A 72,089-nucleotide genomic window follows, 5' to 3' on the forward strand; every position below is an offset into this window, starting at 1 on the left:
CTTAAAATAATCTTTTTGCTTAGAAGTCCTAAAAGTATAAAGAGTTAAAATAGATCATTGTGAAATTGTTGTTGGATACAATTTTAAAATCCTAAAGCTAGGAAAGAAAAAAAAATAGTCTGCTGCACTTTTCACCATGCTATTTACCTTATATTATATAACAAAAACCAAACTGCATTGAAGCAAACGTCAGGGAACCGACTCTGCAGCGACATAGAGACACCCAAAGTTTTAGAACCATAAAGACTATTTTAAAACATAGATTAACTACTAAGCTGTACATCTAATGTAAGAAATCATTTAATGCCCAAACCTATTCACAAAAATTAAGATTCATCCCTGGTTTTCTCATAATTACAGATTGTAGAAAAAATGTGTTCATGTCTGGTGACTGAATTATATCAAACAGATTCAGTGTTAGTTGACAACCACTGTGAAATTTTTAGATAAACAAACATACAGTATATTATACTGGATCCTTTTTTATTTATTGGTTTGTGTGTCTAATTTGAAAAATAATGCCATGAATAATTCAAATGTTGTATCCCTAAAACTTGGTATGTCAGTCGTTTCTGACTTTCACTTTAGGCCAAGGTAAAAAAGGATGAGACAGGATAGAATTTTCTCTGTTCAGGGCAAAAGAAACATATAGGAAAGACAGCAGTACAACAAACCATGTCCTCTCTTAAACAAAGGAAGACAGCAGAGTGCTTGTGACATACAATGTTTCAAAAAACATATGACCACCAATGTAGCCTTAGAAATTACCATCATCAGGGTGTAATACCACACTGTTGCTGAAAAAGAGATTAATGCAGTTGTCAATGCATGAAAATAACTACATATAGAAGGTGTTAACTGCTGTGAAATCTGTCCTGGACAAAACAAGAGTGCAAAGTACTAGAAGAGAAAGGAAGAAGATCAGAAAGCAAATGAGAAAGAAGGAAAGGAGGTGAAAACTAGAGAGATTTGAAGCCATCCAACACCAACAACCTGAGAGAGTACCCAGGAGAATGTAAAGTCCCTGTTTGGATCAGAGAGGTATTCCAGATGCGTGCATGTGCACTAATATTGTAAGCATTTTTTCTATAGGTTGTGCTAATAGAACTGTTGTGGTCTGTGGCTACAATACTGTTTACAGTACATATAAGAATGCTTCAGAATAGAATCTGCAGGTAGCTTACTTTATATTTTATAGATATGAGAAATCAGAGCTTTTCTAGATGGCACTTTCCTACATACCCTTTCAAAGAGAGTAAGTACATTAAAGGTCTTTCGTAAGGGACAAAGTGAAATGATGGTTCTGCAAATAACTAAAGAAGGCTGCATGAGGGAGCTCATAAAAGCTGGAGAATGGCAAAAGTGGTCTAGTGCGGTAATGTACTAGGTGCGCAAATCTGAAGGTAAGAGGCTTTAGACTGTCCAGGGTGCTGTTGCTTCATGTGCACATCAGTTTGTCTTGGGGTTGTGCCGTATGCCAAAGTGGGTCCTCAGATCTAATTTTAAGTCTCTGACCACTTAGACTGTTTTCCAGGAGTGTGGTTTGGATGGCTATGGATACAGAAATGCTTTGCTAAGGCTCCTGTTTCAAGCTGTACATTCAGAGGCTTCTTATTCTTCAAATGGGCAAGCAAAAGTGCCAAAAGGATCTTAAGCAGACCTCACAACAAGGGTAATCCCATCTGAGCCTAAGCCTACCATTTGGGTATTTTTGACAGAGATCCAAAAGTGGCCACACCAATGCAACCTCTTCTTCATCACAGCGACAAATTGCCAGCTTCCCTGCCTGCGTAACCACACAGTAGGGTGAGTGCAGGAACCCCACCGAATTCCTGTTTTCCTGACCTTGCACTGTAGGGTGAGTGCAGGAACTCCACCAAATTCCTGTTTTCCTGACCCCACACTGCAGTGGTGTATGAGGAATTGGAGCTATTCACAGCCTTCCTCTCTGCAAATCACAAACATCTTTGCAGCGATCATCTCCTCTGTGCAGCTGTTGAAGAATTCCCTCTAACACAGAGCCATCGTAACATCATACCGGCGACACCTCCTTGTAACTGTTGCTTGCAACCAAGAACCCAATAGATAATGACTCTTTCTGACCAGTGGAATACCACAGATGTCAAATGGTGAACCCCATGACTTACAGTGAGTGCCTGGCTGCAACTCCCTGCTCAGAGGATTTTAGGTGTTCAGCTTTCATATCACCCCGACTCTCACTGGATACAGTTACTGCCCCTGCACCTACATCCCAAAATGTGACTCCTTTAAAATCCTACTCCCATGCCTTTCTGGACCCCATTTCTTCAAGCTCACCTGATGGGTCAGATGTTCAGCCTGATGAGTTTACCTCATGGTAGCTTATGATATATAACTGTGCACTAAGAGTACACAGTCCATAGCTATTTCCCCTGGGTAGGGAAAACCAGTTGTTGTAAGACTCAGATGATGAAGAGGCTTATCTTTCACCCACAAGAATGACAACTGTCACAAATATAATCCTTGCTGAACTGAATCCCAACCTCACTTCCCTCCACCCTTTTATAATCTAGTGTTCCTACCTCTAACTAGCACCCCTAACAGCCAATCCTTAATAGCATGGTACCCAAACATTAAAAGGCCAACTCCTCCCTGATCCAGCTTACTTTTCACTGCGATAACATTGCAAGTGTTACATGGGCCTGAATGTTTTATTTACCTACAAAATACTACAAAAGTGTAGAAAAAAACTGCATATACTATTTTTATCCTTATTCACAACAACAGATCTGTAAACCAATGCATTATTAATAGAGATGAGCGAATTATTCAAAAATTCGATTCGGCTGATTCGCCGAATTTGCGGGAGAAATTCGATTCGATGCGAATTTATTCGCCGCGAATTTAACTTATTTAAAGGGTTTCTAGGCTTCAGAGAGCCTTTATATTAGTGCAGAACACTGTACCTTTAATTTAAATGCCCTTGGAGTCTGCTGGGGAAGAGAAATAATACTGTCAGTCAGTATGACATGCAGATGAGTGCCGTCGATCTTAGAATCACCGCACACTTCACTCATTTCGGCAGTCACGGGGCACGACGAAGAAGAAGAAGAAGAAGGAGAAGAATGAAAAGAAGAATGAAAAGAAGAAGAAGAAGAATGAAAAGAAGAAGAAGAATGAAAAGAAGAATGAGAAGAAGAATGAAAAGAAGAATTAAAAGAAGAATGAAAAGAAGAATTAAAAGAAGAATGAGAAGAATGAAAAGAAGAATGAAAAGAAGAAGAAGAAGAATGAAAAGAAGAAGAAGAAGAATGAAAAGAAGAATGAAAAGAAGAAGAAGAAGAATGAAAAGAAGAAGAAGAAGAATGAAAAGAAGAATGAAAAAAAGAAGAAGAAGAATGAAAAGAAGAAGAAGAAGAATGAAAAGAAGAATGAAAAGAAGAAGAAGAAGAATGAAAAGAAGAAGAAGAAGAATGAAAAGAAGAATGAAAAGAAGAAGAAGAAGAATGAAAAGAAGAAGAAGAAGAATGAAAAGAAGAAGAATGAAAAGAAGAATGAAAAGAAGAAGAAGAAGAAGAATGAAAAGAAGAAGAAGAAGAATGAAAAGAAGAAGAAGCAGAATGAAAAGAAGAATGAAAAGAAGAAGAAGAAGAATGAAAAGAAGAATGAAAAGAAGAAGAAGAAGAAGAATGAAAAGAAGAAGAAGAAGAATGAAAAGAAGAATGAAAAGAAGAAGAAGAAGAATGAAAAGAAGAAGAAGAAGAATGAAAAGAAGAATGAGAAGAAGAATGAAAAGAAGAATGAAAAGAAGAATGAGAAGAATGAAAAGAAGAATGAAAAGAAGAAGAAGAAGAATGGAAAGAAGAAGAAGAAGAAGAATGAAAAGAAGAATGAGAAGAAGAATGAAAAGAAGAATGAAAAGAAGAATGAGAAGAATGAAAAGAAGAATGAACAGAAGAATGAAAAGAAGAAGAAGAAGAATGAAAAGAAGAAGAAGAAGAATGAAAAGAAGAATGAAAAGAAGAAGAAGAATGAAAAGAAGAATGAAAAGAAGAAGAAGCAGAATGAAAAGAAGAAGAAGAAGAAGAATGAAAAGAAGAATGAAAAGAAGAAGAAGAAGAATGAAAAGAAGAAGAAGAATGAAAAGAAGAATGAAAAGAAGAAGAAGAATGAAAAGAAGAAGAAGAAGAATGAAAAGAAGAAGAAGAAGAATGAAAAGAAGAATGAAAAGAAGAAGAAGAAGAAGAATGAAAAGAAGAAGAATGAAAAGAAGAAGAAGAAGAAGAATGAAAAGAAGAATGAAAAGAAGAAGAAGAAGAATGAAAAGAAGAATGAAAAGAAGAAGAAGAAGAATAAAAAGAAGAAGAAGAAGAATGAAAAGAAGAATGAGAAGAATGAAAAGAAGAATGAGAAGAATGAAAAGAAGAATGAAAAGAAGAAGAAGAATGAAAAGAAGAAGAAGAAGAATGAAAAGAAGAATGAAAAGAAGAAGAAGAAGAATGAAAAGAAGAAGAAGAAGAATGAAAAGAAGAATGAAAAGAAGAAGAAGAATGAAAAGAAGAAGAAGAAGAATGAAAAGAAGAATGAAAAGAAGAAGAAGAAGAAGAATGAAAAGAAGAAGAAGAATGAAAAGAAGAAGAAGAAGAATGAAAAGAAGAATGAAACGAAGAAGAAGAAGAATGAAAAGAAGAAGAAGAAGAATGAAAAGAAGAATGAAAAGAAGAAGAAGAATGAAAAGAAGAAGAAGAAGAATGAAAAGAAGAATGAAAAGAAGAAGAAGAAGAATGAAAAGAAGAAGAATGAAAAGAAGAAGAAGAAGAATGAAAAGAAGAAGAATGAAAAGAAGAATGAAAAGAAGAAGAAGAAGAAGAATGAAAAGAAGAAGAAAAATGAAAAGAAGAAGTATTCCAGTACAGCAAAAAGTGTATCTGTAGAGAGCTCCGCTATTTCTGACAGTTCTCTGACAGTTCCTTCACATTTACAGCGGTTGAAACATTGTATCTATTTATTTCCGAATAAAAACATCTGTATCCTAAATGGAAACAAATAGATACAATGTTTCAACCGCTGTAAATGAACTGTCAGAACTGTCAGAAATAGCGGAGCTCTCTGCAGTGACACTTTTGCCGGCTGATCGGGAAAAATTCGATTTGTGCACCCGAAGTTTGCTAAAATTCGGATTCGATGCGAATCGAATTTTTCCTGAAATTCGAAACGAATTCCACTTCGCCAGGTTCGATTCGCTCATCTCTAATTATTAAGACAAATATTTGAACACTTATTATATTTAATGTCAAAGATTCTGTTATGCCCTTGACGCCGACAAGGCCTTCAACTCAGTCGAATGGGAATACCTGTGGGGGGCTTTCAGCGTTCTGGATTTGGCCCTAATTTTATCTCAAGCCTCAAGTGCCTCTACAAATCACCATATGCGATAGTCCATACTAATAATGCTCTATGCACTCCTTTTGCTCTCCACAGAGGCACTTGACAGGGCTGTCCCCCTTCACCAGTTCTTTTTGCCCTGGTGATTGAGCCCTTGGCCTGTCTGATCTGTTCCTCCGAGATCTTGCGAGGGCTTCCTGTGGGTGACTGGAAGTACCGGGTTTCCTTGTACACAGACAACACCCTTTTATACCTCGAGGACTGGGATCTGTCTCTTAAGGCGGTGCTTGACATTATCAATCACTTCGGTCTTTATTCTGGAGTGCGCAGAAACTAGGAAAAATCCATACTATTCCTTCTTTCGTCGGGTATCCTGCCTGTCATTCCTTTTACCCATATAAAATCTTCTCCAAATTTAAATATTTAGGTGCAGTGGTTCAGTGTGATCTAACTAAGTATGTTTCCAGACAGTCTCCTTCCCCTTTTGCAACATCTTCAGACTAAATGTAGTGTCTTGTCTTTTCTACCTATTAGCACTATTGGCTGAGTAAATCTTTTTAAAATGATTTTTTAACCTAAATTTCTGTATTTTTTTTCATCAAATTCCTCTACAGATTCCACAATCCCTTTTCCATCGTGTGGATGGTATTGTGTCTGTGTTTCTCTGGGCTGGGGGAACTCCTAGACTCTCCCAATCTACCTTACATCTACCAGTCCATTGTGGTGGCCTGGCGCTGCCTAAGATTTCATTGCACTACTGGGCGGCTGTCTTATTTATGGTGGGGTGGTGTTTCTCACAGCCTCGATACAATGCGACGGTGATCCTGGAGGCAGCTATACTGGGCACTTATGCGGAGCTCAGTAATCTTGTATATAGGGGCCCAAAGTTTAACCCGGCCATTACTACTCCTATGAAGATGAACCTGGCAATATGGAGGCAGACCAGGGTTCAATATGGCATAAATACCACCTACTCCTCCTACACCGCACTCTGGGGCAACCCTACACTTCCTGATCTGCTCACAATGCTGGATCCTGCTACATGGGCTCGGTATGGCATTAAAATATTGTGACATATCATGCCTCGAGGTGTCTTTCTGTCCATCAACAAGCTCAAACGTGCCTATGGCCTGCCTAACCAGATGTTTTAACCGTTTCTACAATTGCACCATGCGATTGTTGATCAATTCCCATCTTCCCATACTTTATAAACTGACCCCTTAGAAAGTTTGTTGATAGAGGAAGACCTGCCTAAACCTTTGTCCTCTATTCACTCCTTGCTATCCCTTCTGACTACCCCTAGAATGGAGTCATTCCATAGTAAATGGCACGTGGACCATCCGCTCCTGACAGATGACTAGGAGGACTACCTTTTGCAATATCTCCCTACTATGATCTCTGCCAGAGATAGCTTTATACAACTGAAATTTATCCATAGAGTATACTATACTCCTCAGTGACTAGCTGCAAATTATCCTGGCAGAACGGCAGAGTGCGATATGGCTGGGGCATGTTTAACCATATGTTTTGGTCATGTTCGAGGCTGCATCCCTTTTAGACTTAAGTATTGGACACTGTCAATGCAGTTAGTAACCTGCCTGTTCCTATGGACCCACTGATACTGCTGTTGGGACTTTCTGATCTTGTGGAGGCACTTAAGCATAGTAAGATGTTTGTCTTCTTCTCTACTTATTATGCTAGATGAGAAATTTTGTTGAGATGGAATTTGCTGACTCCACCCATGGTTTCTGGTTGGAAGACAGCAATTAATGGTGCTGTTCCTCTCTATAAGCTTATATACATAAGCCACAACTGTCCAGCAAAATTTTATAAAATCTGAGCTGGGATGGTGGAGGCACTGGGTCTCACAGTATAGGTTGTGGTGTCTCCAGTTATTTATATTAACTTTTTTGTAGCACCCGAACACGGTGTTGCTATCTCTACTGCCTAATCTCCTTCAATGACCTCTGCCTTCCCCTTCCTCCTCTTCCCCCCCTCCTCTTCCCTCCCCTCCCCCTGCCTTATTACCCTTGTCCTTCTTGTCTCGACCCCACTTCCCCGGTTGGATACCGGCCTTTGGGTCACACTAAGTTCTTGTTTGCCTAGCTTGCTTGGGTCGCGCTTTGGGTAAAACACAGAATCTTACCAGGATGCTAATTGTAGGACTCTTCTGCTTTAGGTTATATGTGTATGCTGTATACCAAGTTGTATGCTGTATACCATGTCGTATACTTCTGTTTGTACCACTGTACATCTTCAATAAACGCAACTGTTAAAAAAAAAATTCTGTTATGGATGGAGTGTGAACCTTCCATCACTTGAATTTTTCATATGCCTTTATAGCAATGAGGTACGGACATATTTAATGCCACCATAATAATATATGAGAATACTTTAGGTAGCCTCTTGTCATAAATGTAAGAATTACTACTGTCACATAATGTCACCACATCAGCATCTCATTTGCTGTAATACATAAATAACCTTTAGGTAGCTTCTTGATATGTAAGAATTCTGGAAAAGGCTATAACTTATCCCTTTCATGGACATTTGACCATGTGAGCATGAGTTACTTAAATCATAAAACAATCTGTATCTTTCTTATACACATGATGTGAGCTGAATAATCATACTCTCCAAACATGATAACATAATTGTCAATAAACACAAATGAGTTGTTAAGGAAACATGTCTATTAACAGGTGTTTGTATGCCTTGCGAGCCAAATTATATCCACCCAATAACAACCTCCCAAGATCACCAAAAAATGGACACAAACTGTCCCAATTGTAAATAGGATCGCAAACACTCAACACACAACTACCTCTGTGTCCATAAAGTTAATAATTCATAATGTGTTGCGCTCCCAGTATTAATCTCTATTGTGTTAATAATTGTATTTACCCATGGTAAACATATATATAATCAAGTGATATACAAAAATATATAAAAATAAAATTATATATGGTGATGCAAAAAAAATTAAATATATTATCCACTAATATAAAAAATATGTAAATGTGAAAATAATATCCCCAAAAAAATATGTGATATGATGATGTGTACTTGAAAATAAATATATATAAATCAATATAACATCATGATTGGTGAATAATCAAAAAATGTGAAATATATATAAAAAAATAAAAATAAAAATGAAATATATATATATATATACTGTAAATAAATAAATAATTAATTTGTGGTAATAATGTCCTTTAAATTCAGTGACTTTGTGCTTGATTAAATCTTGACTTGGTGACTAATTCGTGACTCTCTTTGAATCCTTAATTAGTGAAGATGTATGCTCACCTCCTTATTAGCCTGCAATTAGGCTATACACACTTGTGGTTCACCTCCTATGGAACCTGCTTGGATGGAATTCCTCCTTTACAGATTGTGAAATGTGGATATCCGTTATCCTTAATTAGCCCATATGGGATTGATCACTCTTTCCGATACTCAAATTCCCTTATGCTTTCCTCTCCATGCGTTTCTCCATATGTGGGGACAAATTGCCAAACATAGTGTTTTATCCTTATAAAAAGATTTCTGCTTTATTGCTTCCAACAGGTACACTCACATATATTGTATGAGGTATAAGATAAATTGCGCAGCACGTGTAATCCGCCAGCCGTTGAGTCATGCACCCGCCGTCTGTCAAACAATCCGGCTTTCTCCAAGTGACATGCAGCCCCACCCCTACGCGTTACGCCACTGGTCACGTGGCTTCATCAGGGGGTTGTGATAGGATAGCTATCACAACCCCCTGATGAAGCCACGTGACAAGTCAAGTCAAGATTTAATCAAGCACAAAGTCACTGAATTTAAAGGACATTATTACCACAAATTAATTATTTATTTATTTACAGTATATATATATATATTTCATTTTTATTTTTATTTTTTTATATATATTTCACATTTTTTGATTATTCACATTATTTGATTTTTTGATTATTCACCAATCATGATGTTATATTGATTTATATATATTTATTTTCAAGTACACATCATCATATCACATATTTTTTTGGGGATATTATTTTCACATTTACATATTTTTTATATTAGTGGATAATATATTTAATTTTTTTTGCATCACCATATATAATTTTATTTTTATATTTTTATATATTTTTGTATATCACTTGATTATATATATGTTTACCATGGGTAAATACAATTATTAACACAATAGAGATTAATACCGGGAGCGCAACACATTATGAATTATTAAGGAAACATGTCTATAAGTTCTAAGTTATCTTTTCCACCTATACCCTCTCCAAATTGGCTCTACTAAATTCTTGAAAGTGTATCTATACCAAAGCCTTTTATTTTAGTGTTGGATAGATTGGGGAAGGGTTAGAACCTCTGTCAGGTTTTGCTGCTATCAGGGGCTCTATTAGAAAGGTGTTGCCTCACCTTCTGTTCTGGAGGTAACATTTTCCCAGACAGGAAGTAAGGGAAAATCTGCACTGGGGGCAAAATAAATAAAAAGCTGACATGGGTTCTAGCATTCCCCTGAGTTTCTTTAACACTCTCTTTTTGTGTCTGTTGCTGATAAAGAGATTTTCCCCCCTGTTCATCCCATGGAAAATCTTTTTACCAGACTAGAAGTGAAACCCCAAAGGGTTCTCAAAAACCATTATATAAATTATATAGGTGCTCAGATCTCTACTGATCTACTGTTCTCTAATGAATGTCATAATATTCCTTTAGAAATTCACAGACATGCTGAATACATTCACATTGTAATACCTGCAAGATCCAAGATCATTCTGGGAATGCTTTTTATTCATATTTACTTGTATAGATTCAGATTTCAATTAAAAAACACTTCAGCAATGAAAACATTTCAGCATCCACTGCAAAACACAATGGAGGAGATTTACTAAAACTGGAGCACATTAGAATCTGGTGCAGATGTGCATGGTAGCCAATCAGCTTCTAACTTCAGCTTCTTCAATTAAGCTTTGACAATAAAACCTGGAAACTGATTGATTTCTATGCACAGTTGCACCAGATTGTGCACTTTCCAGTTTTAGTAAATCAACCCCAGTGGGTCTAGATACCATTGTCAGCCAGTAATATTGATTCCACAGCATTTAGTATTCAGCACCATTCCCAGAACATTCTGGTCAGGTAAAGTGCTGACAAATTCTGGCAGTGTAAAACCTTGTCCTCTCTACCCCATACATTCCTATTGGCCCATCAGCTAGATGGGATACCTCACTGGCCAATAGGAGAGTGTATGAGGCAAAATGAGCTGAGCAAGTTTCAACATGATAACTTTTTTTTATATCAGTGTAACGAAACCGACCCCAGACTGCGCTTGGGTACTTCCATTAGAATACCGCTTCCCCGTCCAAACCCCGACAACAGACACCACAGCTGACCATACAAGACTAGACAACACCAATCTTGAAGTAATCCAGAAGGTAGACTTGTTTATTTGAAAACAGATACAAGATATATATACTCGGGGGCAATCCCCCCTCCCTGCTTAATGACACAGGGTGGGGCAATCTACATTTAGTAACAAGAGACACACAGGTATTCAAACTTCACACCAGCAGACATTCCCATCAGGAGGGAGGACTGCTGGAGACACCCCCCACTAAGCTAATACACATAAACACATACATCCCATATTAGTTTGCTCCCAAACCAGACACACAATAAAACAATGGGATGCAACCACATGATATTAAACAATCACCAACCCCACACCCCATTATTAGGACAGATCACCCTGTACCCCTAACAGGCACAAGGTGATTTACACATAAGAGGGATACGGGTAGCTGAGACAGAGGTCTCCCCACCTCTCCAAACTGAGCTGGGTTCCATGGGCCCCCCACCCAAAGTGACTCCCATCACAATCAGTATGGCCTGGAATGTAACCATAGTTAAAAGAACTGCAGGTTTTTGCAGATATGTGCCTTCACTTTACACATGATAGCATTTATTTGTTCTAATGAGAGAGCACTATTAAAGAACTGAAAAGGAAGGGGTAGAAATGGCAAAATATAGAATAGCGTAACTCTTTTCTTATCCAGCACCTCAGGAAATTCAAAGCTGCAGTTGTCAAGAAAAAATATCAAGTCTTATATCATAAGAAATAGCAACTGTTCAAAAACAGCTCAAGAATTCTGTGCAATCAAACCTACCTAAAACTGCCAATAACCACTTCTACAAAAAGAATGTAATGCCTTATTTGCTGAAAAGGTTCGGCCATTTGAGCTGGCATTTCAAAAACTACACAAAAAACAAGGACTCTGGAAAGTGATTTATTCTGTGTCTTGAGAAGTCTTTGACAGCAAAAGAAAAAAATATATTGCACATATAAGGCAAGGACATCATCCAAAATGTAGTCAACTGAATTCCACTCCACAGGACTGCTTTGTACAATGCTTTGAACTAGGAACAAAAGACCAGGTTACTATTGCTATAGAAATAACTAGGTGTGCCTATTCATGAAACAGGATAGAATTCAAAAGTCCTAGTAGTACAAATAACTTCTGTCTATAAATATAACAATACTGTGATGATTAGGGTCAGCACATATTTAACATAGTGTAGAGCATTGAGAGTAGCCATGTGAAGTATGGAAAGTATTGCACAGAATCCACACTTGGATAGTTTGGATTATGTAACGTACAGCATAATGTGTGGAAAGAATACCCCACCATGCACCCCAATACACTCAAACATCTAAACATGCACTCCTATTCATTTAACACTAAACCATATTCACCTCAACCGTTTTGTTACAAGCAACAGAAGCACCTGCATGAAAACAAACTCAGATTTGCCAGCTTTGTAGTAGAAATGATTATTTTTTACATTTGTCCAATCATTTCTACATGCTCAGGAATGTGCTGTGTCTTTGCCAGTCCCCCTGTTATGTCAGGTTAAGTTAAAAATGAAAGTTTATAAAAAAAAAAAAAAAAAACAAGTTCCTGATCTCTACATATAGGCACATACAAACATAAACGCTTGCATTAGGTGTGCACATGATGATTGTGCCACATATTTGGTGTTGCCATGCACACTGGTGAGGGCTATAATTCTAGGGTCATCATATCTGGTTAACTCTAAATTGATAAGCTGTAAAGCATTGCCCATGGACAATTGTGGGTACCAGAGTTTTTTGCTGCTCTGCTGTCATGCACAATTTTGGCCATCAATTTGGCATCAGTTTATTGGTCACACCCTCATCTTTTATATAGCAGCAAAAGTTGAGCAACAAACATTAAGCCATATGCTGCCCGGTGCCCGCTTTTCCACAAATCTTCCTTCATAAAACAAACAGCCATAGGCAGTCTGTAACGGTCTCTTGGCTGTCATAAACTGAATATTGTGTTTGATTTGGTTTATGACTGTTAAAGAAAATGATTTTACACTTATTATTTATATTTTTTTAAATTTTCTTGTTCAATATTTTTTTTGATTTTAACAAAGGGAAGGTCACTTCGAGTAAATGAGGCCATGATAGAATAAAACCGGCTGGTAAAAACTACAGTGTATCAAAACATTGAAAGATAATGCAACAAGTGAATGAACAATCTAATATGCAGTTACCAAGGATGTAAGTGGAGACAAAGTTGTTAGTCCTTAATGGGCAACATCTGAAATTGCACATTTATACAGTTAACTTTAGAATTTTTTTTTCATTTCATTGAAATGTATAATCTGTTTTATTAGTAAGGCTGTTTCTGCCTTGTGAAGCAAAGGCAGTAAGAGATAATGCAGCCTGGGTACTCTCTTAACAAAAAAATAAAGTCCTAGACCTATGCGCTATGAGTATTGGATTTTACAGCCATTGGCTACCACCTTTCCCCAAATGCTTTTTAGTTGCACATATTAGACTCAGGAGAGCTGGGTTCTTTTTCACCCCACCAGTGATGAATGCTGCAGGAGGTAATGAAATAGCTGACAAACCATTTTCCTTTTATTCCTTCTGGGTGCAGAACAGCCACTTGTCTGCAGCTAATGAACCATTTCTGCCCTCCTCCTTCCCCCATATTAGCCATATTTATGGACTCCTAATGTGATATTTTTCTCACTGAAGGAACCCAATAAAAGAGAATAGGAAAAAAAGAAAAAGAGTTGTAAAGCAGATCAGTGTAGTGATTTATCTTATTGAAACCATCAAATAAAAAGTATGTATAGCCAGAAAGGCTGTACAGTCAATGCACAGCATATAGGTAGGTTTATTAGACAACAATTTAAGATGAAGAGACAAGGCAGGTTTTATTGCGAAGTAAAAAAGTAAACAGAGACAACAGACAGAAATATTGTACAGATGTGATGAATACTATATAAGCAGTTTTAGTAGGCCTCAGTTGATAAGGGAGAGAACAGGCAGGCTTTATTGTGAAATACATGTTAACGTGCTGTATTACGAGACAACTGCCAGAAATAAGGCCAATTCTCACTGCACAGTATGTAAACTGTTTTACAAGGCTGCGATTTCAGAGGGGGGAGATTAAGCAGGTTTTATCTTGAAATATACATTAGGATGTCTTATTTCAGAGAGACAACAGCCACAAATATTTTTTTGCCGAAGAACTGGAATTAGGCAAATAGAGATGGCAGGATATGGCGATGGTCAGAATAAAGGAAAGGTAATAGTGGCAGGACAGAAACATTGGCAGCAGAACTTTTTTGGCCTGATTAGAAAAGAGAAGAAAACATTTAGTTGGTAACATCAACCTTATGTTTCACCTAAATCTGAAGCTTATGTCTCCTTAAATGATAGATTTGTGGCTGTAAACAAAGCAAATTGGGATCCTGGGTGACGTCGTTGATTGTATTTGGTCAGTGATGTCACCCAGGATCCAGACGCATGTTGTTTACATTACTGCAGCAGTTGGGGATTTGTCACTCAGTGACTGGACTGAAATGGGTCAACATCTTCTGATGGTGAGTCATTTTGGTTGAAGCTGGATGAAGTGATTGATAATGGGGACATTGTTTAATGTTTACATTTTTATTAAAGACTTGTCATAGTGTGAGGTTTATTAAAACTGAAGCAGCCAGAATCTGGATCAGGTTCTATCTTTAATTTACAAAGCCTAAATAACCAAGCTGAAAATAGAATGTGACTGATTGCCGTGCAAAGCTGCCCTTCTGTCTCAGCAATCATTGGGACAAGGTGTCTTGCAAGATGGTACACACTCAATACTTTACTGGCCACCCAAGAGGCATGCCTAGATAATGGTCTGGTTTGCATTTTACATGGAAATTATTGATGTCCCCATTTTGTAAGGACAGTACACAGAAATATGGGTTTCCCGCCTAGGATTTGGGCCAAATCCTTAACCAGGCATGAAGCCTGGTGCCCTCCTATTCTAAATTGGGCTTCCAGATTTCTATGAGCTCCCCCTCCACAAACTCAACATCCTGTTGTAGATGTAAGGAAGAAGGATTTATCACCTAACACTGGGACAAGGTGCCTTGCAAAGGGGAGGGGGATTGTCTGAGCTGCCCGCTTGCAAGGTACCCCTCCATTTTCAAAGGCATGTGGCCTGGAGTGGTTCAGGAAAGAGGGGTGAACACTCACTGTCCTCCCTTGTCTGTCTACCCAGGCTGCATGACTGGATAAAGGATCTTATTTGAAGTTTAAGGGGAACTCCATGACCTTTTTTTTTATAAGTATCACTAAATCATACTGTTCTGAAACTTCACATGCAGATTTAGTCCACCCCCCATGTCTGTTATTTAAAGGAGTTGTGTATTTTCACAACGTGTTTTTTATTTTATTATTTATTTTTTATTTTTACATTGGCCTTTCTTAACAATAGCTGGCTCTGGGCTCTCATATATTTCAACAGAGTTCCGTGCTATGCTTGAGGTAAGCAGACTTTCCGCTGGGTTTGCCACATCAAACTTTGCCTTAATCACTCATCCCTAGCATCGAATATCCACATATTTAGTGAGTTGCAATTTTTTTCTTCCTCTTCATCCTCTCTATTTTCATGTATGTTGTCATTTGGAGAGCCTGAGATCACCAGCGAGCCACTGTAAAAGTAATAGTCTTTATTGCACTCCCAAAAGCAGCAAAAATATAGCAAACAGTCCATACTTTTGCTATAATCAAGCAACATAATTTCTCACTGCCAATATACCAGTCCTACACTTGGCCTTCTCTTTTTCAAGCCTCCTTTGCAGAAGGTTTAATGCTTTCAGGACCAAAGTCACTGTAATCAGGATTTGAGGCTCTTTCCTACCCAAAGTCTCTCCAAGCCTCTGAATTCCAGGGCCCAAATGAGAATTTATCAATCCCGAGATTACGGAACTCAGTCGTCTCTTCCCTGACTAGAGTACCACAGTACCCCTCACCTTTTATGGGTGAGAATCCCTGAGTACTAAAAATGTCCCTAGGACTTGCCCTTAAAGGGGCCACAACCCATACAGTTGAGAAATATGTCTCCCATCCCTGGCTTCCTTTACAATAGGCATGTAAGGTTTGGCAGACTTTTACTTTTACTTGTATTTTAGTTACCAAATTGAAACTCTTAAATAGAGATGATCAGTTTAGGAAGAAACAGCATTGTTTTGCCTGCAGTGCATGTGAATGCATGATAATAGTTTTCAAAGTTTCTGAAAAAAACCTGGAAAGAAATGTCATATACTGGTTTATCATATGGAAATCCGTTTTCAGTTTTTTTTGTCCTTTACCCACCTTTATCCAATTACCTTGTCCTAGTTAATAGACAAATACGAATGTTAATTACTGCAGTGGCTGGGTCATCATGTTGTTTTTGCAGGATATATATAAGATACTTTCTGGGTTACAATGTGTTTGCATTGGTTGCAGACATGTAGCTTGAATCTGCAATGTCATGGGTTATGCACCCCCTCTCCATTCCTTTTTTAAGAGCTTGAGCAGTTCATAGTCCTAAATAGCAAAAATGTTTCATTTTATTAGAGTGTGATGTGAAGTCTCACAGATTAGTAATTATACAGTGGAGGGGTTTTGGGAATGAATGAGGACAATAGGTCATACGAAGAGGGTCAACATGTCAGGGTCCAAGACTGCAATTATTAATACATGAGTAGCTGTTGTTTAATGGATATTTTATTTCAGTATACAATAGATTAAATTAGTTTACAAAAATGGCAGTTTTTGGTATTGTTTGAAAAGAAGTTATAAACTATTATTAGAGATGAGCGAATTATTCAAAAATTCGGTTCGGCTGATTCGCCGAATTCGCCGATTAAATTCGCTTCGTGCGGAATATATTCGCTGCGAATTTAACTTATAAAAAGGTGTTTCTAGGCTTCAGAGAGCCTTTATATTAGTGCAGAACACTGTACCTTTAATTTAAATGCCCTTGGAGTCTGCTGGGGAAGAGAAATAATACTGTCAGTCAGTATGACATGCAGATGAGTGCCGTCGATCTTAGAATCACCGCACACTTCACTCATTTGGGCAGTCACGGGGCCAAAACCAGAGTGTGGAGCCACAGTGTGGCGGTGGAGGCAGCAGCAATGGGAGGCCATACAGCACCCTATGACAAAATGGAACCCACCAGCAGTGTGAGGAGACCTGAAGTGGCACATGGCAGAGTGTGGCGATGGAGACAGCAGCAATGGGAGGCCGTACAGGGACCCATGACACACTCTGGACCTGGCAGCAGCATGAGGAGGCGGTACAGGGGCCCATGACAGATTATGGGCCTGGCAGCAGCATGAGGAGTCGGTACGGGGGCCCATGGCAGATTACGGGCCTGGCAGCAGCATGAGGAGGCGGTACAGGGGCCCATGGCAGAGTGGCGGAGCGTAAGCAGCTAAAATTGAAGGCCATACAGAGGCCTATGTTAAAAAGTCCCCCCAGCAGCAGCGTAGGGAGACGACTATCAAGAGTCCAATGGCAGAGTGGCGGAGCAGAAGCAGCTTCAATTGAAGGCCATACACAGGCCTAGGTTAAAAAGCGGAAGCCGTCAGCAGCGTGAGCAGACGACAGAGGCACATGGCGCAGGGTGGCGGTGGAGGCAGCAGCAATGGAAGGCCATACAGCACCCTATCACAAAATGGAACCCACCAACAGTGTAAGGAGACCTGAAAGTGGCACATGGCGCAGGGTGGCGGTGGAGGCAGCAGTATTCGGAAGACATACACAGGACTAGTTTAAAAAGCGGAAGCCGTCAGCAGCGTGAGCAGACGACAGAGGCACATGGCGCAGGGTGGCGGTGGAGGCAGCAGTATTCGGAAGCCATACACAGGCCTAGGTTAAAAAGCGGAAGCCGTCAGCAGCGTGAGCAGACGACAGAGGCACATGGCGCAGGGTGGCGGTGGAGGCAGCAGTATTCGGAAGCCATACACAGGCCTAGGTTTAAAACTGGAACCCAGCAGCGTGAGCAGACGACAAAGACGCACATGGCAGAGGATGGATCTGGCAGCAGTATGAGAAGGCGGTACAGGGGCCCGTGGCACAGTGTGGTGATGGGGGCTACAGCAACTGGATGCCAGAAAGTGGCCGATAGGGCTATATACTGCATGACTACATAGGTGGTTTTTATAGTACTTTATTTTGGCCTCCCTCTCAGCAGGTGTGAAAAAGGCCACCATTTTTGAACGGTAGCGAGGGTCCAACAAGGTGGACAGCCAAAAGTCATCCCTCTGTCTGATGGTTATTATTCGGCTGTCGCTACGCAAGCAACCGAGCATGCTATGGGCCATTTGTGCCAAGGAATGCGAGGGACTCCCTGCCTCCATCTCCACAGCATACTGCCACGGTGCGTCGGGGTCCTCTGTCTCCTCCTCCTCCTCTACCAGATGCTCCTGCTCCTCCACTCCTGTCCGCTGAGTGGAAAAACCACCCATTTCACTCAATAATTCCTGAGCACCAATGTCCTCCTCTACCTCCTCCTCTTCTTCCTGTCCTGCCCCCACAGGGGTCATGTGGCGTTGAGATCTGTGCGCCACGTCTACCGCACCCTGACCAGCCATTGTTAACAGCATTTGTTCCAGGACGTGCAACAGAGGAATGACGTCGTTCATCCCATAGTCCTGCCGACTCACGAATAGCGTGGCCTCCTCAAAGGGCCTGAGCAAGCGGCAGGTGTCACGCATGAGCTGCCAATGGCTGACATCTAAGTTACACAGGGGAGTACCTTTATCCGCTTGTAACATCAGGAAATCGGTGATGGCCTTTCGCTGTTCGTAAAGGCGGTCTAACATGTGTAGGGTTGAATTCCACCTTGTTGCAACGTCGCAGATCAGGCGATGCTGTGGAATTCCGTTCTGCCGCTGCAGCTCAAGGAGGGTGTGCTTTGCGGTGTAGGAATGGCTGAAATGCATGCAAAGTTTACGTGACATTTTAAGGATGTCTTGCAGTGGGATGGTGGATTTTAGGAACCGCTTGACAACCAGATTGAACACGTGAGCCATGCATGGCGCATGGCACAACCTTCCTTGACGCAGAGCAGACACCATGTTCTTTCCGTTGTCGGTCAACATGGTTCCGATTTTCAGTTTGCGCGGAGACAGCCATCTGTCGATTTCTCTGTTCAATACACTCAGAAGTTCCTCCCCTGTGTGACTACGTTCGCCAAGGCATACCAGGTGCAGCACAGCGTGACACCGTTGCGCCCTGCACATGTGATATGCCGGTCGGGTAATGGGACTTGGCACGGGGGTGGCGGCTGAGGACACGGCGGAAGAAGAGGTGGTAGAGGCGGACATCTTTGCTGGACCAAGGACGTGCAAACGTGGAGGCAAAAGTGGCGTAACCTGTGCAAGTTGCTGGTGCGGCTGTGCCGGCACCACGTTCACCCAGTGGGCCGTAAATGACATGTACTGTCCCTGACCGTAGTTACAGCTCCACACGTCGGCGCTGCCGTGCACTTTGGCAGAGACCGACATGCTCAAAGACTGGCCCACCATCTCTTCTACATGTGAATGCAGGGCTGGCACTGCTTTTTTGGCGAAGAAATGCCGGCTTGGCACTCTCCACCGCGGCTCGGCACAAGCCATCATTTCTCGGAAAGGTGCTGAGTCCACCACTTGGAAAGGGAGGGACTGCAGCACCAGCAACTTGGACAGGAGGACGTTCAGCTTCTGCAACGTCGGGTGCGTACTCGCAAACTGTTGTCTCTTGGAAACGGATTCCAAGAAAGACTGCTGACGGAATCCGTGAAGAGGAGTAGCAGGAGAAGGAGCATCTGAACGAGCGGAAGATGCCAACGAGCGACAACTCCCCTCAGCAGAGGTGTTGGAGCCTTGACTGGCTGATAGAGGGCGATTGACGTCGGGTGACGGAGCAAGTAACGGAGCGGGTGATGGAGCGGGGGCTGGGGCAGGCAGAACCGCCGTATCTTTATCACGGTTTTCCCAGGCCACCGAATGGCGACGCTGCATATGCTGACACAACGCTGTAGTCCCAACATTGGCCCCCTGGCCACGCTTGACTTTCTGGCCACATAGTCGACATACGGCTACATTTACTTCCTCGGGCGGCGTGACGAAAAATTGCCACACCGCCGAGTAGGAAACTTTGCCCCCGCTACTCCTCACTGGCTGACTGCTACTTCCTCCGTGCACACCGGCACCACTACTGGCCGTGGTGGTAGGCTGCAGTGGAGCTGGTGCTCTACTCCGTGGCTGTTTGGCTCCACTGACACTGCTGCGACCCTGCTGCCTCCTGGGCAACCCACCGACTGTTTTGCTCGCTGGCAAGCTGGCACCCTCTTCTCCTGATGATGCGGAAGCAATAGCCTGATGACGACGAGGCTGCCAAGTGCGATCAGCCTCATCATCATCAATTAGGGTCTCCGCGTCACTACTAGCCCCCTCGGCTGCGTGTGGGTCAGGAGACAGACCTGTCTCTAGACCGGCTACCGAGCCACTCTCCTCGCCAGTACTTCTTCGCCTGGCTGCTGAAGAGGCGGATGTCTCCCCCCGTTCCTGACCGCCCTCTGTTAGCTCTTCCTCACTGTACAGTGGGGCTGAGCCCACAGCATGCGATACTTCGCTTGGTGAGGGAACACCAAAGGACAGGGGCAGGTCGAGGACACGTGATTTCAGTGGGCTTGCTCCCGGGCCATGCCAACTAACGGTTGTGTCTGACGTACCCACCGACCATTGGCTGTAGGTGTCAGAGGTGACCTGGGAAGAGGAAGACGACCGAGTCAACCAATCGATGACGGCAGGGTTGTCGGTGGAGACACGACCGCTGGATGACACCGGGAGCACTGGCCTCTGGCTGCGACTAGTGCTGCCTCGACCCCTTCCTCTGCTGCCACGTCTGCTCGCTCCTGAAACATTGCCTCCTCTGCCACTCCTCTGCGTGTTGTCTGACATACTCTTTAATTCAAAAAGCACCCCAAAAATAAAACCGGATTTAACTCTTTGAACGTACAATAGTGGTTGTGAAGCAGAAAGTCAGTTTATTTAGCACAATCGGTCAATTGCAGCTTGCCGTTGGCTGGAAACTGTACGTTTATGTCACTGGAATGCACTAATCACCCAAAAAATATTACCGCCACCCGGCGTGTAAATGGATCTAACTCTTTGAACGTACAAAGGTGGTTGTGAAGCAGAAAGTCAGTTTATTTAGCACAATCGGTCAATTGCAGCTTGCCGTTGGCTGGAAACTGTACGTTTATGTCACTGGAATGCACTAATCACCCAAAAAATATTACCGCCAGCCGGCGTGTAAATGGATCTAACTCTTTGAACGTACAATAGTGGTTGTGAAGCAGAAAGTCAGTTTATTGTACACAATCGGTCAATTGCAGCTTGCCGTTGGCTGGAAACTGTACGTTTATGTCACTGGAATGCACTAATCACCCAAAAAATATTACCGCCACCCGGCGTGTATATGGATTTAACTCTTTGAACGTACAATAGTGGTTGTGAAGCAGAAAGTCAGTTTATTTAGCACAATCGGTCAATTGCAGCTTGCCGTTGGCTGGAAACTGTACGTTTATGTCACTGGAATGCACTAATCACCCAAAAAATATTACCGCCACCCGGCGTGTAAATGGATCTAACTCTTTGAACGTACAATGGTGGTTGTGAAGCAGAAAGTCAGTTTATTGTACACAATCGGTCAATTGCAGCTTGCCGTTGGCTGGAAACTGTACGTTTCTGTCACTGGAATGCACTAATCACCCAAAAAATATTACCGCCAGCCGGCGTGTAAATGGATTTAACTCTTTGAACGTACAATAGTGGTTGTGAAGCAGAAAGTCAGTTTATTTAGCACAATCGGTCAATTGCAGCTTGCCGTTGGCTGGAAACTGTACGTTTATGTCACTGGAATGCACTAATCACCCAAAAAATATTACCGCCACCCGGCGTGTAAATGGATCTAACTCTTTGAACGTACAATGGTGGTTGTGAAGCAGAAAGTCAGTTTATTGTACACAATCGGTCAATTGCAGCTTGCCGTTGGCTGGAAACTGTACGTTTCTGTCACTGGAATGCACTAATCACCCAAAAAATATTACCGCCAGCCGGCGTGTAAATGGATTTAACTCTTTGAACGTACAATAGTGGTTGTGAAGCAGAAAGTCAGTTTATGTAGCACAATCAGTCAATTGCAGCTTGCCGCTGGCTGGAAACTGTACGTTTATGTCACTGGAATGCACTAATCACCCAAAAAATATTACCGCCACCCGGCGTGTAAATGGATCTAACTCTTTGAACGTACAATAGTGGTTGTGAAGCAGAAAGTCAGTTTATTTAGCACAATCGGTCAATTGCAGCTTGCCGTTGGCTGGAAACTGTACGTTTATGTCACTGGAATGCACTAATCACCCAAAAAATATTACCGCCACCCGGCGTGTAAATGGATCTAACTCTTTGAACGTACAATAGTGGTTGTGAAGCAGAAAGTCAGTTTATTGTACACAATCGGTCAATTGCAGCTTGCCGTTGGCTGGAAACTGTACGTTTGTGTCACTGGAATGCACTAATCACCCAAAAAATATTACCGCCAGCCGGCGTGTAAATGGATTTAACTCTTTGAACGTACAATAGTGGTTGTGAAGCAGAAAGTCAGTTTATTTTGCACAATCGGCAAACTGCAGCACCAACTGTGCACGACAGCCACCAAAAAAAAAAGGGTGTATGTCACTTTAAATTTTCGATTCTTTGATAGCTGTGGCCCTGAGTAACGATTCTGTGTCCCTGAGTAACGATTCTGTGTCCCTGAGTAACGATTCTGTGTTCCTGAGTAACGATTCTGTGTCCCTGAGTAACGATTTTGTGTCCCTGAGTAACAATTCTGTGTCCCTGAGTAACGTTTCTGTGTCCCTGAGTAACGTTTCTGTGTCCCTGAGTAACGATTCTGTGTCCCTGAGTAACGATTCTGTGTCCCTGAGTAACAATTCTGTGTCCCTGAGCAACAATTCTGTGTCCCTGAGTAACAATTCTGTGTCCCTGAGTAACGATTCTGTGTCCCTGTGTAACGATTCTGTGTCCCTGAGTAACAATTCTGTGTCCCTGAGTAACGATTCTGTGTCCCTGAGTAACAATTCTGTGTCCCTGAGTAACAATTCTGTGTCCCTGAGTAACGATTCTGTGTCCCTGAGTAACGATTCTGTGTCCCTGAGTAATGATTCTGTGTCCCTGAGTAACAATTCTGTGTCCCTGAGTAACGATTCTGTGTCCCTGAGTAACGATTCTGTGTCCCTGAGTAACGATTCTGTGGCCCTAAAGTCTCTGTGGCCCTAACTCTGTCCCTTAATACAGACAGGTCTGTCTCTCTTGAATGACCGGAGGCTAATGGAGAATTCTAAGATGGCCGCGATTTATAGCTCCACCATTACACAGTGCTGGCTGGCTGCTGATTGGCTAATGCGATCACATGTCATGATTCATGACTCATGAATGCATTATGGGTCAGCGCGCCTTGTCTGCGCGCCTTCCCAGAGATCCCCGCCCCATCTTCTCTGTCCATTTTCTCCTGTCGCCACACATGTCGCCTCCATTTTTGGGAAAATTCGATTCGTGCATCCGAAGTTTGCTAATCTTCGGATTCGTCGCGAATCGAATTTTTCCAAATCTTCGGAACGAATTCCACTTCGTCATGTTCGATTCGCTCATCTCTAACTATTATCCTTATTTAACTTTCATTTTGAATCAAAGCATTGATGCATCTTTACAAGACAAAGCACTTCAAAACATTCAGTACAGTACTTAAAGTTGTTCTAAAGTCTAAATGCTTTTTTCTTTTCATTAATTCTCTGTATTAAGGCAATCCCCCGCCACTACATCTCCTACCCCCCTACCCCTCCCAACTGTACCTAAACATTTACGTGACTCCTGTCACTGCTCCAGCACCGCTTCCTTCACTTCCTACTTCTACAGGAGAAACTGGGGGCAGCAAAGCCATAGGCTTCTTCTCAGGGTTTTATTCTCAGAGAATAGGTGCAAAAACCTACCCTACAAAGTCATGCCATTCCCAGTAATGCCAAATAATTGGTGTGTTCAAGGCTCAGAACTGAGTACACAACACAAGGTTCAGGAAAGCATAACACATATATTACTAGAATCAGAAGTGCATAACACACAGGAGGACATATTGACCATTGCTGAGGAGTGTGTATCAAGCAGAAAAAAAGCAGTATCTACATCCACAGCTCACCTTCTCTCCCCCCTATCCACAGCTCACCTTCTCTGTTCCCATCCAAAGCTTGCCTTCTCTCACCCCCCATCCACAGCTCATCCCCCCATACACAGGTCACCTTCTCCCCCACCCCCATCCACAGCTCACCTTCCCTCCCTATCCAGAGCTCACCCTCTCCCCCTCATCCACAGATCACCTCATCCACAGATCACCCTCTCCCCCCATCCACAACTCATCCTCTCCCCCCTGTCCACAGCTTACCCTCTCCCCCTGTTCACAGATCACCATCTCCCCCCCATTCACAGGTCACCCTCTCCCCCTTATCACAGCTCAACCCCCTTCTCTTCTCCACATTCCACAGTTTACCGTAACATGCCCCCCCAATCCACAATTCACTTTTTTACCCCCTGTCATCTTTTGTCACCTCTGCATCCCCATCCACACATTATCTCCCCCCTCCTCCACATTTCACTTCTGCACCCCTATGTACAACTCACCGTGATCTATAGCTCTCAACCTTTGCAACCTCACTAATGCACCCCTAGCTCCCCCCAAAGCTCTCTTAACTCTGTACAACCCCCCTTCCCTGCCCACAGATCTCACTTTGCACAATCTACCACCTCCCCCCAGCTTTCACCTCAGAACACCCACAACTTCTCTACAGCTGTCTCTCTGCACAGCTGCCCCCACCCACCTTCCTCCCCCCTTTCCTCTGTAGCTCTCTCACCTCTTCACAGTTGCATTAGAATGGTGTAGCCAGCTCCATTCTATTAGGTGAGGCTTTTTTCCCTCAGCCTACTGTGTAGTCTCATCTGCGCAAGCATCATCTGTCAGATCAGTGTAGCACAGAGCCAAGGAGGACTTTCAGAGTGCCTTACGCTGCACTAATATGATAGGCAGCAGGTACAGAAGCTGCCTCTGGATTCCCTCATTTACAAAAATTCTGACAGTTGCAGCATCTGGACTTGGGGCACCCATCAACAGATTTGGGGCACAGGGGCGGACTGACAACTCGTGGGGCCCCCGGGCAATAGGGGATCATGGGGCCCCTGTGTCCTTGCCCAAACTCAAAAAAGCCTATGAAAAAGGTACCAGGGGCATCTCATAGGGCCCCCTACTGACCCCGGGCCCTCGGGCAGTGCCCGAGTTTCCAAATGGTCAGTCCACCCCTGGTGGGCACATGCCCTGGGTGCCGATGTTAGCACACAAATGCCGGTGTAGGAAGTGAGTAGTATAGAAAACTTACTTTACTGGCTTGTGTGTTAAATGACAGCCTGGGGAGGAGAGGCTGCTGAAGGTGGCGTAACTCAAGTGGCGTAACACCAGTTCCGACTGAAAACCCCCCCGCTTCATCTACTGTCAGTCAAACGTCTGTGATGAGGCAGTGGGGGTGCAGCTTGCTCATGCTGTGTGTATATGTATGCACACAGCTCAGGTTGGGAGCATGTTCACTCAGGAGCCTCCTTAGCAGTTGGCTTGCTGCAAGAAAGCACCAGGAGGAAGGAGAAGCTGACAGTGCTGGTTGGGAACTGCCAGAAGATGAGGTAAGTGACCTTTCTTTTCAATATTTCACAGAGCAGGTAAGTATTACGTCTTTGGTATTTAAAAAAATAAGCTTTTAGTATAATTTTAATTGCTAGGAAGATCATTTTCTATAAAAAAAAATTATATTATTTTTATTGCTTTATTTAGAAAACTGTATTTTAAATTAAATATATATGAGAAGTTTCACAAAATCTAATAAAAATATTTTTCTTTTAGAAAAAAAAGCATTTAAAGAAATGAGGAGGAATTGCTTCATATATTATAGTTGCAACTGTGATTGATATGTACTTCATGCAAGTGTAAAGACATTGCTAAATGGTCACTGAAGGCCTGGGAATGGCTGAGCTAGACTATATTAGTAGTTAGGCAGCAATTAATTTTCCTTATTTGATGTGGAACTCCCTGAAATATTGTTATCTACATTTGGGTGGAGGGGAGAACTCTTAGAGACTCATTGCATCAAAATATAAAGGTAGAATTTCTACCATATACAATAATAGGGAGTTGTATTGTACTTCAAAACAGTGTATGGACCCCAACGCTCATTAAGCTGTGGCAATTCCTGGTATTCCAATAAAGATTGTTCTGCACAGTTACACAAACCTTACAGTATAGGTAAACCCAAAATATTATTTTCAGTATCTTTGGCATCAGGACTCACTGTATATAATGTTCATAAGCAAATCATTTTTTGTGAATCTGTATCCAAAACTTCTTACTTGGAAATCCTGCCAGCAGCAGCACTTCCTGTTTAATGCTGCCATGTGAACTTTTTCAAGTCTGAGTTTGGACACAAACATTTCAATTAAGTATATTTCTCCATAACCACTGTGCTGCATATTTGCTGTGCAGAGAGCAGAACTGTGGGAGGGACCCAGGGGCTCCACCCACTAAAGGAGGGGGTGGATAAAAGACCAGTCACCCTGCACAAAAAGAGAGGTCAACACTGACCGGTCCTTTATTACAGAAAGATCTTGCACAGTGGCAATGTTTCTCACTGGATTACTGCAGAGATCTGGAAAAATTACACGAATGACAACAAAATTCATGTAGGTATACACATTCCTCTTGTATTTAGATTATATTGGGTTGATCTTTCAGAACGCCATTGCACTGCCTACCAGGTGGTCCGGAGACATGTGTAGAGCCAAGCAGCCCAATGACTAACTGAAGGAGTGTCTACCGCAGTCTGGCAATGGTCTTTCTAATTGTTAGGCAGTGACTTAACTACTTCAGTACCAGACACTTTCACCCTCTTACTGCCCAGGCCAATTTTCAGCTTTCAGTGCTGTCACACTTTGAATGTCAATTACTCAGTCATACAGCAATGTACACAAATATAGTTTGTATAATTGTTTGAGACAGAGCTTTCTTTTGGTGGTTTTTAATCACCACTGGACATTTTTTTTGTGTATAAATTAAAAAATACTGTCAATTTTTTTAAAAAGACACATTATTGTTCGTTTCTGTAATAACATTTTGAAATAAATAATCTTCCTCTATAAATTTATGTCAAAATGTATTCTGCTACATTTATTTGGTAAACATAATCCAAATCAGTGTATATTATTTTGTTTGTGTGAAATTTAGAGTTCGCAAACTATGGTATATTACAAAAAATAGCCACTGCCCCAGTCTATAACTGGCCTTTACAGCAAGGAACACATGGAAGGGTGACGCATGTCAAACAACAAAAAAGAAAAATTCCCAGCTCTAACTTGCCAGCCATCTTGCAAACAAACCAAATTAACCTTTCTAACAGTATGCGTTAAAAACAGGGGTTTAGTTTGCACACTGGGAATTTTTCTTTTTTGTTGTTTGACATGCATCACCCTTCCATGCGCTCCTTGCTGTGAAGGACCATTATAGACTGGGGCAGTGGCCATTTTTTGTACTGTTGAATTGTTGGGTGTCCAATGCGCTCCTGTACCTTTAAGGAGGAGTGGGCTCCCTCAGGTCCATCTGCCCTTGGTCTATCCATTAAATACATGTGCCTCTACTATGGGGGCTCTTAAAATTGGAGATTTAGGAACTACAGAATATTGGGGTGTTGTGACGAGGATCTGTAGCTTACGCATGCATTTCCAAATGTGTGCTAAATAAATCCCTGTTTTGAATGCTGACTGTTAGACAGGTTAATTCAGTTTGTTTGCAAGCTGGCTGGCAAGTTAGAGCTGGGAATTTTTATTTTTTGTCGTTTGATAAACTATAGTATATACAGTATATTTCAAAATTGAGAATTCCTGATGTACAGATGGCCTGTCTCATTTCATGAGGCCCTAAAATGCCAGCACAGTACAAACCCCCAAATGACCACTTCTTGGAAAGTAGACAGTCCAAGGTATCTCATAGGCATAGCAATTTATTTTGAAAAAAGAATAAACTGGACTGCCTCACAGAAATAAAAATAATTTTTTGGTACCTAGCACAGTAGCTATCTATATAGTGTCAAACATCACTTACAGGCAGTCAGTTTCATATGTGAAGTCATTAAAACAATAAGGTCATATGTGCAATCAGGTGAATTTATAATAAAGTGCAATAAAACATCAAAGTGTCGGGAGTTGTAACATGAAGCAAAAAGTCCAAAAAATATGATCCACCAAATTCTTGGTTTAATAAAGTGTCCAGCGCAGAATCATTTCATTCAAAAGAAAAAATAAAGTGTCCTGTGCATAAGCAATTATCCAAGTATAAAGTGCACCACAGTGGAGGTTATTTACTAAAACTGCATGGTGCAAAATCTGGTGTAGCTCTGCATAGAAGCAATCAGCTTCCAGGTTTTATTGTCAAAGCTTAATTGAACAAGCTGAAGTTAGAAGCTGACTGGGTACGATGCACAGCTACACCAGAATCTGAGTGCACATGTTTGAGTAAATCTCCCCCAGTGTCTTCCACTCACACTTGTACTAAATAACTCACCAGAGAGACTTGATGGTGGATTAAAAACCAGCATAACTCACAAATAACACCACAGTTCACTGGTATCACAACCAGACTAACAAAGATTCCCATATAGTGCCACAGTGGACCATCTGGTACAATTCCATAGCCATAGCAGTCAATGGATCCCATTAAAAGGAAGAGAGAGCTCCTATAGTGTAAATCCACATTTTATTAAATATTAAAAAGAGATCTCCATAAGCTCACACTTAGTAGTGCCACATCTGACACTGGCTTAGCACATATACTCTTGCCAGATGGCTCCAGCCATGTTTGCTTGCTGTGAACACTGATCTGGCGAGCGAGGTGACATTGCATTTAATGTAGATTGTTGAAGGGCGAGGGAGGCTTTGGATGTGACATCTCTACGCTCGCCAGGTCTGTACTAACACCAAGGAAGCATAGCTGGAGCAGGTCTTTGCTATGATTGTACTTGATTGCACAAATGCACTTTATGTTTTAATGATTTCACATATTTGTTATGCATGTAGTCATTTCATAATGATTGATTAATTAATATTTATTTGATAGGTGATATTGCTATCGTAACAATTGACTGCCATGGCAAGTTTTTTTAAGTTGCGATTTTTTGTCACAATTTTTTTAGAATATTAAGAAATGAAATCAAATTTTTATAATACCGTTTTTATTTTTTTTTTTTTTACAATTTATTTTCTTACATACTGTGACCAAAGTAGTGCAGTATTATCATAGTGACACTGTACTACTCTGTGTGTGTGGGGGGGGGGAGGGGGTGATCAGGATTTTTTATTACACTATGATTTCTTATAACAGTGTTGATCACTGTTATAAGCAATCATTGCTGTGAATGGCAACTATTCATTTACAGCCATTGAGTAGTATTGTAATTATCTGTGATCGGCCACAGCTATCGCTTGGTAAAGATGGGCTGTGATTGGCCCAGTCTGTACCATATGAGTACTGTGACCAATCACAGAGCATATCACAAAAGTACACAATAAATGGCTGTGAATAAAAAACATTAATTGTATACAAGTGTCATGTGACTGCTGTGATTGGTCACTGTGGTTGCATATAACCAGAACCGACCCTGTATATCAATCTTTCATCCGCTATTCCCCATGGACACAGCAAGTGACAGATTGCCTGCAGCACAGCTACTAGGGTGAGCGCAGGGAGCATGGCTGGGAGGACATCATATGATGTCCACCCTGGAGGGGAGAGCTCCAGTTCTGCCATCATTTGACACCAGGCTGTGCAGAAAGTGGTTAAATAGGAAGTGCTGTTACTTACAGGATATCCAGGTAAGAAACTTTGCAACAGATTCGCGAAAACTGTATTCGGTGACACATGTTGCAAAACATTGTAAAAATATAGATTCTAAATTTATATATACTTTAAAAGGCAAGATTGGAAATGTTTTATTTTAATGTAAGTTAGCAGCTTTTAGTCATGTTATTGTTTATTATTGCGTATCAGATTGCTTATCAATAAATTGAACGTGCCGCTTCACAATTTTTTACAATATCTTTTTTTATTAAAATTTGACAAGTTTTACAATAATAGGCAAATATAAGGACATTATTAGTCAGGCACCAGCAACATGATATGGTAACTAGGTGCAATGAAATATCTCAGTTGGTAAAATGAAACTATGGAGAACAATTAAATTTTTATATGAAATCATTTAGGAATCTATAACATATGCATACACTGAGGCACAAACAGATATATTATGCTACAGAAATCCATGTATTATTTGGATATAGGCAGTCAAGGGGAAAAAAAGTATGACAGAAGACCACAAGAAGTACTAGACTTACTATGATACTAGGACTAAGTGGAAGTGATGTAGAGTATGTGTAGAGTAAGAAGGGTGTCTGCCAAGGGTAGTTGTGACGATCGCGGCATCAGACCCCAGCCCTTCTTACCAAACTCGTGACCAAAGGACTAGCCAATCTAAAATCGCGATGTCACATGCGTAACAATGTCACGGCCAGCTGTACCCTGCACAACAATTTTCCAGCTAATGGACCACAATCGATGTACCGGCAGCCTGAATGTGATTGTTACTGGGTCAGGTTAATTACGCAATTAACCCTTCACACTGCCACCACCTCCTTTGTATACAGAGAAAGTGGAAACGCGGCAATATCAGCAATAACACTATGATGGTTGAAATAATCATCTGTATACCACTGTCACTGCAGGCAGGTTATACAGAGGGATAAACACACACAGTAGCGCTCTTCAGCGGCAGGAATCCGTGTTTGCATTAAAGAGCTTTAGAAACAGTTCAACACTTTCAGAAAGTAAGATTTATTACTAAAAGGTCAAAAGGGTGCAATAAAAATATTTACAGAAAAAGATGTAGCCAATATATATATATAAATATACAAAGAACAATAGCACAGCAAAGAGATAATAGAGAGAAGGTAGAGGATTAAAGTACTTGCCAAAGTCCTGGGTTAAGCAGATGAGGTTTCAGAGCAAAAGGATTTATCTCCCACTGTCAGTTTCGATGTTAAACTAGGAGACTCTTCTCTTCCTACCCCTTAACTCAGCTTAGCTTTTCTAGTATCTCCACTGGGTGCCTCCCTGGAGCAGTAAACCAATCGTCTCCTTTTGGGGAGGGAGGTGTAGGTGGAGCCCTAGGTTATGACCAGAAGCTCTCATAGCTGCTATTATGATTCATAACTTATTCTCGGGGCATTTGGCAGCCTGGGCACTAGTATATTATTACTCAGCAGCATCTGTGGAATGGTTAGAGTTGAAACATGTCATATACACTTGAATGGTTCCGGAGATATACTTTCCTGCCCTCCTATATATGCCAGCTAGGGAATGTAATATACCAAACGATTTGTATTAACTTGACCAATCTGAAGATATGCCTGGTTTTTATGTAAGTCTCTCATATTCGAAGATATGAAATCATAGGGGAAAATGGATGTTGAAAGTGGTGTCTAGTTTATTACTTCTCTGGAATGTCTTTGAACTCAGTGAAGGGCTTGGTTTACGCTTTTACGATATCCCAGATTGCACAGCTACCAGACAGCTAGGCCCCAGCTCTGTTGGGGTTCTATAGCTCTGGAGCTCTCCTGCTGTGCTTTGGCTGCCTGTGACCTCTGTCATCACCCAGACCACATGTCACTCCACAGAGAGGGGGGGGGGGTAATTGGAGGAGGCAGTCTGCTTTGGGAGCGAGAAATGGTACAACATGGAAAATTCTTAACAAAATGGAGGACTGCATCCATCTCTGTAGGCACTCTTGCTACAGTAGTCACTGGCTAGGTGTCCTGTCAATGAAAACTAGGTCAGTTTAAAGGTAAGCCCTTTCTTCAAAAAGTTGCAGAGTTGCCTGGAATTGATAAAAACAATTCACATACTACAGACTTTAATACATTTTGAGTATTTAGTGCCTGGCTATTAGAAATAATCCAAAAATACCTGGGTTCAGTTTGAGGTGGCATCCACAAACCACACTAGTAATGTTCAGCTGTCGAATCCAAGCCCCATTGAAATTGAAATCAAAGGGTGTTGAATATGAAAAAACTGTAATGGCCATTTTCTGGGCTAATAGGCAAAGGATGTGAAATAATTGGCATGGGAAAGGGGGTCTGCATTTCCCTGAGAAATATGTAGCAAAGCAAAAAAAATCCATTTGACTGGGAGCAGCAATTAAAAAAATTCTTAGTAAAATGAAAGAAACATTAAAAATGCAAAATTATATGAAGAGCACATTTGTGTGGTGTCCTTAAACTGCTGTGAAGTGGTGCATTTTTGTATGATGCATACAACCTACTACAGCAAAAGTGACATTTGCAAAAGAAAACAATATGCAATTTAAATTGCTAGTAAAGGATAGCCCCTGAAAAACAGTATTTCAGTAGGAATAAATAGCATGACAGGACCACCAAACATATAATATTGTTCCTCTGGCATTTCCACATCATCAGCACAGGTCAGGAACCATTGGAAGATATTAAGTGGTCAGGCATCAGAACTAGCATATGAGGAGTTTGAAGTTGTTTTTTTTTTATTTTATTTAACTTTTATTGGATTTTCCAATATAAAAAGAACAACATATTTACAAAAATAATTCACATATACCCATTCCATTATACCCCCTAATACCCCCCCCCCACACACACACACACACACACACCCCTCCCCACTCCCTCCCATCCCCTTTTTCCCCACTTATATCCTTTCTCATATTTATCTACTTTTCTCTTTATCTCCAACATTGCTCTCCCTCAAAATCACAATTAAGACTCTCTCCTGGCTTCTAATTTTCTCCACCAATACCCACCAATTCCATGTATCTTTCAGAGGTTTTAAATTTCAACCAACTACACCACGTTTTCCTGATTTTTCCATTTTATCCTCCTCTATATGACATAACTCCTCCATCCTGTAAATATTTTCAACTCTATTTATCCATTCATTAATTTTTGGTGCTTCAGAAACCTGCCAAAACTTGGAAATCAGATTCTTAGCTGCACTAATTAGATGCTAGAGTACCCTGTTTATATATAATTCCACTGAGGGCTCAAAGTTATAGAATAAACAACTCCAGGGATCTCTCCGTACAATTATCCCACCTATCACCTGAATATAATGAATTATTTCTATCCAGTAATCCTGTATTTTTGGACAACCCCACCATATATGTGCCATTGTACCCCTTTCTCCACATCCTCTCCAACACAAAGGTGAGGTGTCTACTTGTTGTCTGTGAGCTATGTTTGGTGTAATATACCATCTAGTTAAACATTTATAATTCATCTCCACTGTGCTCATATTTGTCACCTCATGTGTTAATTTAAAAACTTTATTCCATTGCTGTACACTCAATTCTGTTCCAATCTCTTTTTCCCATTTTTTCAAGAACCCCGGAGGATCAGTTCCTTCTATAGCAATTAGGATCTTATAAATCCTAGAAGTAACATGTTTTGGGATTATTTTTTCATTTAACAGTTTTCTAAATGGGTACATGTTCTCCAACGTCCTCAATGGTTTAGGGAGTCTTGAAACAAAATGATTTAGTAGATAATACCTCCACTCATCAAATGTGATAAATAAATCTTTTTTCTTCTTTAAATTTTGAAAAGTGTGCATTTTCCCTTCGTTCAATATATCCTTCAAATGTACATTCTTATCCTTTAACCATTTCCCAATATATTATCCTTCCCCGGAGGGAAATATTCCGTTCCCTCCAAAGGAGTCAATATTGAATTATATTTCCATCCTTTTTGACTATGCATTCTATCCCATACACTTAAGACTTTCCTTGTCAGTGAACTAATATTAACATCCAATGTGTGAAATTTATGTGGAATCCATACAATCTTTTCTAACTGTGCCTTACTTAAAATCCCTTCCATCTTCACCCCTTCTTTCCCTTGTGAATTAAATGTCCAATCCACTATTCTTGATAAAATTACTGCTAAATAGTAATTCCTTACATTAGGTAAGCCAAGGCCCCCTTCTCCTTTTTCTCTACTCAACACTTCGTAACTGATTCTTGGTTTCTTATCTGCCCATATAAATTTAGTAATCATCTTTTTTATCATCCTGAAAAACGATCCTGGAAGTTGAACCGGAAGCATATGAAACTTATACAATTTTTGGCATTATCACCATCTTTACCTAATTTGTACATCCTATCCAAGAAGATCCTCCCTTTGAAAGTCTACTTAGTTCTTCCTTGATTTCATTTATTAGGGGTATACAATTTGCTTGATATATACCTTTTATTGTGGGGGTCAGTTGTACTTCCAAATATCCTATTTCCTTTTCCCTCCATATAAATGGGAACTCTTTTTGTAGATTTAGCTTCTCTGACCTTGGGATATTGATATTTAATATTTCTGATTTTATTTTCAGGTTTGCTAGCTCACCGTACTGTTTTAATACCTTCATTAAATTAGGCAATGTTATTCTAGGTTTCACAATATAAAACAACATATCATCTGCACATGCAGCTATTTCATGTTCCAGTTCACCTATCTTTATTCCCTCTATATCTACTCACTTCCTTACTTTCACCAGAACAGGTTCCAAAGACAAAATTAACAACAATGGAGAGAGGGAGCATCCCTGCCTAGTACCATTATACATTCTGAAAAACCGCAAGAGTAATCCGTTAACCTTCACCACCGCTGACGGGTTATTATACAGCACTTTTATCCATTTTAGCATTTTAGGGCCTATTCCTATAGCCTCTAGTGTGTCAAACATAAATCCACAATTAACCCTATCAAAAGCCTTTTCAGCATCAATTGATAGGAGTATTTCCGGCACTTTCTCTCTCTTAGCTCTTTGTACTAGTATAAGGGATCTCAAACCATTATCCCTACCCCCTCTTCCGGGTACAAAATCCACCTGTCTAGATGTACCCATTCTGGCATCAGATTCTTCAGTCTCATTGCCAACACCTTAGCATATAATTTAGTGTCTACATTTAATAAAGACATAGGCCTATAACTGGCTCACTGCGTACTATCCTTCCCTTATTTAAGAATAATCATTATATGAGCTTGCAATGACTCTTCTCTTATTTCCAACTCCTCCCCCAGTGCATTCATATACCTGCACATTTGAGGGATAAAGAAGATCTTTAAATTTTTTTAAATATCCTACTGTATATGCATCCGGCCTTGGGCTTTTACCTCCCCCTATATTTGTTAAAGCTAAATTAATTTCCTCCAGCGTAATAGGTCTTTTGAGGGTCTCTAATTTTTTTTGCTCTAATCGTGGTAGCTCAACCTCACTTAAATATTTCTGCTTGATTCTTTTCTTTTCCTCTTCCCTTTCCTTTTGATCACTACAGCTCACATTATAAAGTTCACTATAATATCTTTGGAACCTATTGGTGATATCAGAAGTACCGTGTAATATTTCTCTTTTTTCATCTCTAATTTTTTCTATGAAATTTTTGGATTTCTTATTCTTTAACCTTCTCATTAAATATTTACCAGGTCTATTCCAAAACTGGTATCTTTCCTTTGAAACCCTGTAAAATATCTTCTTCGACTCTTGTTCCATAAGATCTTTTAACTCATCTCTTTTGAGTATTATCTTTCGGTATATATCTGTTTCTCCCTTTTTTTTCTTATGTACCTGTTCCAACTTATAACACTCTTTCATCACCCTCTTTATTCTTTTCCCTCATTCCTTCTTTTGCTCTGTTCCTGACTAAATCAATATTCCCCTGATATATGCTTTATGTGTCTCTCAAACTATAGCCTCAAAGACCTCATTAGTTTTATTAAGCTTGAAAAATTTTTCAATTTCTCACCTTAGCCTTTTCTCTACTTCGGGATCCTGTATGAATATTTCATTTAATCTCCATATAGTTGCTATATCTTGCCATCCTCCTACTTTGTTTCATTGTGACAGGGGCATGATCAGACATAGACATAACCTCTATGTTGGAACTAACCAATGACTCCAAGGGGTTTATTTACTAAAGCTGGAGAGTCCAAAATCAGACTCACTTCTGCATAAAAACCAATCAGCTTCCAGGTTTCATTGCCAAAGCTTCATTGAACAAGCTGAGGTTAGAAGCTGATTGGTTTCTATGCAGAAGGGAGTCTGATTTTGGACTCTCCAGCTTTAGTAAATAAACCCCCAACTGTCTATGTTCTATCGTTGTATAATCCAGTCTCGAATACGAACTATGTACAGTACATGAGAGAAGAAAGTATAGTCTCTTTCTCTTGGATGTTTCACTTTCCATGTATCCACCAATTGATGTTTATATAATAATCTCTTCAATAGTTTCAACTTCCTACTCTCTTCTCTCTGTGCACATGACGATGCATCCAATTGAGGATCTAAACACAGATTAAAATCTCCTGCCACAACCAGACTTCCCTTTTTAAATTCAGAGAGTTTCTTTAACATTCCCATATCACTGGATTTTTATTTGGACAATATATATTAGCTAATGTAAATTCCAGAGCTGTAACGTTCCGCTGGGTCTTCCATTCTGGTGAGTCAGCATAGTACCACTCTGGAAGAAATTTTGAATATAATCTGTTATTTGTATCTTGAGTTAAATGTGTTTCTTGGAGAAATACTACTTCTATAGAGTGTTGATGGATTTCCCTATGTCTTTCTATCCCTTTCTTATGTCTTTTTATCAGGGAGTTCAGCCCTTTCACATTATATGTCATAAATTTAATCAAGCTCATTTCTATTGTAGTTACATTGATCTGCTGACTTTCCTTCAAGAGAACACCGATACATACAGTTTAGGATATGGACGCTCTTTCTTCTCCCCCTATAGCAACCCATTACCCACCCTCTCCAAACCACCCCCACCTCTCCTTGAACCCCCTCTTTTCTCCTTGAGGGGTAGATATTTCTTTATTGTTCTAGTATTCGCACCTGCTTGGGGGGTTTTTACTCCTCCTCCTTTGACAGATTTGCTCCTAATCTCTTATGCTTTGCAACTGAATTTGTTGTAATACATAGCTGCTGTATTATCCATCCCCCTGAGAGACTTTCCCTTCTAAAAAATACTTTGGGAGCAGGAGTGATTTATCCAATTCCACCGCCACTGAGAATCACTGAGAACCCCCTGTATTCAATCCTCTAACCCCCACAATGTTCAGGAGTGCATTTAGACTATAACATTAACAGCAGATGAATCACAATAGAGAAAGTCCTGCCGTTGCTCACTGCAACTCACCAACCCCTTTCAAACCGATAAATCTGGAACTCGTCTTCATAGGACATACACCGTCCCCGCTGTTACCGCCGAGCCTGACTTTTGATGGGGTTAGATAGATTAAAGAAATTAATGAAGGATCTCTGATTCTTTAAACTTCTGGGGTGTCTCGGGGTCTCACAAGGCTGCTAGCCAGGTCTTTAATAAATCATTTTTAAAATTCTGCCTCTTCTTCAGCTGTAAAACCACATCACTCTTCTGAGGTTTTGAAATTGCCTGTCACTTTTTCAAAATTGCCGCCTTTCATCACATGGGCTGTCACCTGGTAAGTCACATGGGCGGTCACATGGCTGTCACAGGAACACTCTCACCATCCCCATATCCTCTGCTGTCGCCGCCTCCTGCTCCCAGACACTGCTGATCGTCACCGCTCCGCCACCATCCCAGGGGCACTGGATCGGACCTCCACCTCTGAGATCGGCTTGACACCCGGACCCAATCCTGCCATGGCTCTCTGCTCCGCTCCGCTCCGTTCCAGCCCAGCCTTGTGGTATGTAAAAACTTTAGGGATATGGAGCGGCAGGATAGGGCTGGCTGAAGGGCTACAGAGCTACTCTCTCAGTTTGCCGGGCGCCTGGAGCTCACGCTGCTCACAGCGCCATGTTCATGCTCCTCCCCCTGCAGACCCTCGAGGAGTTTGAAGTTTGTTCCTGCTCTGTGCTGGAGATCGAGGTTGAGTTAGGAGAATACAATTATTCTAGGTCTCCTCCATGGGGCAATGGCCCTGTTCTCCATCCCAATCTGCAGTGTAGACTGGTCAATAGGGAAATGCATGGGTTAACAGGGTTTGGCAAAGTCTTGTGAGTGGGTTATCAGAATTTTGTAGACACATAGATTCAAAGTGTGTAAGGCCCCTATGTATCTGTCCCTGGTGTTTAAGATAAACATGGAAATGTGATTGGAAATAGAAAAGCCAATGTCCTGAAAGTGGCTGTTGCTCAGGAGACAGGTCAACATCAAAAGAAGAGGGTGCACCAACCTAGTGCATTACCAAAATAACAATCTATTTAGAATGTATAAAAGAGGTAATATAATCACAAACACATGACATACATTAGCATATAATAGGATACAGACGAGACTGCCTCCAGATCCATGGTACCCAGCCAGTGGTGTGGGAAGTCTCCATAGCGTCCTAAGCCTTATGCGTTTCGAGAGATGGACCATCTTCTTCAGAGCCAAAGGAAGTATAAATGATAACACACTAACCTTTATATCTTATTTGGCTATTAGATCAGATTCCAATCCCCTCCCACCTCATACAAGGGGAGGAGATAGGGGTGGAAACGCAAGTCATGTGAGCAAAGATATTGTAAACACTGCAGTAGTTGACTGGTATGTAAGCATGAGATATTTGGATAACCCATCAATGTGACCCTCTATATTTAATAACTTTGCCATGCATGTCTACTACACAATTGCCTAAAACTTCATTTTTAGTCTCTTCGGTGCCCCTTCAGCCTTCTGCTGATGTCATCATATCATCCCTTCAACCATCAATGGATATCCATAGAAATAATGCTTGGTCTCTGACTTGTATTAGTGATGTTACTGTAATTTGTTTCTTCCTGTAGGATGAAGAATTTCAACTGATCAGGATGGGAGCCCAAAGTAAAAAATACAAATTGGCAGTGTGCTCACCTTTGGAGCGCACGCAAAATACTTCAGCCGGGATGCCGGAAGATCGGGTGTATTTGCGTTCCACCCGCATTTCCTGTTGAAATTGCATCACTTCCAGGCACATCAGAATGAAGACAAAAGGATCCATCCCTCGAAACACTTGGGTCTTAGGACACTATGGGGACTTCCCACCCCTCTGTCTGGCTACCGCGGACCTGGACCTGGTTTGCATCCGATTATATGCCAATGCATGCTGTGTTTGTAAATAGATTACCTCTTTTATACATTCTAAATAAATTGTTATTTTGGTAATGCACTAGGTAGGTGTACCCTATTCTTTTGTTGTTGATTTCAGTGTATGTGAGGACACACACAGTCCTATGAGGGCAGCAAGACCTTTGGTGCCATACATACTAGCCAGTCAGATGGAACACATTCTAAAAACCACACTTAAGCACAGAAGGTTTTATTACTGTTTCTGCTGGCTACAGATCAACCAGGCTTATAAGGCCAGCTGAAAAAAAGGGTTGTAAGGAAGGTAGTTGGTGCAGGTTAGCCCAGGAGGAAAATCTGGATTACCCAAGGTAGGAATTAGCAGTCCTATGTATGAAAGTGTAGTTTGAGGGTGGTATTTAAAGTATCCCAAGGTTTAAAAAAGGAGCTTGCTGGAAGGGTATTTGAGTTGTGGTTTTACCAATGGCAAAGAGCAAGAAGGATATCCATAAAAGTTTGTTGCAATGGAATCTGCAATTTGTGCTAACATAGGGAAAGCCAAGTCGGTATCAGTAGGCTCACTGTGTGATTCTGAGAAATCTCGGCTGCTTCAGGCTGGCTGTAGTGGCAAAAAGGCCTCTGACCCTTCATGTATGGACACCCTATTAGGCAAGCATGGGCTAAAGTTTCCCTGACCTTCAAAAAAGGTCCAGATGTGGTATTTGGACCTAAGGAGACTTGCCTGTCCATAGTGAAGGAAACAAGGTGATAATTGAGGATCTTAGTGCAAAAATCTGGACCATTTGCAGGAGCTCCTCAGCTATGCATTTTCCTGCAGACAAGAATAAACAGTGCACCACCTGCAGGTTACCTTACTTTCTAGGTTGCCTTAAGTCTAAATAACAGGCCCTCCCAAACTCATTCTGTTCTTTGGGTATTGACTGCTATACAGTATATGTGGTTGATCCCTGGGCAACCTTCTTCATTTCCCACCTTTTCCATTGGCATCTAAATGGAATATGCAGCCTCACTGGCCAATATGAAGGCATTGGGCCAGAGAATTATGTTATAATCAATATTTCCATAACATATTCCTATTAAATAACATGTATTAACCACAGCACTGTTATTATCCACTAACACTTATGAGAACAGTCAGAATCTGGTGCTGTTATAGGGAACATATACCTGAATATATAAGTGTCCTCATTTACACATAAAGTTATAAAGTAACAGAATTTTTTTACAATGTACAATAAATATTCACTTTTATCTTTGTAATGTTATCTTTGTCTGTCTATTTCAGATACTGTATATGTGGTGATGGTGGTAAATAAGGAGTAGAAAAGTATACTGTATATATATATATATATATATATATATATAAAATCATGAAAAATAATCTTGGTGTAGCAGAAAAAAGAAGGTGTCAATCAAGAAAAGAAATATAGTATAACTAGAGATGAGCGAAGTATTCAAAAATTCGATTCGACTGATTCGGCGAATTCGTAGAAAAATTTCGATTCGAGTCGAATATATTCCCTGTGAATTTAACTTAAAAAAGGGTGTTTCTAGGCTTCAGAGAGACTTAATATTAGTGCTGAACACTGTACCTTTAATTTAAATGCCCTTGGAGTCTGCTGGGGAAGAGAAATAATACTGTCAGGCAGTATGACATGCAGATGAGTGCCGTCGATCTTAGAATCACCGCACACTTCACTCATTTGGCCAGTCACGGGGCCAAAACCAGAGTGTGGAGCCACAGTGTGGCGGTGGAGGCAGCAGCAATGGGAGGCCATGCAGCACCCTATGACAAAAATGGAAACCACCAGCAGTGTGAGGAGACCTGAAAGTGGCACATGGCAGAGTGTGGCGATAGAGACAGCAGCAATGGGAGGCCGTACAGGGACCCATGACACACTCTGGACCTGGCAGCAGCATGAGGAGGCGGTACAGGGGCCCATGGCAGATTACGGGCCTGGCAGCAGCATGAGGAGTCGGTAGGGGGGCCCATGGCAGATTACAGGCCTGGCAGCAGCAATGGGAGGCCGTACAGGGACCCATGACACAATCTGGACCTGGCAGCAGCATGGGGAGGCGGTACAGGGGCCCATGACAGATTACGGGCCTGGCAGCAGCATTTGGAGTCGGTACGGGGGCCCATGACACACTCTGGACCTGGCAGCAGCATGAGGAGGCGGTACAGGGGCGCATGACAGATTACGAGCCTGGCAGCAGCAACTTGGACAGGAGGACGTTCAGTTTCTGCACCGTCTGGTGCGTGCTCGCAAACTGTTGTCTCTTGGAAACGGATTCCAAGAAAGACTGCTGACGGAATCCGTGAAGAGGAGTAGCAGGAGAAGGAGCATCTGAACGAGCGGAATATGCCAACAAGCGACAACAGGGGCCCATGACAGATTACGGGCCTGGCAGCAGCATGAGGAGTCGGTACGGGGGCCCATGGCAGATTAGGGGCCTGGCAGCAGCTATGGGAGGCCCGTAATCTGCCAGCACCCTATGACAAAAAATGGAACCCACCAGCAGTGTGAGGAGACCTGAAAGTGGCACATGGCAGAGTGTGGCGATGGAGACAGCAGCAATGGGAGGCCGTACAGGGACCCATGACACACTCTGGACCTGGCAGCAGCATGAGGAGGCGGTATAGGGGCCCATGGCAGATTAGGGGCCTGGCAGCAGCTATGGGAGGCCCGTAATCTGCCAGCACCCTATGACAAAAAATGGAATACACCAGCAGTGTGAGGAGACCTGAAAGTGGCACATGGCAGAGTGTGGCGATGGAGACAGCAGCAATGGGAGGCCGTACAGGGACCCATGACAGACTCTGGACCTGGCAGCAGCATGAGGAGGCGGTATATAGGGGCCTATGGCAGATTAGGGGCCTGGCAGCAGCTATGGGAGGCCCTTAATCTGCCAGCACCCTATGTCAAAAAATTCTACACACCAGCAGTGTGAGGAGACCTGAAAGTGGCACATGGCATGAGAGACTCTGGACCTGGCAGCAGCATGAGGAAGCGGTATATAGGGGCCTATGGCAGATTAGGGGCCTGGCAGCAGCAATGGGAGGCCCATAATCTGCCAGCACCCTATGTCAAAAAATTCTACACACCAGCAGTGTGTGAGGAGACCTGAAAGTGGCACATGGCAGAGTGTGGCGATGGAGACAGCAGCAATGGGAGGCCGTACAGGGACCCATGACAGACTCTGGACCTGGCAGCAGCATGAGGAGGCGGTATATAGGGGCCCATGGCAGATTAGGGGCCTGGCAGCAGCTATGGGAGGCCCTTAATCTGCCAGCACCCTATGTCAAAAAATTCTACACACCAGCACTGTGTGAGGAGACCTGAAAGTGGCACATGGCAGAGTGTGGCGATGGAGACAGCAGCAATGGGAGGCCGTACAGGGACCCATGACAGACTCTGGACCTGGCAGCAGCATGAGGAGGCGGTATATAGGGGCCTATGGCAGATTAGGGGCCTGGCAGCAGCTATGGGAGGCCCGTAATCTGCCAGCACCCTATGTCAAAAAATTCTACACACCAGCAGTGTGAGGAGACCTGAAAGTGGCACATGGCATGAGAGACTCTGGACCTGGCAGCAGCATGAGGAAGCGGTATATAGGGGCCTATGGCAGATTAGGGGCCTGGCAGCAGCTATAGGAGGCCCATAATCTGCCAGCACCCTATGTCAAAAAAATTCTACACACCAGCAGTGTGAGGAGACCTGAAAGTGGCACATGGCATGAGAGACTCTGGACCTGGCAGCAGCATGAGGAAGAGGTATATAGGGGCCTATGGCAGATTAGGGGCCTGGCAGCAGCAATGGGAGGCCCATAATCTGCCAGCACCCTATGTCAAAAAATTCTACACACCAGCAGTGTGTGAGGAGACCTGAAAGTGGCACATGGCAGAGTGTGGCGATGGAGACAGCAGCAATGGGAGGCCGTACAGGGACCCATGACAGACTCTGGACCTGGCAGCAGCATGAGGAGGCGGTATATAGGGGCCCATGGCAGATTAGGGGCCTGGCAGCAGCTATGGGAGGCCCTTAATCTGCCAGCACCCTATGTCAAAAAATTCTACACACCAGCAGTGTGAGGAGACCTGAAAGTGGCACATGGCATGAGAGACTCTGGACCTGGCAGCAGCATGAGGAAGCGGTATATAGGGGCCTATGGCAGATTAGGGGCCTGGCAGCAGCAATGGGAGGCCCATAATCTGCCAGCACCCTATGTCAAAAAATTCTACACACCAGCAGTGTGTGAGGAGACCTGAAAGTGGCACATGGCAGAGTGTGGCGATGGAGACAGCAGCAATGGGAGGCCGTACAGGGACCCATGACAGACTCTGGACCTGGCAGCAGCATGAGGAGGCGGTATATAGGGGCCCATGGCAGATTAGGGGCCTGGCAGCAGCTATGGGAGGCCCTTAATCTGCCAGCACCCTATGTCAAAAAATTCTACACACCAGCAGTGTGTGAGGAGACCTGAAAGTGGCACATGGCAGAGTGTGGCGATGGAGACAGCAGCAATGGGAGGCCGTACAGGGACCCATGACAGACTCTGGACCTGGCAGCAGCATGAGGAGGCGGTATATAGGGGCCCATGGCAGATTAGGGGCCTGGCAGCAGCTATGGGAGGCCCTTAATCTGCCAGCACCCTATGTCAAAAAATTCTACACACCAGCAGTGTGAGGAGACCTGAAAGTGGCACATGGCATGAGAGACTCTGGACCTGGCAGCAGCATGAGGAAGCGGTATATAGGGGCCTATGGCAGATTAGGGGCCTGGCAGCAGCAATGGGAGGCCCATAATCTGCCAGCACCCTATGTCAAAAAATTCTACACACCAGCAGTGTGTGAGGAGACCTGAAAGTGGCACATGGCAGAGTGTGGCGATGGAGACAGCAGCAATGGGAGGCCGTACAGGGACCCATGACAGACTCTGGACCTGGCAGCAGCATGAGGAGGCGGTATATAGGGGCCCATGGCAGATTAGGGGCCTGGCAGCAGCTATGGGAGGCCCGTAATCTGCCAGCACCCTATGTCAAAAAATTCTACACACCAGCAGTGTGTGAGGAGACCTGAAAGTGGCACATGGCAGAGTGTGGCGATGGAGACAGCAGCAATGGGAGGCCGTACAGGGACCCATGACAGACTCTGGACCTGGCAGCAGCATGAGGAGGCGGTATATAGGGGCCCATGGCAGATTAGGGGCCTGGCAGCAGCTATGGGAGGCCCGTAATCTGCCAGCACCCTATGTCAAAAAATTCTACACACCAGCAGTGTGTGAGGAGACCTGAAAGTGGCACATGGCAGAGTGTGGCGATAGAGACAGCAGCAATGGGAGGCCGTACAGGGACCCATGACAGACTCTGGACCTGGCAGCAGCATGAGGAGGCGGTATATAGGGGCCCATGGCAGATTAGGGGCCTGGCAGCAGCTATGGGAGGCCCTTAATCTGCCAGCACCCTATGTCAAAAAATTCTACACACCAGCAGTGTGAGGAGACCTGAAAGTGGCACATGGCATGAGAGACTCTGGACCTGGCAGCAGCATGAGGAAGCGGTATATAGGGGCCTATGGCAGATTAGGGGCCTGGCAGCAGCTATAGGAGGCCCATAATCTGCCAGCACCCTATGTCAAAAAAATTCTACACACCAGCAGTGTGAGGAGACCTGAAAGTGGCACATGGCATGAGAGACTCTGGACCTGGCAGCAGCATGAGGAAGCGGTATATAGGGGCCTATGGCAGATTAGGGGCCTGGCAGCAGCTATGGGAGGCCCTTAATCTGCCAGCACCCTATGTCAAAAAATTCTACACACCAGCAGTGTGTGAGGAGACCTGAAAGTGGCACATGGCAGAGTGTGGCGATGGAGACAGCAGCAATGGGAGGCCGTACAGGGACCCATGACAGACTCTGGACCTGGCAGCAGCATGAGGAGGCGGTATATAGGGGCCTATGGCAGATTAGGGGCCTGGCAGCAGCTATGGGAGGCCCTTAATCTGCCAGCACCCTATGTCAAAAAATTCTACACACCAGCAGTGTGAGGAGACCTGAAAGTGACACATGGCATGAGAGACTCTGGACCTGGCAGCAGCATGAGGAAGCGGTATATAGGGGCCTATGGCAGATTAGGGGCCTGGCAGCAGCAATGGGAGGCCCATAATCTGCCAGCACCCTATGTCAAAAAATTCTACACACCAGCAGTGTGTGAGGAGACCTGAAAGTGGCACATGGCAGAGTGTGGCGATGGAGACAGCAGCAATGGGAGGCCGTACAGGGACCCATGACAGACTCTGGACCTGGCAGCAGCATGAGGAGGCGGTATATAGGGGCCCATGGCAGATTAGGGGCCTGGCAGCAGCTATGGGAGGCCCGTAATCTGCCAGCACCCTATGTCAAAAAATTCTACACACCAGCAGTGTGTGAGGAGACCTGAAAGTGGCACATGGCAGAGTGTGGCGATGGAGACAGCAGCAATGGGAGGCCGTACAGGGACCCATGACAGACTCTGGACCTGGCAGCAGCATGAGGAGGCGGTATATAGGGGCCCATGGCAGATTAGGGGCCTGGCAGCAGCTATAGGAGGCCCATAATCTGCCAGCACCCTATGTCAAAAAAATTCTACACACCAGCAGTGTGAGGAGACCTGAAAGTGGCACATGGCATGAGAGACTCTGGACCTGGCAGCAGCATGAGGAAGCGGTATATAGGGGCCTATGGCAGATTAGGGGCCTGGCAGCAGCTATGGGAGGCCCTTAATCTGCCAGCACCCTATGTCAAAAAATTCTACACACCAGCAGTGTGTGAGGAGACCTGAAAGTGGCACATGGCAGAGTGTGGCGATGGAGACAGCAGCAATGGGAGGCCGTACAGGGACCCATGACAGACTCTGGACCTGGCAGCAGCATGAGGAGGCGGTATATAGGGGCCTATGGCAGATTAGGGGCCTGGCAGCAGCTATGGGAGGCCCTTAATCTGCCAGCACCCTATGTCAAAAAATTCTACACACCAGCAGTGTGAGGAGACCTGAAAGTGGCACATGGCATGAGAGACTCTGGACCTGGCAGCAGCATGAGGAAGCGGTATATAGGGGCCTATGGCAGATTAGGGGCCTGGCAGCAGCTATGGGAGTCCCATAATCTGCCAGCACCCTATGTCAAAAAATTCTACACACCAGCAGTGTGTGAGGAGACCTGAAAGTGGCACATGGCAGAGTGTGGCGATGGAGACAGCAGCAATGGGAGGCCGTACAGGGACCCATGACAGACTCTGGACCTGGCAGCAGCATGAGGAGGTGGTATATAGGGGCCCATGGCAGATTAGGGGCCTGGCAGCAGCTATGGGAGGCCCGTAATCTGCCAGCACCCTATGTCAAAAAATTCTACACACCAGCAGTGTGTGAGACCTGAAAGTGGCACATGGCAGAGTGTGGCGATGGAGACAGCAGCAATGGGAGGCCGTACAGGGACCCATGACAGACTCTGGACCTGGCAGCAGCATGAGGAGGCGGTATATAGGGGCCCATGGCAGATTAGGGGCCTGGCAGCAGCTATGGGAGGCCCTTAATCTGCCAGCACCCTATGTCAAAAAATTCTACACACCAGCAGTGTGTGAGGAGACCTGAAAGTGGCACATGGCAGAGTGTGGCGATGGAGACAGCAGCAATGGGAGGCCGTACAGGGACCCATGACAGACTCTGGACCTGGCAGCAGCATGAGGAGGCGGTATATAGGGGCCCATGGCAGATTAGGGGCCTGGCAGCAGCTATGGGAGGCCCGTAATCTGCCAGCACCCTATGTCAAAAAATTCTACACACCAGCAGTGTGTGAGGAGACCTGAAAGTGGCACATGGCAGAGTGTGGCGATGGAGACAGCAGCAATGGGAGGCCGTACAGGGACCCATGACAGACTCTGGACCTGGCAGCAGCATGAGGAGGCGGTATATAGGGGCCCATGGCAGATTAGGGGCCTGGCAGCAGCTATGGGAGGCCCGTAATCTGCCAGCACCCTATGTCAAAAAATTCTACACACCAGCAGTGTGTGAGGAGACCTGAAAGTGGCACATGGCAGAGTGTGGCGATGGAGACAGCAGCAATGGGAGGCCGTACAGGGACCCATGACAGACTCTGGACCTGGCAGCAGCATGAGGAGGCGGTATATAGGGGCCCATGGCAGATTAGGGGCCTGGCAGCAGCTATGGGAGGCCCGTAATCTGCCAGCACCCTATGTCAAAAAATTCTACACACCAGCAGTGTGAGGAGACCTGAAAGTGGCACATGGCATGAGAGACTCTGGACCTGGCAGCAGCATGAGGAAGCGGTATATAGGGGCCTATGGCAGATTAGGGGCCTGGCAGCAGCAATGGGAGGCCCATAATCTGCCAGCACCCTATGTCAAAAAATTCTACACACCAGCAGTGTGTGAGGAGACCTGAAAGTGGCACATGGCAGAGTGTGGCGATGGAGACAGCAGCAATGGGAGGCCGTACAGGGACCCATGACAGACTCTGGACCTGGCAGCAGCATGAGGAGGCGGTATATAGGGGCCTATGGCAGATTAGGGGCCTGGCAGCAGCTATGGGAGGCCCTTAATCTGCCAGCACCCTATGTCAAAAAATTCTACACACCAGCAGTGTGAGGAGACCTGAAAGTGGCACATGGCATGAGAGACTCTGGACCTGGCAGCAGCATGAGGAAGCGGTATATAGGGGCCTATGGCAGATTAGGGGCCTGGCAGCAGCAATGGGAGGCCCATAATCTGCCAGCACCCTATGTCAAAAAATTCTACACACCAGCAGTGTGTGAGGAGACCTGAAAGTGGCACATGGCAGAGTGTGGCGATGGAGACAGCAGCAATGGGAGGCCGTACAGGGACCCATGACAGACTCTGGACCTGGCAGCAGCATGAGGAGGCGGTATATAGGGGCCCATGGCAGATTAGGGGCCTGGCAGCAGCTATGGGAGGCCCGTAATCTGCCAGCACCCTATGTCAAAAAATTCTACACACCAGCAGTGTGTGAGGAGACCTAAAAGTGGCACATGGCAGAGTGTGGCGATGGAGACAGCAGCAATGGGAGGCCGTACAGGGACCCATGACAGACTCTGGACCTGGCAGCAGCATGAGGAGGCGGTATATAGGGGCCCATGGCAGATTAGGGGCCTGGCAGCAGCTATGGGAGGCCCGTAATCTGCCAGCACCCTATGTCAAAAAATTCTACACACCAGCAGTGTGTGAGGAGACCTGAAAGTGGCACATGGCAGAGTGTGGCGATGGAGACAGCAGCAATGGGAGGCCGTACAGGGACCCATGACAGACTCTGGACCTGGCAGCAGCATGAGGAGGCGGTATATAGGGGCCCATGGCAGATTAGGGGCCTGGCAGCAGCTATGGGAGGCCCGTAATCTGCCAGCACCCTATGTCAAAAAATTCTACACACCAGCAGTGTGAGGAGACCTGAAAGTGGCACATGGCATGAGAGACTCTGGACCTGGCAGCAGCATGAGGAAGCGGTATATAGGGGCCTATGGCAGATTAGGGGCCTGGCAGCAGCTATAGGAGGCCCATAATCTGCCAGCACCCTATGTCAAAAAATTCTACACACCAGCAGTGTGTGAGGAGACCTCAAAGTGGCACATGTTTGAGGCATGATTCATGGCGGATTTAGTCAGTTGTGTCAGGAACTGGTGGTTTGAAATCCAGACTAATCCACGCCTGATTCATTTTCACAAACGTGAGTCTCTCCACACTTTGGGTGGACAGTCGTGTCCTCCGCGGAGTTACAATACCTCCTGCCGCACTAAACACGCGCTCCGATGCCACGCTACTGGCTGGGCATGACAGCCTTTCAAGGGCAAATTCAGCTAGTTGGGGCCAAAGGTCAAGTTTCGTTGCCCAGTAGTCAAGGGGATTGTCTACCTCGGTTGGCAGGGTGCTGTCCAAGTAGGCCCAAGCCTGTTGTTTGAGGTCCTGCTCCAGGTCCACCTGATGCTGCTGCTGCTGCTGCGGCTGGTTAGTAGTTTCCTCACTGCGCTGGTGAAGAAAGCTACTCATCATCGACTGCAGACTGAGGCAGCTGCTGCTGGTGGAGCTGCCACTGCTCCTACCACCCCACCCCTCCCCTGCTGCCATGGCAGCGGAACGCGAGCGCACAGGGCCCACAGTGTCTGAGGATGGACGTTGGCGCACAAAGGCAGAGACCAACTGACTACATAGGTGGTTTTTATAGTACGTTATTTTGGCCTCCCTCTCAGCAGGTGTGAAAAAGGCCACCATTTTGGAACGGTAGCGAGGGTCCAACAAGGTGGACAGCCAAAAGTCATCCCTCTGTCTGATGGTTATTATTCGGCTGTCGCTACGCAAGCAACCGAGCATGCTATGGGCCATTTGTGCCAAGGAATGCGAGGGACTCCCTGCCTCCATCTCCACAGCATACTGCCACGGTGCGTCTGGGTCCTCTGTCTCCTCCTCCTCCTCCTCTACCAGATGCTCCTGCTCCTCCACTCCTGTCCGCTGAGTGGAAAAACCACCCATTTCACTCAATAATTCCTGAGCACAAATGTCCTCCTCTACCTCCTCCTCTTCTTCCTGTCCTGCCCCCACAGGGGTCATGTGGCGTTGAGATCTGTGCGCCACGTCTACAGCACCCTGACCAGCCATTGTTAACAGCATTTGTTCAAGGACGTGCAACAGAGGAATGACGTCGTTCATCCCATAGTCCTGCCGACTCACGAATAGCGTGGCCTCCTCAAAGGGCCTGAGCAAGCGGCAGGTGTCACGCATGAGCTGCCAATGGCTGACATCGAAGTTACACAGGGGAGTACCTTTATCCGCTTGTAACATCAGGAAATCGGTGATGGCCTTTCGCTGTTCGTAAAGGCGGTCTAACATGTGTAGGGTTGAATTCCACCTTGTTGCAACGTCGCAGATCAGGCGATGCCGTGGAATTCCGTTCTGCCGCTGCAGCTCAAGGAGGGTGTGCTTTGCGGTGTAGGAATGGCTGAAATGCATGCAAAGTTTACGTGACATTTTAAGGATGTCTTGCAGTGGGATGGTGGATTTTAAGAACCGCTTGACAACCAGATTGAACACGTGAGCCATGCATGGCGCATGGCACAACCTTCCTTGACGCAGAGCAGACACCATGTTCTTTCCGTTGTCGGTCAGCATGGTTCCGATTTTCAGTTTGCGCGGAGACAGCCATCTGTCGATTTCTCTGTTCATTACACTCAGAAGTTCCTCCCCTGTGTGACTACGTTCGCCAAGGCATACCAGGTGCAGAACAGCGTGACACCGTTGCGCCCTGCACATGTGATATGCCGGTCGGGTAATGGGACTTGGCACGGGGGTGGCGGCTGAGGACACGGCGGAAGAAGAGGTGGTAGAGGCGGACATCTTTGCCGGACCAAGGACGTGCAAACGTGGAGGCAAAAGCGGCGTGACCTGTCCAAGTTGCTGGTGCGGCTGTGACGGCACCACGTTCACCCAGTGGGCCGTAAATGACATGTACTGTCCCTGACCGTAGTTACAGCTCCACACGTCGGCGCTGCCGTGCACTTTGGCAGAGACCGACATGCTCAAAGACTGGCCCACCATGTCTTCTACATGTGAATGCAGGGCTGGCACTGCCTTTTTGGCGAAGAAATGACGGCTTGGCACTCTCCACCGCGGCGCGGCACAAGCCATCATTTCTCGGAAAGGTGCTGAGTCCACCACTTGGAAAGGGAGGGACTGCAGCACCAGCAACTTGGACAGGAGGACGTTCAGCTTTTGCACCGTCGGGTGCGTGCTCGCAAACTGTTGTCTCTTGGAAACGGATTCCAAGAAAGACTGCTGACGGAATCCGTGAAGAGGAGTAGCAGGAGAAGGAGCATCTGAACGAGCGGAAGATGCCAACGAGCGACAACTCCCCTCAGCAGAGGTGTTGGAGCCTTGACTGGCTGATGGAGGGCGATTGACGTCGGGTGACGGAGCAAGTAACGGAGCGGGTGATGGAGCGGGGGCTGGGGCAGGCAGAACCGCCGTATCTTTATCACGGTTTTCCCAGGCCACCAAATGGCGACGCTGCATATGCTGCCGCAACGCTGTAGTCCCAACATGGGCCCCCTGGCCACGCTTGACTTTCTGGCCACATAGTCGACATACGGCTACGTTTACTTCCTCGGGCGGCTTGACGAAAAATTGCCACACCGCCGAGTAGGAAACTTTGCCCCCGATACTCCTCACTGGCTGACTGCTGCTTCCTCCGTGCACACCGGCACCACTACTGGCCGTGGTGGTAGGCTGCAGTGGAGCTGGTGCTCTACTCCGTGGACGTTTGGCTCCACTGACACTGCTGCGACCCTGCTGCTGTCTCCTGGGCAACCCACCGACTGTTTTGCTCGCTGCCAAGCTGCCACCCTCTTCTCCTGATGATGCGGAAGAAATTGCCTGATGACGACGAGGCTGCCAAGTGCGATCAACCTCCTCATCATCAAGTAGGGTCTCCGCCTCACTACTAGCCCCCTCGGCTGCGTCTGGGTCAGGAGACAGACCTGTCTCTAGACCGGCTACCGAGCCACTCTCCTCGCCACTACTTCTTCGCCTGGCTGCTGAAAAGGCGGATGTCTCCCCCCGTTCCTGACCGCCCTCTGTTAGCTCTTCCTCACTGTACAGTGGGGCTGAGCCCACAGCATGCGATACTTCGCTTGGTGAGGGAACACCAAAGGACAGGGGCAGGTAGAGGACACGTGATTTCAGTGGGCTTGGTCCCGGGCCATGCCAACTAACGGTTGTGTCTGACGTACCCACCGACCGTTGGCTGTAGGTGTCAGAGGTGACCTGGGAAGAGGAAGACGACCGAGCCAACCAATCGACGACGGCAGGGTTGTCGGTGGAGACACGACCGCTGGATGACACCGGGAGCACTGGCCTCTGGCTGCGAATAGTGCTGCCTCGACCCCTTCCTCTGCTGCCACGTCTGCTCGCTCCTAAAACATTGCCTCCTCTGCCACTCCTCTGCATGTTGTCTGACATACTCTTTAATTAAACGATTATGTGTCCCTGAGTAACAATTCTGTATCCCTGAGTAACAATTCTGTGTCTGTGCGAGTAACAATTCTGTGGCCCTAAGTAACAGTTCTGTGGCCCTCAGTAACAATTCTGTGTCCCTGATTAACGTTTCTGTGGCCCCAAGTAACAGTTCTGTGGCCCTCAGTAACAATTCTGTGTCTGTGCGAGTAACAATTCTGTGTCTGTGCGAGTAACAATTCTGTGGCCCTAAGTAAAGTTTCTGTGGCCCTAAGTAACAATTCTCTGGCACTCAGTAACAATTCTGTCTGTCCCTGAGTAACAATTCTCTGGCACTCAGTAACAATTCTGTCTGTCCCTGAGTAAAAATTCTGTGGCCCTAAGTAAAGTTTCTGGGGCCCTGAGTAACAATTATCTGGCACTCCGTAACAATTCTGTCTGTCCCTGAGTAACAATTCTCTGGCACTCAGTAACAATTCTGTCTGTCCCTGAGTAAAAATTCTCTGGCCCTAAGTAAAGTTTCTGTGGCCCTGAGTAACAATTCTCTGGCACTCCGTAACAATTCTGTCTGTCCCTGAGTAACAATTCTCTGGCACTCAGTAACAATTCTGTCTGTCCCTGAGTAAAAATTCTGTGGCCCTAATTAAAGTTTCTGTGGCCCTAAGTAACAATTCTCTGGCACTCAGTAACAATTCTGTCTGTCCCTGAGTAACAATTCTCTGGCACTCGGTAACAATTCTGTCTGTCCCTGAGTAACAATTCTCTGGCACTCCGTAACAATTCTGTCTGTCCCTGAGTAACAATTCTCTGGCACTCAGTAACAATTCTGTCTGTCCCTGAGTAAAAATTCTGTGGCCCTAATTAAAGTTTCTGTGGCCCTAAGTAACAATTCTCTGGCACTCAGTAACAATTCTGTCTGTCCCTGAGTAACAATTCTCTGGCACTCGGTAACAATTCTGTCTGTCCCTGAGTAACAATTCTCTGGCACTCCGTAACAATTCTGTCTGTCCCTGAGTAAAAATTCTGTGGCCCTAATTAAAGTTTCTGTGGCCCTAAGTAACAATTCTCTGGCACTCAGTAACAATTCTGTCTGTCCCTGAGTAACAATTCTCTGGCACTCGGTAACAATTCTGTCTGTCCCTGAGTAAAAATTCTGTGGCCCTAATTAAAGTTTCTGTGGCCCTAAGTAACAATTCTCTGGCACTCAGTAACAATTCTGTCTGTCCCTGAGTAACAATTCTCTGGCACTCAGTAACAATTCTGTCTGTCCCTGAGTAAAAATTCTGTGGCCCTAATTAAAGTTTCTGTGGCCCTAAGTAACAATTCTCTGGCACTCAGTAACAATTCTGTCTGTCCCTGAGTAACAATTCTCTGGCACTCGGTAACAATTCTGTCTGTCCCTGAGTAACAATTCTCTGGCACTCAGTAACAATTCTGTCTGTCCCTGAGTAAAAATTCTGTGGCCCTAAGTAAAGTTTCTGTGGCCCTAAGTAACAATTCTCTGGCACTCCGTAACAATTCTGTCTGTCCCTGAGTAACAATTCTCTGGCACTCAGTAACAATTCTGTCTGTCCCTGAGTAAAAATTCTGTGGCCCTAAGTAAAGTTTCTGTGGCCCTGAGTAACAATTCTCTGGCACTCCGTAACAATTCTGTCTGTCCCTGAGTAACAATTCTCTGGCACTCAGTAACAATTCTGTCTGTCCCTGAGTATAAATTCTGTGGCCCTAATTAAAGTTTCTGTGGCCCTAAGTAACAATTCTCTGGCACTCAGTAACAATTCTGTCTGTCCCTGAGTAACAATTCTCTGGCACTCAGTAACAATTCTGTCTGTCCCTGAGTAAAAATTCTGTGGCCCTAAGTAAAGTTTCTGGGGCCCTGAGTAACAATTATCTGGCACTCAGTAACAATTCTGTCTGTCCCTGAGTAACAATTCTCTGGCACTCAGTAACAATTCTGTCTGTCCCTGAGTAACAATTCTCTGGCACTCAGTAACAATTCTGTCTGTCCCTGAGTAAAAATTCTGTGGCCCTAAGTAAAGTTTCTGTGGCCCTGAGTAACAATTCTCTGGCACTCCGTAACAATTCTGTCTGTCCCTGAGTAACAATTCTCTGGCACTCAGTAACAATTCTGTCTGTCCCTGAGTAAAAATTCTGTGGCCCTAATTAAAGTTTCTGTGGCCCTAAGTAACAATTCTCTGGCACTCAGTAACAATTCTGTCTGTCCCTGAGTAACAATTCTCTGGCACTCGGTAACAATTCTGTCTGTCCCTGAGTAACAATTCTCTGGCACTCAGTAACAATTCTGTCTGTCCCTGAGTAAAAATTCTGTGGCCCTAATTAAAGTTTCTGTGGCCCTAAGTAACAATTCTCTGGCACTCAGTAACAATTCTGTCTGTCCCTGAGTAACAATTCTCTGGCACTCCGTAACAATTCTGTCTGTCCCTGAGTAACAATTCTCTGGCACTCCGTAACAATTCTGTCTGTCCCTGAGTATGAATTCTGTGGCCCTAACTAGCGTTTCTTTGTCCCTAAGTAACAGTTCTGTGGCCCTCAGTAACAGTTCTGTGTCTGTGCGAGTAACAATTCTGTGTCTGTGCGAGTAACAATTCTGTGGCCCTAAGTAACAGTTCTGTGGCCTTCAGTAACAATTCTGTGTCTGTGCGAGTAACAATTCTGTGTCTGTGCGAGTAACAATTCTGTGGCCCTAAGTAAAGTTTCTGTGGCCCTAAGTAACAATTCTCTGGCACTCAGTAACAATTCTGTCTGTCCCTGAGTAACAATTCTCTGGCACTCAGTAACAATTCTGTCTGTCCCTGAGTAAAAATTCTGTGGCCCTAAGTAAAGTTTCTGTGGCCCTGAGTAACAATTCTCTGGCACTCAGTAACAATTCTGTCTGTCCCTGAGTAACAATTCTCTGGCACTCAGTAACAATTCTGTCTGTCCCTGAGTAAAAATTCTGTGGCCCTAATTAAAGTTTCTGTGGCCCTAAGTAACAATTCTCTGGCACTCAGTAACAATTCTGTCTGTCCCTGAGTAACAATTCTCTGGCACTCAGTAACAATTCTGTCTGTCCCTGAGTAACAATTCTGTGGCCCTAATAACGTTTCTGTGGCCCTAAGTAACAATTCTCTGGCACTGAGTAACAATTCTGTCTGTCCCTGATTATGAATTCTGTGGCCCTAACTAGCGTTTCTTTGTCCCTAAATAACGATTCTGTGGCCCTCATTAACAAGTCTGTGTCCCTGAGTAATGGTTCTCTGTCCCTAAGTAACTTTTCTCTGTCCCCAATTATCGTTTCTGTGGCCCTAACTCTGTCCCTGTCCCTAGTACAGAGCGGTCTGCCTCTGTTCAATAACTGCAGGCAAATGAAGAATTCCAAAATGGCCGCTATTTATAGCTCGACCATTACACAGTGCTGGCTGGCTGGCTGCTGATAGGCTGATGCGATCACATGTAGTTGAGGAATGCATTATGGGTCAGCGCGCCTTGTCTGCGCGCCTTCCCAGACATCCCCGCTCCGTCGCCGCACATGTCAGCCGCCATTTTCTGAAAAATTTCGATTCGCGCGTCCGAATTAGGCTATTTTTCGGATTCGGCACGAATCGAAATTTTTCCGATATTCGACTCGAATTCCACTTCGGATACTTCGATTCGCTCATCTCTAAGTATAACCTTTACCCTTAGCTTACTCTCAGGAATAGGCTGAAAGATTTACTGGGGATACTGAAGTGGAATAAAAGTAGTTAATATTGGTATGGTAAGATTATAATTTATGGCTGAATTTAGCCTAAAGCGAAAAACTATATACCTATCCAGTACACACAAATCTCATATATTCTTCATTAGATTGTGCTTTGTTCTCCCATAAACATTTAATTCACTTAGTGTGTCTAAAATATCTTTCCTGGCAGGATGAACTGAGTATAAGGCACTTTTTAAGGATTTCTTCCTGCAGCATAAAGATTTCTGGATATGATTAAAGATAATTATATGTTGCAGCTGGTGGAAAATTAGCCCTTATTAATTTAGCCTATTAAATAATGTTGTGATCTTCTCAAATATCCTAGTAAAGGAACATTAATCACAAAGTAATATCTTTTTCCCATTCCAATAGAGTAATAATCACTCAGAAAGGGTACTTTATTCAAGGGACTATTTGATCACTGGGAGGACAAAGCTAACACACATGAACAGGGCTTTAAAACTCGAGGGAATATGCATACAGAAATGAAATATGGCTAAATGCTGCTTGCATAAAGAGTACAGGCTTAGCAGATGGTAGTTAGATTATTCAATTTACTAGAAATCGAAGCCTCATTTAAAGGTTTGTGCAAAATAAAATGCAAATAGCTGTATGGGAAAAGAACATCTAATACCTTTCTGAAAAATGTATAAAATGCCTAAGGAAATTAGTACAGCTACATATGTTTCAGTGAGTAATGGGCCTCATTTATAAAGGCTTCCTTGTTGCTTCCAGCAACCAGTTTCCAGCTCTTATTTAACTGAATAACACGGTTTTTGGTATACATTACCTAAATTATGCCAAGTTTAATAGGTAAAACTTAATACTAGGAATATGTTACTGATATTTACCCAGTTGCAAAATATATGTAACCTTTCAGAACCTAAGATGACTGATTACAGGGTGTAACAGCAGGGTGTCATAGACATAGGTAATTATCTTAAACAATAATTTTGCTCAAAATACAATAGTAAAATCACTTTATATGAATGTTCTGTTATTTAAAGTGGTTGTTAACCCTAAAATATACCCAATGAAATGACTGGCCTCAGATGATACATAGATACATAGAGATGAAACAAATACATCAACATAAGTTGTACTTGTTTATTTTCAATCATCTCTACTCTACAGCCATCAAAAGTGCAGAATTTATATAGCTTTTCTGAGCTTTCAGACAGCAGAAGGTGGAAGCTAAAGTTACATTCTGCAGAGCTCAGTGAGAAGAACTGAGAGCTGATTGGAGGGAAGGAACACCCCCCCCCCCTTCACACAGCACACAGGAACAGATCACAGGCAGTCAATCACAGGTTATGTGCTGGAGCTCCCTCCCTGTCACTATTTTATCTCTCCGTTTCAGGAAAACTTGTCAAAAGTGACTCATGAAGATAGTAGAGGAATGAGGCAGCAGACAGAAAAGACAGTTAGTTTACAACCATTTTAACGCTGTAGGCATATATAGAAGATGTATATTAAAGCAACTCTATATTCATTAATATATAATTTCATGTATTTTTAAACTGCAAGAAGGTTAAGCACCTGTATTTGACCTGATATCAATCTCTTGCAATCATTATATAGCAGAGCTGGAGGGTGTGAAGCCGTAGCACATGGAACCAATCAATTTATTTGCTGACAAGAAGCATGCCTATAGGAAGCGAAAGCAAAATGAGCTGCTTCTCCTTTCACTGTCCAGTAACAGGCTAGGATGAAACCAGGATAACCTGGGCTCAAATGTAGTGAGATGAGTGATGCTGCTTATCAGACTGAGGACATCTAGCAGCAGAAAAGTAATGTGGGGACATTTCTGAACTAAAGCTGAATATTTTATCAAAAATGTGTTTTGTTATAAATGACTGCATGGCTATATTGTGCTGCAGATGGACCAGATCAGGTTTCAGATCAAGCAACAAAGAATAATTCCCAGCTCAACTTACCAACCAGCCTGCAACCAACCGAATTGTCCTTTATAATAGTTCATCTTAAAAATAGGAGTTTAGTTTGCACACATTTGCAAATACATGCATAAGCTGCAGAACCTCTTCACGGCACCCCAATATTTTGCAGTTCCTAACTCTATAAATTTTAAGAGCCTCCATAGTTGAAGCACATGCATAATAATAGATATATAATAGCATATGGCATCCAAGGTGTCTAGTGCATCCCCTCACCAGTATATCAACAGTACAAACAAATGCCAACTGCCCAAATCTTTAACTGGCCTTTGCAGCAAGGAGCACATGGAAGGGCGACACATGTCAAACAACAACAAAGACAAATTCCCAGCTCAACTTCCCAACCAGCCTGCAACCAACTGACCAACCAGTTCCTAACTCTATAAATTTTAACTGTCTCTATAGAAGAAGAACATGTATAATAATAGATCCTCACAAGGTCCACAGAAATAAATGCATTGGATTATTTCATGATTTTGCAATAGAAAAGTCCAAGATGTTTGGCCAGGGTACTTCATCTCTATTAGCATACTCTTAATTACTTTTCCTTCATAGCTTTTATATTTATCTCTCTATCCTTTCATTATCTGGGACAGACTCCTTCAATATGATTCTCCTTCTCTCTCCTTTTTCCCTCACCCCTTTTTTGCTATTCTTCTCTTTTCCCACATTTCTTTTCTCTTACACTTATCCTCTAGTGAATTAGTGTCCTTTCCCCCTAGTTACAACACATAGAGCATTTTCTTCACCTTTCCACTGGTTTGTTGGTAGCTATAACCTCTCCTTAAAAAAAAAATGCTACATAAAGTTACTGTTTTCCAGCACTTGGGTTATCTACTTACATGGCAACAGGATCTTCGACTCCTCATTGAGATAGACTGAGACTCACTCCACCAAAGGACAGCTGGACACTTTATCCCCGAATTCTTCCTGGCACTCTCCAGTGAGCTTCTCCAGACACAAACCGATTCCAGGACCGAGCTTGAAAATAGGCTTTTGGCTTGGACCTCCATGTCTTCTTAGGGGCACCTCCAATAGTCCTTCCCCAGGGGTCTCCTCCAGCAGGAATGGATCTAGGAACTCCACTGTTCTTGTCTCATGTTGCGAACTAGACTCTCCAACCACTTACTGAACACACCTCACCAGGGAGTCCCATACATTTCAGGCTGCTTTTTCTGTTCTCCTTCGCATTATAATTATAAAATCCTCAAGAATACAATGGGAAGCTATCAGAGCAGAAGTCTGTGAGCCACTGAACAGCCCCGAATAATCAACCCTGCTCTACTGATTACAGAGAAGCTAACTAAATTTACCTAGTAATCTACACAACTCTAGGAGAGTGCTATATCTTCATGAAAGACATATCATTTCTCTGTTTCTCCTTATCTCTCCCCCTCTATTCATATAATCTCTTCTGGACACAGACAAGAGGTCAGGCATTTTGTTCTTTGTCCCATAAGACATGGGAAACCATGATAGGCCTACCCCTTCTCATGATACAACCCTGGGACCTCAGGTTTAATCACCACACTACCAATAAACATGACCTTTTTTATTATTAGATACTCCTTTTCCTTATCCTACTTGCATACTTTTTGTACCCAAATATGAATCCAACTTGCATATATGTATATGCTTCCCTTGACAGTCATATGATATTCAGTGTAAATGGAATGTACTACTAAATTGTCCTCTCTTTTGTGTCTTCAACTGTAATATAGTGCAGCAATTCTGCAAAGATTTCTACAAAGCGCACAGAGTATACCACGAGTTAACAAATACCTTAAAATAACATTGCTTAATATTCATAACAAACATGAAATGAAAACTGCCAGTGGCAGGGCTCTGCTATTACCTAGGTTGTAACTATAAGTCAAGGATGATTATTGAAAAATTATGCTGCTGCCTGAACTAAACACTTCAACTAAAACTGTGTTCCCCTATTTACAAGTCCATCATGTTTCAACTTACACAATAGTCTAGAGTTTATATGACTATTATATAATTTGTAACATGATGGACTTGCAAACATACTTGCTTGCATTTATAACATATTTATTGGTGGGGGCTGATGCTGTCAATTTTCATGTCATTTTTCTTACGAGTAAAATAAAGTAAGGTTATTTGGAGATATTTGTTCACTCATAATGCACTCTAATAACAGTGTTGATGAAATGTTGCATGTTGATTGAGCCACCACAGTATCTAATGCAGGCAAATTCTTTGTAGTGGTGTGTACTGTACATGCTGGACTAATAAAAGGAAGGTGTGTCCCTCTTCTAATTCATTCAGCCGACTCTTTGGATCATGTTTTTAGACTGATATTTTTATGATATATTCACAACTCAGCAAAACATTTTTGAACATAGTAGATAAAGAAAATGTATAGAAAAAACTCTTTCTGAAAATGTCAGTGTTAGTAGGTTGGACCTGCAGGTAATAATTAATTTATGTATAGCCAAAACGTTTAGAAGTAATTATGGAAGGGTCGGTCCCTCCATCGTTTTTTTTTTGCCATCTGTGCCTTGTTGGGGAGATTTACTTCCTGCCCCAATGGCATAACAGGAGAGTAAATGAGAAATACCTTCTTGGACAGTTGTAACCTGAACAGGTGTCCAAACTGAGAGATCTCCCTTAGGCCCCTTTCAGGTGGACCTGATCGGAAGGTCCATTGAGCCCTATGAACAAGCGGGTGTAAATTTGTGTCTGTTTACACTTGTCTACCTCCAGGTCCAATCAGATCCATTAAACAAAATGGATGAGGACACAGATTGGGGATAGCATGGTGTAAATGGACAGCAGAGTCAATACACACCCAGCCACCCATACAGCTCTGCCCATGTCTACTCTGCATAAACTGAGCTGCCACAGATATGACATCCATCCCGCTCAGCTCAGATCCGCAGAGGGTCTGCTCACAGATCCCCTGCTGATCAGAGTGGGCTCTGCTGCATGTGAAAGGGGCCTATTGATTTTGTGCTTTTGACAATTGTAAAAGTTTGAGTTTGCCATGACTTTTTTTCTCAAAAAAACAATGGTCATCATAACAAGAAATGCTGCATTACCCCAGTAGGAACATAAGCAGCAATAAAAACTTGACGGGGGGTTGTAAACCTTACCTACTATATTCAGGCTAAAAAATAAAAGTGGCTATACATACATTTTGTTGTTACTAAAGGCAACATCAAAAAATGACATAATTGATGCAGTCTCTCACCATCTTTAGCAAAGCAGTCTTTATTTTTTTTATCTTCTTTGCAACTTAGTTTTTGCCTGATGGTCCTGCTATTACACTTCAAACTGTACAACAAATGTGGCAGCTAGAGGGTTACCATTTAAACTGCAAAAGAGGGTTGCATCACTTCCGCTTTCAACGCAAAACAGGTCGTCACTTTTACACCTGCAAACCATATAGTGTTTCCATTTTTTGTCCAACCCCTGTAAGAAACAAAGTGACACAAAATAGAAATTAACACAGACAATCCAAATACTGTAAAAGGAGAAACAAGGCCAAAAGAGTCTTCAATCTGGAAATTCACTAGAAGCATAAAAGGCATCTCTGTCAAACGTCTGTCCTATGTTGCTCACGTGGCAATAAAACCAGAGCCAGATTCATGAAATGAGATGCAAAGACTTTCAAACCATGAAAAACAAAAGTGGATCAGAGCTGCTGATGAAAAGATGACATCTCTTAGTGAACTGCAGACATTGACACTTTCAGAGCTGAACAGATTTATAGAACTGAGATACAAAATGGGACTAATATAAGGAGTAGTTGTTGAGTAGGGGTGTTGGAATACTGCATTCATGCATTTTGTGAAACAGCTACATCAGTATTCAGTAGAGATATATTCTTTAGCCAGTAGAGGGTATTGTTTATACATTTGTAGCTGCATCTATGGTAAACAATGTCTTTTCTCAGAATAAAGTTTCCTGTTTTCCTGAAGCAGAAGCAAAAAAATCACATCTGTTTTGTAGGGCTTTCTAAAGAATTTCTAACAGATAATAATAGATTCAGCTTTGCTTTTGGCACCAAAAACCATGTGCTTACATTTGTGAGCCTAAACATAATATACACTTTTTTATTATTGTTGTGAAAAAAATAAATGTGTTGATATAAGAATTGTGTAGGTGTCCATTGTCAGTTTGTTATATCTGTAATGGTTGTGTGTACTGGGCACACAACAGGCTGTGTGTATGGCAGCCATGTTGTTCAGAATTCAGCCACTTCATTTTATTTGTCATTGTCTTTTTTGTGTTGAGCCAGAGACATAGCTGTAGTGACCTTCCCCTGCCTTCATGCAATCCACAACCTTAGTAGCATGCCAGACACCTCTTATCAGTCAGTTAATAGAACTAGCAGAACATAACTATAATACTCATCCCAATGCCCCATAAAGCTGTCTGCCATACCCGCTTAAGTGACTGGAGTTTTAACAGATACCTGCCAGCTCTACTCCTATCATAAATACTGTAGAAATACACATTCCTGATAGATTGGTTATCAGTCAAGACTCTAAAATTTCAGTATATTTCATAACTCATGAAATAACAACAATACAGCCAAAATAAGGACATATTTACCTCCCTCAGCTAATTTGTAGCCTTTCAATTCCAAACACCCCTATATTAGATGATATGGGGAACCACTGGAATCCCTCTTGGGTAAAGCAGACATCTGAAACCTGCCATATTAATATCCATTTTGAAGCTAATTTCATGCTGGACAAGAATATGCAGGTTAGCAGACTATAACCTGTAGGTATTCAGAGATATCAGTACTTATACAAAACTGTACCTGGGATATAGAAATAAACACAGTGACATCCCAGGGCCACTCCTCAGCCGCTTAATTGATCAGATGGTCTCTGTCAACACCTCTTTGATGCCAAAAAAACCCCATAGTTGACAACTCTCATGTACCATCAAATGAAGGAAGATCTGTCAAGTTATGAGAGCCAATATATTACCTAGCTCATTTGACTGAAGGCTGCTGAAACCAGGACTTGAAAGTATTTTAATCTTCAACTCCAGCTACCTTTTTTTTACATATTTTATTTGCACCATTTTTACCTTTTCATTATTAAACTATATTTTCAAAAGTGCTAAAACTATCTCTAATGCCATAATGCAAATTGAAAGAATATTGAGAACATGCCTTACTTCTCGGTTAAAAAAAGTAGGTCGTGGTATTTTAAAGGGTTAATTGCTTAGTTAACTAAACCCATTGACAATCTCTCTCAGTCTGCTGGTACCTAGATTATGGTCTTAGAAAATCATTGTGCAGGGTGGGGCTGAGAGTGTCATTGTTGTGTATCAGTGACAGTGACAGAGGTTGACTGGTCATTTGTCACCAGTCCATGAAGAGGAGAGTGGTCTGACACCTCGTTTGTCACAGTATGTAGTATGCATAATGTATGTTTTTCCATTAAAAAAATGTTGGCTAAAGAATTTTCAGAAAGATGAACTGTATGATGTGAGAAGGTCCAGTTTACTGCTGTGTTTCTGTTGATGGGAACTTTGAATTCCACAAATATTTAGCTTTTATTGCACAGCAGAAATACTTTATCATCTACCTGAATATTGCAAACAAAACATTACACCTTCATGCTAAGTTAATCTTATCAAAGCTTGCCTTCCAGGATCAATATTGACTTAAACAATTCTTTTCAGTCTTTACATACCAGAGTGTGATGAAATAAGTATTTTAGGGCTCATTAACACTTCTGTGCTTAAATCACATCTTTTTAATGTGCATGTATAGGCTTTTTTACACTTTTTTCGTGGTTTCGCTGGTTTGCATTTTGCATGCATTTAGTGAACCTGTAGGAAATAAACAACTTTACTTATCCTCCATGGCAGGTACCATTAGCTGTCTGTATTCTCCTATTGAGTGTCCCACAACCTGAAAATTTGCAATACATTATGGATTCATTTTCAGTGGTAGCTGGTTTTCAACATGCTTCTTCCTCCCTCATGTGTATTTCTATTTTTTAACAAGCATGCATGAGCCAATATTAACAGACAGAAGAGATAGAAGGTGGGGTGCTGAGTAGCAATCACAAAGATGGTGCAGACAGAAAAGCCATGGGAGCAGAGGGTAGAAACAGAGCTGATATGCTGAAATCTGAAGGTGCCTACTATTCTTGTTTATTGTAGCAAATTCTAGGTGTTGCTTGGTGGACAGGGCATGTCTTGGAAAACCGGTGGACATGGCATGCCTTTGAAAAACATTACTCTATTCAGAGCTGTAAAAAGTTTCAGTATGCATTTTGCTCACATGATTTAGTAACATCATTCTGTTATACAACCAATGAGGTCAGTTGTCGGTGAAGGTGTTCATTAAAGAGGAGTTCCACTCACTCTGTAAAAAAATAAAAGTCAGCAGCTACAAAAACTGTAGCTGCTGACATTTAAAAAACAGCCACTCACCTGTCCCACGATCCCGCATTGCCCCCGCCCCAGCCCATTTCACCAGCAGGTGTGGGCACCCGGCTGTGACAGCTTGCGGCTTCACAGCCGGGTGCCCGTTGCACATGCGTGAGTAGCGCTGAGCTTCCTGAATGGCCCTGTTGTCTTCTGGGACCTGTCACATGTCCCACAAGACTTTGGGGAGGGAGTGTAGGAAGATAACTTCCGTTTCCAATTGCCTAGGCAATCGCAGCGGAAGTGGGAGCGGGTACCTGTCAAATATGGGAACCTGTTCCGCTCCCCAAAGGTGCCAATCCTTAATGGGGAGTGGGGGACCAATCTTTAAAGCGGAACTTCCCCTTTTGGGTGGAACTCCGCTTTAAACTTGGTCATGGTATAACTAGTAGCAGTTACATTCATCTGGACTGGTTCTGTAATGTCGAAGACATTTCACAGCTTATTCAAGCAGTTTTTTTCAGTTATAATGAGTGTCAGAAACAAAACCCAACATTTATATCCACCTGGGCGCTCATTAATCCAATCATCATTGAATGTGTCAAGGCAGCAGTTGATTTTCCAAGAACATGATGGAAGGTGTGAAAGTCTGTGGAACCAACCTGTTCTAATTACACTATCCAACCCCATAGTGCCAAGAAGTTAATCATCCAATTTACATGGCTCAAGGTGTGAACCTTTGTCAAATTACTGGTATAGAGATGCTGAACCGAGACCAGTTGTTTAGTGGTAGGGAAGTTCTGTCAGACTAAATATAACAGTTCCTTGCAGTATGTGCATGTCTCTAGAAATATGCTGCAGTCTTTGATAATATTGTGGTTCTCTCTTGAAACATATGGTATTGCGTATGCTAGCATTTAGTATTTTATAGAAACATGGTGGTTCTAGCTGTATGATTTTTTTGAACATTCAGCACTCTCTGGGTAGCATGCAGAAATCTCTGATAACATGCAACACTGTTAATAAGGTCATCCACCACTGCAACAAGACCAGCATTCTTATTTTTTATCAGAGCCACCGAGTTCTGTTTGCATATAGTAAACTTTAAAGGACAACTGTAATTAAAGTGCTTTAATCTAAAAGCCTCAAGCCCACCCTTACTCTTTTCTAACTAACCTATACTAACACCCCAACTCCAGCATCCTACTTACCTCTGAAGAAGAGGTACATTCTGTGTATTGTTTACTTCTCTTTAGGTGGAATTCTTATATAGCCCTGGCTACACATGCATACTAAGCCTCCGTAGACTTACATGGGTCCATCTTAGTATAGGCAGGTGCAGGGGTGGACTGACAACTCATGGGGCCCCCGGGCAATAGGGGATCATGGGGCCCCTTTGTCCTTGCTCATACTCAAAAAAGCCTATGAAAAAGGTACCAGGGGCATCTCATGGGGCCCCCTACTGACCCCAGGCCCTCGGGCAGTGCCTGAGTTTCCAAATGGTCAGTCCGCCCCTGGGCAGGTGCTGGACTGCAGTGTATCCACTGACTGGAAGGTGGCACTTTGCCATTTCTTCTTGCTGGTAGGAAACCAAATAGGACTTAAGGTGGGAATACACGATTAGAAAATCAACCGATTGGTCATCCAACGACCGAGAGGCGTTCGTTCGTTCGTTTGTCGAAACCGTGGCCCACATTAACCAATCTAAAAAAATAATTTGTTGGGCAATACGTAGTGTTGACGTCTTCCATACAAGTGGAAGTGATGCAGTGTGCATGTGACCTTGTAGCCACGCCCTTCTGGCCAGAACAAGAGATATACACAACAATTAACAGCAATGAGTATAATATAGTTTATTACATTACCTATATACATAAATAATGATACATAAAATATGCATCATTCTGGTGTCATTATCTCATTAGGCCAATCTACTTCTAACATTTAGATTTTTCGTTGTGTTTACGAAGATTCCTTGGACATAAACATTTGAGTCATCTTCTGTTTCTGCTCATGCATGGTAGCGCTTGATAAATTTTCTTCGTACGACCGTCATAGAAAATCGGTCGTTCGTATGCGAAACGACAACACTTTTCATTGTTGTTTAACCGGATTTTTTCATTCACAATATCATTATCGGTTAAAACATTCTGCTTATCAAGGAGGAGCAAATCGTTCAATCAGTGGTTCCGCAAGATTTTTCGTACAATTTTCTTATCGTGCGTACGGAGCATAACTTGTACTCTGCTATGGACTCCAAGTGGCCATTTTGGGGAGGACAGCATATCTTATTGGATACCAAAATCCCAAGAGATTTGGGTGAACCTTCTAAAAAAGGAGAAACAAAATATACCTGTACTCAAATCTCAATAGCTTGTACATGCATTTATCTATCAGGTGCTAAAGGGGTGTAGTCACATGTTAACACTGGAAATCCTGGAGGAACCCACACTGCTAATTATCCTTACCAGCAAACATTGCAATGCAAAATAGGGATTTTTAGTTCACATATATTGCAATACATGTTTAGGCTGGCCACCTGCGTCAAAGTAATTCCTGTATGGCCAGTCCTACTCTGCCAAATGCTACTGTGGACACAATACCAACCTTCTGCAAACAGACACAAAGTGGGGGAAATCTATTGGGTTTAGGTTTGGCTACTGATCTGCAGAAACAAGATATACCTGTGCTAGGATCCCAATATCTTGTACATGCATTTATTTATTAGGCGCTAAAGGGCTTTAGCCACATGTTAACACTAGAAATCCCAGAGGAACCCTCTGCAATATATGTGAACTAAAAATTTGTATTTTTTATTGCAACGTTTGCTGGATAGGAAAATAAGCAATGTACAGAGGGTTCCTCTGGGATTTCTAGTGTTAACATATTTCTACACCCCTTTAGCACCTGATAGACAAATGGGTACTTGTCTGTTAATTCACCGGATTTATATATATATATATATATATATAATATGTTTTATTTAAATATTAAAAAATATATATATATATATATTTTTATATATATAAATAAACAAATACGGTGAATTAACAGACAAGTACCAACAAATGCATGCCCAAGCTATTGGGATTTGAGCACAGGTATAGCTTGTTTTTGTTGCATAACAGGTCAGTAGCTAGACATAAACCCAAACCTTTGTGTCTGTTTGCCCCAGGTTGGCATTGGGGTTGATTTACTAAAGGTAAATAAGCTATGCACTTGGAAGTGTACTGCAATTGCAGTTGCTTTAGATCTGAGGCAGGGGCGGAGTGACAACTCATGGGGCCCCCTGGGCAATAGGGGATCATGGGGCCCAAATGGTCAGTCCGCCCCTGATCTGAGGGGACGCTCTGAAATGAGAAGAAGCTCTGATGATTTCTTTCATCCAATCATGTGCAACGAAAGATCTGTATTTTTTTTATTTTCCTTGCATGTTCCCCTCAGACCAAGAGCAGCTGCACTTCTTTCCTTGCACTTGCAGTGCACAGCCTATTTGATTTGCCTTTAGTAAATCAACCTCATTGTGTCCACAGTATCATTTGCTTTGGCAGAGTAGGACTGACCGTAGAGTGATTACTTTGACACAGCTGGCCAGCTTAAACATGCATGGCAGTGTGAACGAAAAATCCATATTTTTTATGGCAACATTTGCTGAAAAGGCTAATTAACAGTGTGCATGTAAGATCAAACCACTCAAATCCCCAATCGGCTGAAGTCACAGAGCTGCAAGTATATAAGAGGCTAATGCAAATAGATACTGCGCTAGGTGAACCCTTAAAACTTTGTGAGCACTATAGAGACCTTTACACCTCTGAAAAGTGATCAAAAATTGAAAATAAAGCACTGTAATAGTTAAACTAAATAAGTGCATACATATGCTCTATGAAGACCCTCACACCTCTGAAGGGTGATCAAAATTTGAAACAAAAAATTATAAATACATATAAGAAACCATGATATGTGGTCAAATTAACCTAAAATTTCATGCATTATCTATGAGACCTATGAAGACCCTCATACTTATGGACCCTGGTTTATGTCTATATGGACGTTTTGTGTCCATATGTATTTATGATTACTGTAATCACTCAATTTCTTTAATTTTTTTTTCTTCAAATTTTAATCTCCCTTCAGAGGTGTGAGGGTCTTCATAGGGCATATGTATGCACTTATTTATTTTAACTATTACAGAGCTTTATTTTAAATTTTTGATCACTTTTCAGAGGTGTGAAGGTCTCTATACTGCTCACAAAATTTTAAAGATTCACCTAGCGCAGTATCAATTTGAATTAGCAGTGTGCAGAGGGTTCCTCCGGGATTTCTCGGGTGACCATCCTGACACAGAAATCCTTAAAAAGGAGATTTTGCATCATTCATTGTGCCTGCAGTGTGAGGGTAAAATAGTGACAGAGCCCCTGCTGCATAGGCAGAGAGTAGGAGTAACATTAGGGAGAGGTACCTATCAAGGAGGGAAAGAATAGGTTTCCCATTACAGGGTGTCTCCTCTGTTAGCTTCACAAAACTGTCTCCCACTAGCATGCAAATATCTGCAGGGACTTTGGGGGATCTCAGTGTGCCAAGGAAAGAGTGTCCAAAGGAAGTGCTATCATGGCATTCTGTGATCTGTACATGTGTATCATGACTCTGTTGGAAATCTGCCTTGCTGACAAACATTTTCTCTGCTTGAAGAACTGCATGATCTGCACCATACAGTACACAGTATGTAGCACCATTGCTATTGCAGCCTTGTTAGGCCCTACCTACAGTGCAAGCTTCCAGGATGGCCCCCTACAAATCTATGAGTCAAAATGCAGACCTGAGCATTGCTGTTGTAATGGTCAATAATGCAACAAACTCATCCCCTGACATGAATACACTATATTGCCAAACCCCTCCAAATTATTGGATTCAGGTGTTCCAATCACCTCCATGACCACAAGTGTATAAAATAAAACACCTAGGCATGCAGACTGCTTCTACAAACATTTGTGAAAGAATGGGTCGCTCTCAGGAACTTGGTGAATTCAAGCGTGGTACCGTGATAGGTTGTGTGACGGAGGGTAGGCAGGACAGAACACACAGAGTAGACGGCAAACGCACAAAGCTTTATTGAGACAAACAGATGACAGTCACTCCATAGAGGGATTAGCAGGGAGGGTGAATTTGCCAGTAAAGGGTAGCAAGGAGGGGCCAATCCACTTATAGTCCAACACTGAGAGCCAAGGAAGAGTCTCTGTAGCAATTGTAATCCAAAAAGGGGGGGGTCAGCACAGTAACAGTTCAAGTAAAACAGGGAGAGAGCATGTACTCACGGATCCGAAAGGGTGCCCGGTCTCCTGAGGATAGAAAGTGGAACACAGGTACCTGTTGGAGTCCGGATCGTGCATGCGGTCTCCCCTTTTGGGCTGGGTCCTCGAGCGACTGGCAGGCAATCTTGCAATCTCTCCCCTAGGCTGGGGGTCTCTGGATCTCTGGCAGCTGGCAGGCAGTCCCACAATCTCTCCCCTGGGCTGGGGGTCTCTGGATCCCTGGCAGCTAGCAGACAGTCCCCCAATCTCTCCCCTAGGCTGGGGGTCTCTGGATCTCTGGCAGCTGGCAGGCAGTGGCTGGGGGTCTCTCGGTCCCTGGCAGCTAGCAGGCAGTCCTGCAATCTCTCCCCTAGGCTGAGGGTCTCTGGATCCCTGGCAGCTAGCAGGCAATATTCCCCTGCTCTGGCGGGGGCCTTAGGCAGGCTTGGGTCTCTGCAGAGTCTGGCCACAAAGGTCCCGCCGCAGCTGGGGCTCCTTCAGTGGCTGTGCAGCGATGAATGCCCCTGGAGTGCCCGGCATCAGCTTCTTAAGCTGATGTCGGACGCTCCCTGGTCGTCTAGGCAACCGGGGCAGGCCGGAGCTGGCGTGCCTCGTTGCCCGGCAATGAGGCACGTCGCCTGGACGGAGGCCACGCCTCTCGTGAGCATGGCCTTTGTCCAAGGACAGCCGCAAGCACGGGAACCTCCCATGCCTGCGCTGCAGATGACAGGGCTGAGGTGGCGTCAGCGAGACGCCATAGCCCAGAACATCTCTGCGGGGAGGTTTGCACCTCCCCATGGAGAGGTGTGAACCTCGCCACCTTCTCCTCTCTGGCCTCTCTGGCCAGGATGACACTGGACCCCCCATGGGACATCAGAGGGCTGGGGGCCTCTATACCGTGATAGGTTGCCATCTGTGCAATAAGTCCATCCATGACATTTCCTTGCTACTAAATATTCCACGGTCAACTGTTAGTGCTATTATAAGAAAGTGGAAGCAAATGGGAACAACAGCAACTCAGCCATGAAGTGGTAGGCCATGTAAAATGACAGAGGGGGGAATGAAGAGCACAGTGTGCAGAAGTCACCAACTGTCTGCAGAGTCAATAGCTAAAGACCTCCAAACTTTATGTGGCCTTCAGATTAGCACAACAACAGTGCATAGAGAGCTTCATGGAATGGGTTTACATGGCCAAGCAGTTGCATCCAAGCTTTACATCACCAAGTGCAATGTAAAATATTGTATTTAGTGGTATAAAGCCACTCTAAAACAGTAGAGATGTGTTCAAATCACTCTTCCCTGTCTGGCAATCTGATGGACATGTCTGGGTTTGGCAGTTGCCAGGAGAACGGTACTTGACTGACTGCATTGTTCCAAGTGTAAAGTTTGAAGGAGGGGGGATTATGGTGTGGGGTTGTTTTCCAGGGGTTGGGCTTGGCTCCCTAGTTCCAGCAAAGAGAACTCTTAAGGTGTCAGCATACCAAGAATTTTTGGACAATTTCATGCTGGGGACAGTTTGGGGATGGCCCATTCCTGTTCCAACATGACTGCGTACCAGTGCACAAAGCAAGGTCCATAAAGACATGGATGAGCTAGTTTGGGGTGGAGGAACTTGACTGGCCTGCACAGAGTCCTGACCTCAACCCAATAGAACACCTTTGGGATGAATTAGAGCGGAGACTGTGAGCCAGGCCTTCTCGTCCGACATCAGTGCCTGACCTCACAAATGTGCTTCTGGAAGAATGATCAGACATTCCCATAGACATACTCCTAAACATTGTGCACAGCCTTCCTAGAAGAGTTGAAGCTGTTATAGCGGCAAAGGGTGGGCCAACTCAATATTGAACCCTATGGACTATGGTGTCTCAGTACTTTTGGCGATATAGTCTATTTCACTTCCCATATGCTATTTTCCGGAAAGGACCATTAGTAACTGTACTAGTGCTGGAACTGAGGCTACTGCTTCCATATGCTTCTCATCTTTCCATAGTTCAAAAACACTACCACATAACTACCACATAATCATGACACCACTCAAATCGTATCCATCATTTCAAATATAGTTTGGGCCAGTTTCAAGGACTACACAATCACAACTAATACATTGACATTGACTCTCTCTATAAAGTACTTACTGTTCCTTAGATTTATCAGAACATTATTTTTTTCAATGTACAGTAGTGAAACAGTTCCTGGAACAAGTTTAAAAACTTTTTAAAGGATTGCTCCCTCTTATCAGGTGAGTGCCCTATTATTTATTCCAGTTTAAAATCTCAAAACGGAGAAAAAGTGCTTTTTATACTACCCATTTTATGATGGCGAAAACAAGGTTGTCAAATTGAATTAGGGGATCATTTATCAAGCATTTTTTCTCAGTTAGCCCTAGAGAAGGTACGACATCACTGTTAATAATAAAATACTCCCTATTTAAAGCTCTGCATGTCGGTTTCTGACAAATAATATGCTAAGGAAAATGTGGAAGATGTAGAAAGGAAGACACATCCTTTATAACAGTTCACCTTAACATGTATAAAGTGTGAAAAGTACATGTGTTGCTGGCATTTTAATGCCAGGAGACAAAAAAGCCAAATTTGATTTGTGACATCAATAGGTACTCAGCCAGCATCAGACAGACTTAAGTGCTCAAAAAACCATTACTTTTTTTCACCGAAGTACTTTTCTAGACACTACATAAGTATTTCCACTTGTG

Source organism: Staurois parvus, unplaced genomic scaffold, assembly GCF_062004578.1.
Source record: "Staurois parvus isolate SC_StPar_1 unplaced genomic scaffold, SC_StPar_1.0 ptg000089l, whole genome shotgun sequence".
In the NCBI taxonomy this organism is placed as follows: domain Eukaryota; kingdom Metazoa; phylum Chordata; class Amphibia; order Anura; family Ranidae; genus Staurois; species Staurois parvus.